This window comes from Papio anubis, chromosome 17, assembly GCF_008728515.1.
Source record: "Papio anubis isolate 15944 chromosome 17, Panubis1.0, whole genome shotgun sequence".
NCBI lineage: Eukaryota > Metazoa > Chordata > Mammalia > Primates > Cercopithecidae > Papio > Papio anubis.
The window spans coordinates 34624847-34693519 of NC_044992.1; the positions used below are offsets into that span (position 1 = coordinate 34624847).

A 68673-nucleotide genomic window follows, 5' to 3' on the forward strand; every position below is an offset into this window, starting at 1 on the left:
TCTTTGGTGTTGAGAAGCCATTGCGGCAGTGGCAGCCAGATAGCACAATTCAGTGATGAGACAGTTGTGGTTGTGGCTTCTACAGCTTCCTGATCCTGGCTTTATGATCTCTGAATGGCATTTTGATCAGTATGCCAGGGATCTTTTGATCCTAGTAGTTTACTTTTGGCCTCCTGATCTCCACTTTTCTGTCTGTGGCAAAGGAAGCATCATTCTTGATAGACCAGTTCTGCAACATTCTGGGAGTCATGCCACAGGTATGCCTAGAGCCCACCCCTCCATCTCTTCCAAAAAATTTCTAAATATCTAATCTAATCTACTGTATTTAACCCCTTTCTGCTTAAAATACCTAGAGTAGGCAGAGCGAGGTGGCTCATGCCTGTAATCCTAGCACTTTGGGAGGCTAAGGTGGGCAGATCACCTGAAGTCAGGAGTTCCAGACCAGCCTGACCAAAATGGAGAAACCCCGTTGCTACTAAAAAAATACAAAATTAGCTGGGCGTGGTGGCGCATGCCTGTAATCCCAGCTACTCAGGAGACTGAGGCAGGAGAATCGCTTGAACCCGGAAGGCGGAGGTTGTGGTGAGCCCAAGATCACACCATTGCATTCCAGCCTGGGCAACAAGAGCAAAACTCCATCTCAAGAAAAAACAAAACAAAACAAAACAAAAAAAAAACTAGAGTGTTTCTGTTTCCTGCATTGAACCCTGACTAATGAACCTTGTTAGGAATTTGAAGTGTTTGAGAGAATAAGATATATTAAATTTTCAATTACTTGAAATATTTAATAAAAACTAATGAACTACTTATATAATACGCTAAATGTTTAGGGATTTAATTTTTTTTTTTTTTTAAGACAGAGTTTTGCTCTTGTTGCCCAGGCTGGAGTGCAATGGTGCAATCTCAGCTCACTGCAACCTCCACTTCCCGGGTTCAAGCAATTCTCCTGCCTCAGCCTCCCAAGTAGCTGGGATTACAAGCATGCACCACTACACCCGGCTAATTTTTTGTATTTAGTAGAGATGGGGTTTCACCATGTTGGTAGGGCTGGTCTTGAACTCCTGATCTCAGGTGATCCACCTGCCTCCGCCTCCCAGAGTGCTGGGATTACAGGCGTCAGCCACTGTGCCTGGCCGGGATTTAATCTTTTACATATAAGTATTTTAAAAAATATAAGTATTAATTGAATATTAATCACAGAACAAGTAAAAATAATGAATCTAATTTCTTATATAATATAGGATTAGATTAATAATTATCAAGATTGTAAGTTGAGTTTAAAGACTTAAGAAAAACTACTGGGTTTAGTGGCTTACACTTGTAATCCCAGTGAATCAGGAGCCCAAGGCAAGAGGATCATATGAAGTCAGGAGTTCGAGACCAGCTTGGGCAACACGGTGAGACCCTCACTACAAAAAACACAAAAATTAGCCAGGGGTGGGACATGGTGATGCACAGCTGTAGTTCCAGCTACTCAGAAGGATCATTTGATTCCAGGAGTTTCAGGCTGCAGTGAGCTATGATCACACCACTGCACTCCAGGCTGGGCAACAGAGAGACACCAACTCTAAAAAAAATTAATGTTTTTAAAAAAGAAAAACTAGGTGGGGCATGGTCGCCCAGCCTGGAGTGCAGTGGCACAATCTCTGCTCACTGCAACCTCTGCCTCCTGGATTCAAGTGATTCTTCCACCTCAGCCTCCTGAGTAGCTGGGATTGCAGGCACACACTACCACGCTTGCCTAATTTTTTGTATTTTTGGTAGAGACAGGGTTTCACCATGTTGGCCAGGCTGGTCTGGAACTCCTGACCTCAAGTGATCTGCCTGCCTCAGCCTCCCAAAGTGCTGAGATTATAGGCATAAGCCACTGCACCCAGCCTCACAATATCTAGTTAGTCATAAGATAGACTGACTTGAATTTCACATCTTATTTCTTCTGAAGAAGAGTAAAACTGGCTGGGCGCGGTGGCTCACGCCTGTAATCCCAGCACTTTGGGAGCCGAGGCGGGCAGATCACGAGGTCAGAAGATCGAGACCATCCTGGCTAACACAGTGAAACCCCGTGTCTACTAAAAATGCAAAAAATTAGCCGGGCGTGGCGGCGGGCGCCTGTAGTCCCAGCTACTCAGGAGGATGAGGCAGGAGAATGGCGTGAACCCGGGAGGCAGAGCTTGCAGTGAGCTGAGATCACGCCACTGCACTCACTCTGGGCAACAGAGCGAGACTCCGTCTCAAAAAAAAACAAAAAAAAAAAACAAGGTTTTTGCAGCCTTAATAAGAAACACTGTTTATTATGGTGCAGGGCACAGAGTAGTGCAGAGCATAGGTCACTACTATGTGCAGGGCACTCGACGACTAGTTGATTTCCATGTTATTTCATTTAATCTTCACAACAGCTCTGTAAGTGCTATTATTGACCCCATTTTATACATGAAGAAATAGAGGCTCAAGCAGGTTAAGAGAGTTGTGCAAGATCACACAAGTAAGAAGTGGTATTGGGGATTTAAACCCAAATCCATCTTGTTCAAAGCCCATCTTTCCACTGCACCTTCATGCCTTTTAGCGATAAGATACACGGGCCGTGCCTCTGCCAACTCGTAGCTGCCAATATGGAACATAAGCAAGAAGCAAACCTCAGTTATTTTCTTAAGCCACTGGTACGTTTGGAGTTGTTTATTGCTGGAGCCTTATCTAACAGAAGTTGGCTGATAATAGGTATCTTTATTTTCTATGTACAGCGGTGTAAACCTTGGAAACTGTTTTAGTATTAATAACTTAGTACAGTGCAAAACATGCTTGGTGAGAACCTCTATTAATTTATACCATCCCCAAACAAGTACTTCTTTTTTTTTTTTTTTTTTGACAGGGTATCGCTCTGTCACCCCGGCTGAAGGGCAGTGGTGCAGTCTTGGCTCACTGCAACCTCCACTTCCCAGGTTCAAGCGATCCTCCCACCTCAGCCTCCTAAGTAGCTGGCACCACAGGTGTGCATCACCATGCCCGGCTAATTTTTGTATTTTTTGTACAGGCGCGGCTTCACCGTGTCGCCCATGCTCTCAAATAAGTTCTTTATTTAGACAAATGCTCAACAATGATCGATGCTCTCTGGGGAAGACAATTAATCTGTTGGGGGCATGGCTTTGGCATTCAAATTTGTGGCAACATAAATTCCTGTATAAGTATCTAGAGAAGTATATTTTCTTTAGAGCAACTAGAGAATTTTAAAACTATATTGTCAGATGGGAAATGTAAATAGAGCCCCATATTTTCCTATGTGTATTTGCAAAGTAATGAAGAATTTACAAGAAACTTACTAGAATTATGACATAACATTATTAACAAGGTGCCCAGGCAAATGCGTATAATTTTTCCTACCCTGGATTTAGTTGAGGCTAAGAAAATGTATACTAAGGTGATAAGCAGTTATTGTATCTATAGAGGTGGAAAACCTGAATAATTCTTTAGAACAGACTGTTTCCTTTGTGTTAGGAAGTCTACCTAAAGGGGCTCTTCAGTTGCACAAATTTAAAGCAACACTCGCTTATCTTGGGAAAAGTCATAAAGCTTTTTTCTGAATGCAAATATATATATGTGTGTGTGTGTATGTGTGTGTATATATACACACACATACATATTTCGAGACAGAGTCTCAGTCTGTCGCCAGGCTGGAGTACAGGTACAATTAGAGCTTACTGCAGCTTACTGCAGCCTGGAACTTCTGGGCTCCAGTGATCCTCCCACCTCAACCTCCTGAGTAGCTAGAACTACTGGCATGTGCCTCCCTGGCTCTGTGTGTGTGTGTTTGTGTGTGTGTGTGTGTGTGTATCTGTAAACAGGGTCTTGCTGGTCTCCAAAAAACTGGAGACTCAGAGCCAGGGGAAATAATTTTTTTCTCCCCTGGAGTCTTAATTTGATGGAGCAGAAATTAACCTGGAGTGAATTGCAGCTGGTGAGCAGAGTGGCTCCTTGTCACATGGAAACAGATGGGAGGCAAACAAGGAAGGACACCCTGGACATGGGTCTGGACTGTAAACTGTAAACACATCTAGTAGCCTCCTGGGGACAGGGTGGTGGTACCAGCACCAGCCTGAGAGTGAGTGATCCCAGTACTGTAGAAAAACAATATGAACATTTTGGAAATTTCACCTGCAAATTCCATAGTGAGTGGACACTAATATTTACTTAGAACAAAACCTGTCATGGACTTATTGTGTGCCACATTACTTCAATGCAAGAATGATTACAGAAACCTGCCATCATTGAACAATTTTGATCAACTAGACTGAAAAACAAAAGAAGGAAAGAAAGAAAAAAAAAGATATCAACTGCAGTAGAGCAACACCTCCTCTTCTAGGCTGGGCAGATGGGCAGGATAATTTCTTTCCACCAGTTCTCAGTACCTTATTACTGAACTGTAGTAGTGGCTGATCAAACACGTGTTAGCTACCTATCACTTGAAAAGGTTTATTATTTATGTTTACAACTAATAATATATTACCCATGACAGAAGCATCTGCAAGAGGAAAAGGACATGCATGACAGAGCTGAGTATTTGAATTAGTTAAGCACAAATGACAAATGCAGGTTATTATTTTCCTTTTGGTAAGGAGTTGACAAACTTTTTCTGTAAAGGGCCAGATAGTAAATATTTTAGGTTTGTGAGCCATTAAGTTGTTGTTTTTTTTTTTTTTTCCCTGAGATGGAGTCTTGCTCTGTCGCCCAGGCTGGAGTGCAGTGGTGAGATCTCGGCTCACTGCAACCTCCTCCTCCAAGGTGCAAGCGGTTCTCCTGCCTCAGTCTCCTGAGTAGCTGAAACTATAGGCACCTGCCACCATACCGGGCTAATTTTTTGTATTTTTAGTAGAGACGGAGTTTCACCGTGTAAGCCAGGATGGTCTCGATCGCCTGACTTCATGATCTGCCCTCCTCAGCTTCCCAAAGTGCTGGGATTACAGGTGTGAGGCACTGTGCCCAGCAGAGCCATGAAGTCTTTGTTGAAACTACTCAACTCTGCCTTTGTTGAATGAAACCAGCCATAGACAATATGTAAACAAGTGGTGATGGCTGTGTTCCAATAAAACTTACATATGGACACTGAAATTTGAGTTTCATATACTTTTCACATGCACAAAATATTATTCTCTTTTTGTGTGTTTTTTAACCACTGAAAAATATAAAAAACATTCTTAACTCATGGGCATTCCAAATAACAGGTCATGGGTCAGAGGTCTGTAGTTTGCTGACCCAGTGCTCTCGGTCTAATAAGCTCTGCAATGGTCCTGCAAGTAAATATACAAAAGTAATTCTGAGAGATTTTTAGCTCACCTAATCTGAAATACCTTTTACGACAGTAAAGAGGAAGAAACTGTCACATACTCAAAACTTCAAACTAAACAATTTATCAAAATTAATTTTCTAACATACTTGATAGTAGTAGTAGCATAGAATACCACCATCACTATTAATAAAGAAAGCTAACATTTATATAGGACTCACATATTTGTGATTTGTATAAGAATCACAAAAACGGCCAGGCATGGTGGCTTACGCCTGTAATCCCAGCACTTTGGGGGGCCGAGGTGGGTGGATCACCTGAGGTCAGGAGTTCAAGACCAGCCTGGCCAACATGGCGAAACCCTGTCTCTACTAAAAATACAAAATTAGCTGGGCGCAGTGGTGTGTGCCTGTAATCCCCGCTACTTGGGAGGCTGAGGCAGGGGAATTGCTTGAGTTCAGGAGGTGGAGGTTGCGGTGAGCCAAGACTGTACCATTGCACTCCAGCCTGGGTGACAGAGAGAGACTCCATCTTGAAAAAAAAAAAAAAAATTACAAAAACAAAGGTAGCATTTTTAGCAAATAAAGTATGCCTGCACTATGTTTTTATAGGATCTTAAAGAGCCACTTACTCTAATTAGGAAATGTACAATTTGAATTGGAGTCTGATTTTAAAAAGAAAGAACTAGGTAGAAAGAGGAGACATAAAGTTATAGTAGTAACAGGAAAAGAAAAACATGGTGAAAATACATCTTTTCATAATTTTTTTTTTTTTTTTTTTTTTTTTTTTGAGACAGAGTCTTGCTCTGTCACCTAGGCTGGAGTGCAGTGGCACGACATTAGCTCACTGCAACCTCTACCCCTCGGGTTCAAGTGATTCTCCTGCCTCAGCCTCCTGAGTAGCTGGGATTACAGGCACTTGCCACCACTCCAGGCTAATTTTTTGTATTTTTCTAGAGACGGGGTTTTGCCATGTTGGCCAGGTTGCTCTTGAATTCCTGATCTCAAGTGATCCATCTGCCTCAGCATCCCAAAGTGCTAGGATTATAGACATGAGTCACTGCGCCTGGCCCATAATAGATCATTTTAAGAGCTGTTTCCTGTCAAAATCATATTCTATTATTATCAATAATGGGACAATAAAGATGGAAAGAATTAGCCAAAGATGAAACAAAATGAATGAAAGAATGAGGTGGGCAAGTCATGAAATAAGATTACTAAGACTATTATTAGATGAGTTATTTGGGCTTAAAAGGTGGCCATCTTTTTTATACCATGAAATAAAGAAACAGGCTGGGTGCAGTGGCTCACGCCTGTAATCCCAGCACTTTGGAAGGCTGAGGCAGGTGGATCACGAGGTCAGGAGTTCGAGACCAGCCTGGTCAGCATAGTGAGACTCCCATCTCTACTACAAAAATAAAAAATTAGCCAGACATGGTGGCACACACCTGTAATCTCAGCTACTCAGGAGGCTGAGGCAGGAGAATTGCTTGAATCCGGGATGTGGAGGTTGCAGTGAGCTGAGATTGCACCATCGCACTCCAGCCTGGGCAACAGACTCCGTCCCAAAAAAAGAAATAAAAAACAATCCTTATACCCATTGTGTGTATTCACTGACAGCAACATGATGAAGTTTCCATGGAAACAACATTCTGCTCACCTAACTTCCCACCTTTTTCAAAGAGCAGTCAGTAAACAGTCAATAATATTCATTTTAACAGATAACATACTGGTAATAAAGGGAGTTACAGCAGAAATCTGTCCTCCATATAATTTACTAGGGAAGATGAGACAAATATAAATGAAAAATTAAAAGACATGGTTTCTTTCCTTTTCAGGGAATATTTATCCCTGAATCAAGTGGAGTAAGGGAACAGAGAATCTTGCAACTGAATTGTTTCTGGAAGTAAACTCCTGTACACAGTGGAATCGAGTGGTAAGCCTAGCCTTTCTAAGTGTCTTTTTACCTAGTAGTAAAAATAAGAATTATCCGCTCAGAAGACAGTAGGGATTGGCACAACAAATGTTGGAAACAGAGTTTCCAGATTAGGAAAGCCGTATTTCAGTACAAATTACTCTTGGACTTCCCCCACTCCCAATAATGCCTTTCGAGGACTGGTACTGAAGAGAGATTTTTCTGACTATGGGGATACAGAGGTATTTTTTTCCCCCAGTCATTTGAAAAAAAAAAAAAGTTACTGAGTTATAATTTATATACCATACAATTCATCTGCTTTAAGTAGACAATGCCATGATTTTAAATATATGCACAGTTCTGTAACTATCACCACAGGTGGAGTTTTGAGTAGTAAGCAAATCACTGAAAAATTGTGTCTCGTGATTTCAGCTCTTACAGCAGTTAACTCTTTGAATTTCTTTCTTCTCCCACCCCCCAAGTAATCATTTCCAGGATAAAGTATGATGCTGACACTAATATGAGGGAACTTCAAGAAGTTTATGGAAAAAAATGGTATTAAAAAATAAAAATAAAAACTTTATTTCTCCATATAAGCTCCATCAAGCTCAAGACACTTCCGTAAGTAGAGATACCAGCCATTTAGTCCACCCCTAAAGAACTCCAGGTCCTGGGAATTTAACCATGTCAGCGTACTCTTTCACTTAAAAAAAATTTTTTTTTTTTTTTTTAGATAGAGTCTCACTCTGTCGCCCAGGCTGGAGTGCAGCAGCGCGATCTCGGCTCACTGCAACCGCTACCTCCCGGGTTCAAGCGATTCTCCTGTATCAGCCCCCCGAGTAGCTGATTCCAGGCGTGCACCACCACGCCTGGCTAATTTTTTGTATTTTTTGTAGAGACGGGGTTTCACCATGTTGGCCAGGCTGGTCTTGAACTCCTGACCTCAAGTGATCCTCAAGTGATCTGCCTCGGCCTCCCAAAGTGCTAAGATTACAGGCATGAGCCACTGCGCCAGGCCCTTTTCACATTATTATTATTATTTTTAAAGGGTGCTATTTACACATTTTTAAAGATTAAGAAACAAAAAGATATCAGAAGGGGTCAAATAAAGACTGCAAGGTGAATGCCTAATCATTTCCCATCAAACCTCTTGCAAAATTGCCCTTGCTTGATGAGAGGAATAAGCAGGAGCATTGTCATGGTGGGGAACTCTCCAGTGACGCTTTCCTGGGCAGTTTGTTGTTATTGTTGTTTTGCTACAGTTTTGGCTAACTTTCTCATAATAAGCCTATCTGCTTATTTTTGTAATAAGCACAAATTATCATTCTTTGGCCCTCCAGAAAGTCAACAAGCAAAATGCCTTGAGCAGCCAAAAAAAACTGCTGCCATGATCTTTGCTCTGGGACTGGTCCATTTTTGCTTTGACTGGACCACTTCCACCTCCTGGTATCCATTGTTTTGATTGTGCTTTGCCTTCAGGATTGTACTGGTAAAACCATGTTTCATGTCCTGTTACAATTCTTCAAAAAAATGCTTCAGGGTCCTGATCGCACTTGTTTAAAACCTCCATGGAAAACTCTGCTCTTGTGTGCGGCTGATCTGGGTGTGCAGTTTTAGTAACCTTTGAGTGGAAATTTTGCTCAGCTTAAATTTTTCAGTTAGAATTGCGTGAGCCAAACCAATTGCAATGTCTGTGGTACTGGCTTTGGTTTCTGCTATTGTTGGTCATCTTCTATGTGAGAAACAAACTTACCCATCCAAACCCAAAGAATGGACTCAGAGACCCAGAGAACTGTGAAAGTGAGACTTTTAATGACACTCTTGCAAGATTGGGTGTCTGATAGACAGGCACACCCAGCACAGTTTTTAAAATTTCATTTTATTTTTTTGAGATGGAGTTTTGCTCTTGTCGCCCAGGCTGGGGTGCAGTGGCACGATCTTGGCTCACTGCAACCTCCACCTCCCAGGTTCAAGTGATTTTCCTGCCTCAGCCTCCCAAGTAGCTGGGATTATAGGTGCCTGCCACCATGCCCAGATAATGTTTATATTTTTAGTAGAGATGGAGTTTTGCCATGTTGGCTAGGCTGGTCTCAAACTCCTGACATATGCTGATCCACCCGCCTCAGCCTTCCATGGTGCTGGGATTACAGCTGTGAGCCACTACGGCCAGGCCCCAGCATAGCTGGTTTTTTTGAGACGGAGTCTCACTCTGTCAACCAGGCTGGAGTGCAGTGGTGTGATCTCAGCTCACTGCAACCTCCACCTCCCAGGTTCAAGTGATTCTCCTGCCTCAGCCTCCTGAGCAGCTGGGACTACAGGTGCCCGCCACCACGCCCAGCTAATTTTTGTATTTTTAGTAGAGATGGGGTTTCACCATATTGGCCAGGATGGTCTCTTGACCTCATGATCTACCTGCCTCAGCTTCCCAAAGTTCTGGGATTACAGGCGTGAGCCACCACACCCGGCCCCCAGCACAGTTTTAACAAGCAATTTATCCCCTAGTATGCAGGTCCCTCCCCCGGTTTCTCATAGGCTGAGTACTATGGGGTCACAATCTTCCCAGACATTGCCTATTAATTGTTGGGTAGGGGCTTTAGGTGTTTTTTGTTTTGTTTTTTTTTTGGGGGGGGGGAGGTGTCTTGATGCATTTTATTGCAGCCCACAATGCACTGCAATCCTAGTTAGCTCAGGGGCTTTTCAAGTATTTAACTTATGACCTAAGTAGCTAGGCAGGTTGATAAGAGAAGACAAAGTGAGCTATTTTGCAGATTAGTAAACTTTCATCTTAGACTAAACTTTTTCGGTTTGGGTGAAGGCAACTAAAGGGGGAAGGAGAAGTGTTGGGGAAGAGGGAGGGCGACAAGCAGGCATCAGCTATCCAAGCAGCCGCCCAGTATGTCCTGTTTCTTCTGTAGTTTGCTGACCTACGCCCATGTAAGGCATTTTGTCTTGAAAACGGGCCACTGTATACGTTATTGCCTTCAAGCATGAAAAGATTATTTTTTTCCTTGCAAATTGATGTGGGTAGTCTACCACTGCAGGCTTCCTCTTCAACACTGTGTCATCCCTTCTTAAAATTAACTCTCTAATTATAAAATACTGATACCTTTGAGGCATTGTGCCCATAAACTTTTTGTAAAGAATTAGTGATTTCACCACTTTCACCCAAGTTTCATCATAAATTTGATGTTTATCCTTGCTTCAATTTTAACAGAATACATGTTGCTCTGATAGGCGCTCTTTTCAAACATATGTCTTATTCTTTTTAGTACATCAAACTAGATGCTGTTCATACATGTTATAACAAGTTAGTACGAGTTTATTTTGGTATAAAAAATTTTTCAAATCCATGCATGATTTGTTCATAACACACATTTTCCATGAACTTTTAAAAGTCTCCTCCTGAGATTACTGGATTGAATCAAAAGTATTTAAAAAGTTTCTCTTGGTCGGGTGCTGCGGCTCACGCCTGTAATCCCAGCACTTTGGGAGGCCGAGGCAGGCGGATCACGAGGTCAAGAGATCGAGACCATCCTGGCTAACACAGTGAAACCCCATCTCTAGTAAAAATTTAAAAAATTAGCCAGGCATGTTGGCGGGTGCCTGTAGTCCCAGCTACTTAGGAGGCTGAGGCAGTAGAATGGCGTGAACCCGGGAGGCAGAGCTGGCAGTGAGCCGAGACCACGCCACTGCACTCCAGCCTCGGTGACAGAGTGAGACTCCGTCTCAAAAAAAAGAAAAAAAAAAAAGTTTCTCTTGGAGGAAGTAACTTTTACTAAACAGCGATAGTGTTAAAAATTAGGTTGCGGCTGGGCGCGGTGGCTCAAGCCTGTAATCCCAGCACTTTGGGAGGCTGAGACGGGCGGATCACGAGGTCAGGAGATCGAGACCATACTGGCTAACACAGTGAAACCCTGTCTCTACTAAAAAATACAAAAAACTAGCCGGGCGAGGTGGCGGGCGCCTCTAGTCCCAGCTACTCCAGAGGCTGAGGCAGGAGAATGGCGTAAACCCGGGAGGGGGAGCTTGCAGTGAGCTGAGATCTGGCCACTGCACTCCAGCCTGGGCAACTCTCAAAAAAAAAAAAAAAAAAAAAAAAAAAAAAAAAAAAATTAGGTTGCTTCCGACAATGAAGTTGGTAAAGTTCATGCTTAATAAATCCGCTGGTTGTGGGAGCAATTCATAAAACTGACAGTGAATGTATAACTAAGGAGTTTAGAAAACCCTCAAACTCCAATTAAGATGAGGATGTAATCTCAGGAGGCAAAACTGGAAGTGGTTGTAATTTGCTCAGCACAAAAGGAATCAACCATCTAGTATATTGTTTAGAGAATTGTGTGAAGATTAGTCTGTAGAAAGATAATTGCCAGTCTTTACCCAGCACTGTCCAGGGTACAGAGACACAGAATTCAGGTGCTGTGAATTTATCTGTCTTGGAGAGAAATACTTTGTTATGGGGGCAGGGATCATTTATCAGGTCTCAGGATCTGAATGAAATATCCCTCAAAATGATTCACCTTGTTTTGTTCTTATTTCCAAATAAGCTGTTGATTTGCTTTTTTGATGTTTTACTCTTGTGGACTGAAATATGTTAACTCTGGTTAACTGGTAATATCCTTAATTGTAATCATCACCAAGCTAACGCCATCCTGGGAGACCTGATAAAACAGCCGTCAAGACTCTTCCTGCCATATACTGACTTCATCATCAACTCCAGAACAGTTGGTTACATTCAAATACAAAAAAAGATGCCAGTGGAGAAATAAGAACGTCCTATTCACTCTCAATTAAGTTCTACTTTGTATTGTGCTGAACTGAACAAAATCAGAAATTACTGCATTAAATTAGACAGACAAGAATAAATCAAAGCAAATTCAGGTTGGGTGTGGTGGCTTACGCCTGTAATCCCAGCACTTTGGGAAGCCAAGATGGGCAGATAATTTGAGGTCAGGAGCTCGAGACCAGCCTGGCTAACATGGTGAAACCCCATCTCTACTAAAAATACAAAAATTAGCCAGGCGTGGTGGCATATGCCTATAGTCCCAGCTACTTGGGAGGCTGAGGCACGAGAATCGCTCGAACCTGGGTGGAGGAGGTTGCAGTGAGCTGAGATCCTGCCACTGTACTCCAGCCTGGGTGACAGAGTGAGACTCCATCTCAAACAAACAAACAAAGCAAATTCAGTTATATTTTTCTGGAATGAAAATACCTTGAAATTAAAAGTACCTATGTATTGTCTCATCCCTTGTTAAAATGAACTATTCAATTATAAACTATGGATTTCAGTTATTACTTCAGTTATCATTGACTTATCATTAATTAACAGAAACTTTGCCTGCATAAATTTAAATTGATGGATAAAAGAACATAAATGTGTTCAGCAAATAACTGTTGAAAGAATCAACAGGCTGCAAGTTTTTAAAAACTCTCCTCTTTTCTGCCACTCACTTAATGAAACAATGCTAGAAACAGTAGATTTGTTGAAATAGTATCTTTTTTGGTCACTTTCTCATTTAAAAACATATCAGGCTCTGGCCAGGCACAGTGACTCATGCCTGTAATCCCCCAGCTTTGGGAGGCCGAGATGGAAGGATCGCTTGACTTCAGGAATTCAAAAGCAGCCTGGGCAACATGGCGAGACCCCATTGCTACAAAAAATACAAACATCAGTCTGAAGTGGTGGTGCATACATGTAGTCTCAGCTACGTAGGAGACTGAGGTGGGAGGATGGCTTGGGTCCAGGAGGTCGAGGCTGCAGTGAGCTGTGATTGCACCACTGCACTCCAGCCTGAGTGACAGAGCAAGACCCTGTCTCAAAGAAAAAAATTGGCCGGGTGCGGGAGCTCATGCCTGTAATCCCACTACTTTGGGAGGCCAAGGCCAAAGGATCACTTGAGGCCAGGAGTTCCAGACCAGCATGGCCAACATGACGAAACCCCGTCTCTACTAAAAATACAAAAATTAGCTAGGCATGGTGGCATATGTCTGTAATTCCAGCTACGCAGAAGGCCAAGGCACAAGAATGGCTTGAGCCAGGGAAGCAGAGGTTGCACTGAGCTGAGATAACGCCATTGCACTCCAGCCTGGGTGACAGAGGGCAACTCTGTCTCAAAAAAAAAAAAAAATATATATATATATACACACACACACACACACACACACTCCTATATATATACTTGAAGGATGGTCTGAAGGATAGGCAATCTATCCCTCCCTTGACAATTTTCAGAAGTTCTTTTCCCTTTTGGGATCTATGGACTCCTTTAAGAAGTTGATTAAAATTTCAAATCCTCTTCCCAGAAAAAAGTACGCACATGCATATAATTTTGTACATGCATACATGCATATAATTTTGGAAAACATTACAGAAAGCTCAAGGATTACCAAAGGTCATCTGTGGATATACTGAGGATCTTCAGGCACAAGACCAAGCATCCCTGCTCATTTCAAATTGAATATGTATTTTGGGGTCACCGAGAGACATTTGTAAAATACATTTCATCAGCTTTTAGAATTAAGAAAACATCGGCCGGGCGCGGTGGCTCAAGCCTGTAATCCCAGCACTTTGGGAGGCCGAGACGGGCGGATCACGAGGTCAGGAGATCGAGACCATCCTGGCTAACACGGTGAAACCCCGTCTCTACTAAAAAATACAAAAAACTAGCCGGGAGAGGTGGCGGGCGCCTGTAGTCCCAGCTACTCGGGAGGCTGAGGCAGGAGAATGGCGTAAACCCGGGAGGCGGAGCTTGCAGTGAGCTGAGATCTGGCCACTGCACTCCAGCCTGGGCGACAGAGCAAGACTCCGTCCCAAAAAAAAAAAAAAAAAAAGAATTAAGAAAACATGTCCTTCTCCTGAATGACCTATTTATTTTTATCCCAAAGGCACTTTGGATTTTGAATAGGCAATACTGGTGTACCCTTCTTTACCGCGACTTCTGCGAAGACTAAAGTAAAATTTGCAGTCTATCTCAACAAATTCAACAGGCTTTCACTGCAGGCATTTTGTATAGTAATTTATGCTTATTTCATTTAATCCACCCCTTATTTTCCCATTCCTCTAGTTTGTGTGTGTGTGTGAGATGGAGTCTTGTTCTGTCGCCCAGGCTGGAGTGCAGTGGCATGATCGCCGCTCACTACAGCCTCCACCTCCTAAGGGTTCAAGAGATTGTCCTGTCTCACCCTTCCGAGTAGCTGGGATTACGAGCATGCGCCACCATGCCCGGCTAATGTTTTGTATTTTTAGAAGAGACGGGTTTCGACATGTTGGTCTCAAACTCCTTACCTCAGGTGATCCTCCCGCCTCGGCCTCCCAAAGTGCTGGGATTACAGGAGTGAGCCACCACGCCCAGCCTCATCTACTTTTAATAATGTTTTATGGTATCTCTGTAAGTTGCCTCACATCCTTGCGGAGAGGGACTGCTGTAAATAACATGAAGAAAATTATCCCTGAAATTCAGGGTGTAGATCTGTTATCGCAAATTTATGACTGCAGGATTTGATTTTGTTGTTGTTTCCCCCTCCTTTTTTTTTTTTTTTTTTTTTTTTTTTTTAGGAGGAGTCTTACTCTGTAGCCCAGGCTGCAGCGCAATGGCGCGATCTCGGCTCACTGAAACCTCCACCTCCAGGGTTCTAGCGATTCTCCTGCCTCAGCCTCCCGAGTAGGCTGGATTAGAGGCGCCCGCCACCAAGCCCGGCTAATTTTTTTTTTTTTTTTTGAGACGGAGTCTCGCTCTGTCGCCCAGGCTGGAGTGCAGTGGCCAGATCTCGGCTCACTGCAAGCTCCGCCTCCCGGATCCACGCCATTCTCCTGCCTCAGCCTCCGGAGTAGCTGGGACTACAGGCGCCCGCCACCACGCCCGGCTAGTTTTTTGTATCTTTTAGTAGAGACGGGGTTTCATCGTGTTAGCCAGGATGGTGCCGGCTAATTTTTTTTTCAGTAGAGACGGGATTTCACCATGTTGGCCAGGCTGGTCTCGAACTCCTGACCTCAAGTGATCTGCCGCCTCTACCTCCCAAAGTGCTGGCGTGAGCCACCGCGCCCAGCCTGATTTTAATTTGAATTCATTAGCGACGTTTAAAAATCCCAGGATTTCACATAAAAATCCAGATTGCAGACGTCGAAAAAAAATGTAAAATGTTATCTCCCAATGTCGCAGGCAAATAGGATCACAGTCCTGAATAGCAACCGCGGTCTCTAGTGGTTACGGCTCTCATCCATTTCTCTCCATTTTATTACCTGGGAGGACCGGTATTTTCAATTTCAGTAACTTTTAGAGGAAACTTTTGAAAAAAGGACTGCACACACGCACCTTTTCTTCCTTCTCGTTCTTTAAAAGGAAACAACGGAAACAATTCATTCTGCAGGCAATCTGCGCTAGTCCCACGGATAGGCGATTAACAAGAGATAAAGAGGTGTGGGTCCCAGAAGCAGTACTGTTACCCCTTCTGGTTGGCGGGTACCACGTTGAAAGGTCGGGGTACGGGCCCACTGCGACTAGCCCAAGGAGTGCTGAACTGAGCTATGCAAAGTTCTGACGAGAAGGTGGAACGGTTCTTAATGAAAAGGATTAAGGAATCTAAACCGGTTTCGCTAAATTAGACACATCTGTCTAAGCAGCCACAGCCTGTTCGCAGCAGGGGCGGGAAGACAAACCAACGCCCCAGCTCTCCATTCAGTCACCGGCAACTCAGCTCTGGACTAGACGCACTCTACGAAGATACCCGGGTTTCCGGAGCAACCGCCCGAGCCCTCCCCCTTTAGCCCCGCCTCCGAGTCTCTTTCCCGCCAAAGGCCGTTATCGCCGCAGAGCATGGTGGGACAAGGCTTTAGGCTAGGTTTCACCAAGTCCTTTGAAGGCGCCGAGTTGCTTTCAAAGCTCCTCATTCCTGGGGAAATTGACTATCCTTCAAGACCCGACCTGGATGACTAGCTCCTTTAACGAGAGTTCTTTATTTAACTTTTACCAAACGGCTGCTCACTCTATTCGCAAACCACCCCAAGCGGGGAACGCGGGGGACTTTTTTTCCCCCTTCGTGCGGAGGGTGACGTCGCGCGTGCGTGCGCGTGCGTTGCGCGTATCCCTCGCAGCATCCGTTGCGCTCCCGCGCGTGCGTGTTGGGATCGAATCGCTGTTTCCTTCCGCTTCTCTTCCTCTGTCTCCCCCCCCATATCCGTGCGCCGAGCTGATAAAGGCGCCATTTTGGAGGGGCCGCGGGAGACGTGGTGCCGCTGCGGGCTCGCTCTGCGGTGCGCTAGGCTTGGTGGGAAGGCCTGTTCTCGAGTCCGCGCTTTTCGTCACCGCCATGTCGGGAGGTGGTGTGATTCGTGGCCCCGCAGGGAACAACGATTGCCGCATCTACGTGGGTAACTTACCTCCAGACATCCGAACCAAGGACATTGAGGACGTGTTCTACAAATACGGCGCTATCCGCGACATCGACCTCAAGAATCGCCGCGGGGGACCGCCCTTCGCCTTCGTTGAGTTCGAGGACCCGCGGTGAGGCGGCATGGGGCTTGCAGCCTTGAGGAAATAGGTCCGAGTAGTCGGGGAAGGCTCCAAGGCCTTAACATAGAGAACGGGGAAGCGGGGGCTCTTAGAGAGGTTGGGGCGAGACTGTATCGCCCATGCAGGAGTCGAGTAAGGAGCTGAGTTGGTGTGGCTTCTCTGGCGCCTCGCCTTGGACGTCCCCGGAGCCCATTCGCAGGCTGGAGCGGGAAACTGAGGCGCTGAGGGCTGGTGTAGTGGTTGGGAGCCTGGCGTGTTTCTGGGTGGGGGAGGGGCCATTCCTATTATGCGGCGCATGTGGGCTCTTCCACGTTGGGTGCGCATGTGCGGGGGGTTCCCGACTGAGCGAGCTTCTCCTCCTGGTCTTTCTCATGCCTTTTACTTTCTGCGATCCCGCAGAGACGCGGAAGACGCGGTGTATGGTCGCGACGGCTATGATTACGATGGGTACCGTCTGCGGGTGGAGTTTCCTCGAAGCGGCCGTGGAACAGGCCGAGGCGGCGGCGGGGGTGGAGGTGGCGGAGCTCCCCGAGGTCGCTATGGCCCCCCATCCAGGCGGTCTGAAAACAGAGTGGTTGTCTCTGGTGAGTGTACTTGGTTGTGTGGATTGATGTGAAGGGACGGAAGCTACCTAAAATTTTTGTCTTGCATGATCGGTTTAACAATTGCAAATTTTTCATGCTAGGTCTTAAATTGCTTTAGTTTTTGGGTGAATTTAATAAACGAGGATTGCTGCTGTGGTGATTTACCAAATTAGGTTGCGGTACTAGATACGAAGATCCGTTACAAATAATTTTGGACTCTGGATCCCAGAATCTTACCAGCTCTTTACCTGGTATCATTTAAGTACACCTATTAAGTATTTTAAAGTAGTGTTTGTCTTAATGTACCTTACTAGCTTAACGTGAAATTTAAGATAATTGATACTAAGAAAAAAAATCACTTTTTCAGGACTGCCTCCAAGTGGAAGTTGGCAGGATTTAAAGGATCACATGCGTGAAGCAGGTGATGTATGTTATGCTGATGTTTACCGAGATGGCACTGGTGTCGTGGAGTTTGTACGGAAAGAAGATATGACCTATGCAGTTCGAAAACTGGATAACACTAAGTTTAGATCTCATGAGGTAGGTTATACGCTTATTCTTTTCTTTGACCAGAATTGGATACAGTGGTCTTAACAGTGGAATTTGAAGGTAAGAATTCAGGCAAGGGTGTCCAAGTAAATTGCCAGATTTCTGGTTGTAGTTACATTGTATGCATTCAGCATGCCTGAAGATAGATGAAAGCTTAGATCTTTCAATGGAAAGTTCTGTCTATCCAATAGGGAGAAACTGCCTACATCCGGGTTAAAGTTGATGGGCCCAGAAGTCCAAGTTATGGAAGATCTCGATCTCGAAGCCGTAGTCGTAGCAGAAGCCGTAGCAGAAGCAACAGCAGGAGTCGCAGTTACTCCCCAAGGAGAAGCAGAGGATCACCACGCTATTCTCCCCGTCATAGCAGATCTCGCTCTCGTACATAAGATGATTGGTGACACTTTTTGTAGAACCCATGTTGTATACAGTTTTCCTTTATTCAGTACAATCTTTTCATTTTTTAATTCAAACTGTTTTGTTCAGAATGGGCTAAAGTGTTGAATTGCATTCTTGTAATATCCCCTTGCTCCTAACATCTACATTCCCCTCGTGTCTTCGATAAATTGTATTTTAAGTGATGTCATAGACAGGATTGTTTAAATTTAGTTAACTCCATACTCTTCAGACTGTGATATTGTGTAAATGTCTATTCTGCCCTGGTTTGTGTGAACTGGGATGTTGGGGGTGTTTGTGGTTATCTTACCTGGGGAAGTTCTTATGTTTATCTTGCTTTTCATGTGTCTTTCTGTAGACATATCTGAAGAGATGGATTAAGAATGCTTTGGATTAAGGATTGTGGAGCACATTTCAATCATTTTAGGATTGTCAAAAGGAGGATTGAGGAGGATCAGATCAATAATGGAGGCAATGGTATGACTCCAAGTGCTATTGTCACAGATGAAATTGGCAGTATTGACCTTATACTAAAAGGCAGGGGTTAAAAATGATTATATACGTTTTCCTTAAAACACTTGCAAACATTTTATTCAGTTATCTTTAGCTACAATTGCTTTGCTCGTTAAACCTTGGCAATTGTGGCAAAATTATATTGCCCATTTTGTAGCAACTTATTTTGCTCCCTTCCCCCCATTTTTGTTTTAATAGGGACTAATGTGGGAAGAACTGGCTAATTTGTCACAGTGCTTAGTTACAACTGTTAATGTGTGACCTGCTGTTGGTGTACATGTGGGTACAGGGTGTCTTTAAATCCAACAAGATAGAGTATAATATCAATACTGCTAAATCTGCATGTCCTCTGTGTGACTGATAGAGCGTTGCTATTTCATTTTTTTAAGACAAAATGAAAGCAAAATATAGAGTTCCAATGTATTGGTGTAGATAATCTAGTTGGGAATACTTTTAAGTCTCACCTTCCCCTTTAAACTAATATTCATAATTGATTCATATGTTTAAAAGACTTTAATTTACAAATTAAATTGCAAATGGGAGCATTAGATATAGTTTTAGACTTAGGTGGGTAGCAATGCCAGTAAACTTAAATTACGTAACTTCTTGCAACCACGAAACCTGTAATACGCTGTACAGTAACAAGTGTTGGCATTATCAGTTGAACTGTAAATACAAAATGCTTCTTCCAATTAGTCTCTATGATGATTAAGTTTCTAAAATTTATCTGAACACCATTCAGAAACTTGTTTTGGGGAATTTGATAGTTATTGATGTGCATCTGTTAAACTGATGACAGACATAACTCATCATTCCCCAGAAACCTTTTTTGATTACAGTATCTAACATTTTGCCTCCTCTTTTTTGGTTTTGCTGGTTATAAAGGTTTGGATTGGAGAGGGCTCACTGGATCCCAATCCTTGGAGCTGGATCATTGGATTCAAATCATAATGTGGATAGGATAGGGAGGATGAATTACCAGGATTCATGGAGCGGGATCAGATTACCAGGAACATAGGAGTGGATTCCTGCCCCAACCAAACCGCATTCGTGTGGATTTTTTTATTCAACTTAATTGGCTATTCCAAAGATTTTTTTTTTCCTATTTTTGACGATTGGAGCCCTTAAGATGCACGATGGAATTGTGTTTTGCGTTTTTTGGTAAAAGGAGCAAAGCGAGGACCTGGAGATAAACGCTGGAGCAATCTCCTTGGAAGGATTCAGCACGAGTAGATGGTAAACATTTAAAGGGGAAAGGGGGGGTTTGTTTAAAATAGTAAATCAGTAAGTCACTTCTAAATTTAAAGAAAACAAAATTGGAGTTGAAGAATAAGTAGGTTTCCAATTGGCTATTGCCGTTTTTCTTTGAAAAAATAAACATTTTTTAAAAAACTATGCATGGTTGTCCTTTTTCCTCTTCATGTAAGATTCTAACTGGGTCTATCAGTTAATCTTTAAATTGTTAAGTAAGATAAGATTTTGACTTGTATTAATGTGTTAGCAAATTAAAAGTTCTTAAAAGGCACTATAATGGTATTAGCCATCTTTTATTGTTAATTGTAAAAGTCTTCAGGGGAAGGCAAAAGGGGAGAATAAGGCATTTGTGTATGTAACTTGGTAAATGACGGTGGGGGGTTGGATCTAGCATCTGAAAGATAAGCTTCTCTACTTTGTTATAAATTGGTTAAAAAACTGTAGATGCTGCTTATTTTCTGGTGGTCATAGACAACATAGGCTTTTGTGCAAAGTTGGTTGATGGCTAGTAAATTAATGTTCACTTGGAGATAGCTTTTGATATTTTCAATGAAACTCATCTCAAAAAAAGGTAAGTATTAAATATTAACATCAGCACAGAGGTATTAGAACTGTTTTTTGTTTTTGAGACAGAGTCTCGCTTTATTCCCCAGACTGGAGTGCAGTGGTGTAATCTGGGCTCACTGCAACCTCCACCTCCTGGATTCGAGTGATTCTCGTGCCTCAGTCTCCCGAGTAGCTGGGATTACAAGTGTGTGCCACACTTGCCTGGCTAATTTTGTATTTTTAGTAGAGGTGCAGTTTCTCTGTGTTACCCAGGCTGGTCCCAAAACTCCTGGCCTCAAGTGATCTGCCTGCCTTGGCCTCCCAAAGTGTTAGGATTACAGGTGTGAGCCACCATGCTTGGCCTGTAGAACTTTTAACACAAGTCACATTTCTTTTTTGAAAGGGAAAGTGTGTACAAGATTAACTGCTTCTTTGGATGAATCGTTGCTAATAAAAAGCTGGGCATTTAGAATTTTGCCTTATAAGCCCTTCTCAACCATAAGATTATTTTGTACCTAAAACTTTGGTGTTCTCTACCAAAGCAGTCGTTAAAAACTTGTAGTCTGCTACTTTTTGTGTTTGTCTACTGACAGCCTCCGATACTATTTAGGTTGGGGGAGGGGACCTAAAATAAGTAACTAGACTTTAACATTTCCCTCGGGTGCTAATCATAGTTGGAAGTTGAATTTAAGGTGATTATTCGGGTGACAATTAAAAACCTAGGGAAAACCAGAAATCTTAGTAGTGGAAGAAATGTGTAAGGTTACCTCAATCAGATTTTAATGAACGTTGTGGAATGTTGGGAAGAGGGGATGTTGAATGCAGAATTTCACTAAGTAAAGTACTTAGTTTAAATTTATTAAGGATGTAGCTCTTTTTATGTAAGAATGTAATATAATGGCCAAAAGGCAGATTTACTGTTTAAAATTTGAATAATTTTACATGACATTCTTGAAGTTCTAAATTCTGTTTTATGTGTAGAACATTTTTAAAATTCAGATTATTAAAGGGAAAATAAATGATTAATGATCATTTTGTAAGGTTAATGTGAGCTAGACTTAAGCAAACTTTGGTTCATTTGTGTTCATTGAATGTTTTGGAAACCACCAAAAAATGTAAATGGCCTTCACTCAAGTTTGAGTGTTTAAAGTTGAAAGATGTGCTCTACTAAAAGTTACAGTAATTCTAACTTGACATTGAAATGAGACAGCATTCCTTGTTATACAGGCTGAATTTGAAGATTAGAGAGGACCTCATGTTTACTTATGAAAGGTAAAGGGGCATAGATTTTGTAGTTAAGATGACCAGACAGCTAAAAGCTGTGATGGGAAGTATGGACTGCTCCTATTTATAGTTTCAGAAAATGGACCTTTAGGTCTCTATCCATATTGGCAATTATTAAAGTCACACCCTTTTGAAACTACAAAAGCTGTCTTGGAATTTCCCCTTCTCCCTATTTATGTCCCCTTAGAATGTTTTAGGGAGCCTATAATTATTTTCTAACCAAGGAAAAACTTAAGTCTCTTTAAGAAGCAATTACTTTTCATAACATCAGATTGAATAACCCACCTTGCTGTTCAGCCCACATCCTACTGGAAACAAAAGGTAAGAAACCCATTTTCTGGTTCCTGATTGTTTGGGTCTGAATTTGGTTTTAAAACGAAGCTAAGTTTAATATTTTCAAAAATACTGTTTGGAATATGTGAATAGATTCCCCATAAAATGGTTTTTCCTGTTTTATGCTTTAGAACATATTCAGTGCTCACGTCTGCGCATCATAGTGCTTGCATTTAATATGATTTATTGTAGAATCTCAACTTTTCTTGGTGTTGCCTTTGAAACATTGTCTTGGTCATTAGGGCTGGTGTTTTCACATTTCTGTGGTCAAGGTGAATTTCTTATGTGTGCCTTTTTGCTTACTTTGTATATGAATTTTGTAATTTAAATTGCAAGTAAGTTATATATATGTATTTACCATAAATAGTATTAAAAGATGAGAAACTGTTAGACTGAAGTTCTGTTGTAACATAACCACTCTTATTTCCATCACAGTATGAAGAGTGCAAACGCAGAAAACAGATTACAGTCTCTTATCCATTTTTTGAAATCCAAAAACTATATGAAAACGAAAGATTTTCTGTTGTTGAGCTAATTAAATGTGAAACCTGACCAGAATTGCTGCCTTCATTTTGCACTTAGTGTGACTAAACTGTTTCCTGTTGAACTTCATTATTCATTGCACAGTTGCCACAGACTTTGCTGAGGGTTTTATGTAATACAGGGTATATATGTACCTTATAAGGTGCATACAGCTCTGAATCCCAGATATGTCTGTCTCCAAAGAGTTCATATAAGGGAGTGTACTAGCATACACAGGCCTAGTGCTTTTGTCTGTAACTGGGGTGTCTTGACTGAAAAACCTATTATTGTGAATCCTTTATTGATTGAATTTTAAGTTCCCCCATCTTTTTAGGCTGAAGCAGCCACAAGAAAAAAAGGTACGGCCCACATTTCTTTACATTCTGTTGTATTAGTGGACTCAACAATTACATCCCATTGAAGCAAATACTCAGGCATCCTAGAGTGTACAATACAACATTCTTTTGAGTTACTGTTTCTGTATCAGTACTTACAGGAACACTGACCAGTTAGATCCTATAGGAAAAGCTGGGATTGGCATGAAGTAAAGCGATTATAAGGAAACATCTGTTCATTGTGTCTATTGTGATTGTCTATTGAATAAATAGTAATGCTACCAAGGTAACTTTTGCTTTAAACATGGACCCCAAGAGATTATAGTATACTTAAACCAGTACTTATCCCTGTTATTGAGACCTTTGGAATGCTTCTTGGTAGCTTTGAAAGCTAATGCCTAACAATCCTGAGGGTGGTTGTGAGCTTGTAGTGATTAAAGGAAGGATTTTTTATTATTATAAAAATCACTCCGTGCTTCATTAATGCACAGAATAAAAATTGAATAAATGACTCTGTCACATATACTTAGGCAGATACAACATTTGTAGTTTACAACATTTTAATAGGTGCTAGGCTGGGATTTCAGGGGATGAAAAGTCATATATGACTTTTCATAAGAAGTTTAATACTTAGGTAAGCAAAACAGAACACTTAGTTCAGCTTGACACTCAAGCATCGGGTTAAAAAGCATCAAACTTCTGTCACCAACTTCTAAGTGCCAACTATTGGTAGAACTGTGGACATGAAGATAGTGGAAACAGCTTTTCTAGGATACTATACTCATCTCCACCAAATGCACTTTGAACAAAAACAACTTGTAGAAATATGTCTTTTTTTTTTTTTTTTTTTAACAACATGCTGTACTGCTCTCCATTGGAGTAAGTGCTAGGGAAAATCACTTAGCCACTAGAGGGAGCTATAACACAAAATTAAGCAGGAAATAATCCCCATTGTAGATAGGTACAACAAAGTGGAGACCAGCTTAACTACCTTGATCCTCTGTATCAGCTCTAAAGTTAGTTGGTTTGGGTAAGTTTTCTTGTAACTTTACCTTTGTCTTCCCATCTTTTGTGCAAAATTCTTCCCCTTTTCAGCTTTTGCATCCATTTAGGTTTTCGGTAGAGTTTAACTTACAGTCACTCATTTTGTAACGGAAAAATCTAGGTTCTGGGACTAAGAAAATGCTGAAGACGTAAGTCTGCTTGTTTTTCTGCCTACCTTGTACATCAGGTATGGAGTAAGAAGGCCTTGAATGTGAGAATTGGCAACAGGAGTTAGGTGTGCTGGGGAAAAAAATCTAGACACAACAATTTGGTTATGAACTGGAAGAAATGAGTATGCTTTCAGAGACCTGTAGTTTGCTTTTATGGTGCGACAGTTTCAGGCGTGATGATCTTATTTCTCAGTATTACTAAGAGGTTCTTAAAATTTGCCTTAAAATCCTACTTACGTGTCAACTTAGCTGTTTGCTATTTTCTAGGCATCACTTAAGTAGCAAGTTGTCTTGTGATCAGAAAGTCAGTACACACAGTAGTTAATGCCATATTAACAGATGAAAATTACTGAGAATTAAACACTTTAGTATTTTAGTATTTAGTATTGACTAAACACTTTAGTCATTCCCATCATCCCTTTCTCCCCAGGTTTCTTCTATAAAAATGGGAAGGACACAAACTTATCTCCTGTTTAAAGTATGAATTGTCATGGAGAATACTAAACCTTTTAGGCCCTCATGAATGGGATTTAGTCATCCAGAAGACAGGTGTGGTACAACTGGCCTTAAAATTAATTTTAGAAAGTCGATCTGTTTCAAAGAATAAGGCACTAAAAGTGGACAAAGTGGACTTCTTGTGGGGGAAAATGGAATCAAGTTTACACAGTAGGGATTTCCCTGCCTGCTAAGTTAACACTAAGTAGCAAGGAAGGCTACAGAAAGTAGTTACTGCTAACTAGTAGTCTTGCTGCAAATTGGATTGACAGCTGAAAGGGCACTAGCTAGATTGAAACCTGTCTTTAATCCTGTAGATGTTAGCTCTGGTGTGCCTTTGATAATTTTTAAATAACTTTTGAAAATGCACTCTGAAGCCACAAATGAGGCAAATGAAAATTCAGAATTCTCTTTGTAGAAAGAAAAGTGCTAAACCTGGAGATTGTAAAGTGCTAAGAAAAACCATGGTAGAATTATTCCCTCAGGTGCTGTGTATTAGAGGAGTCTTTATATGTCATTTTGGGATAAGCTTTCAACAGTTATTAAGGCTTAATACATAGGACTATAGGATCAGTCAAACAAAAGGGAAGGTATAGCCTTTAGATAGGACTGGGAAGTCCTGGGTGTATCTCTTCTGCCCTTAATGGTGGCATGCCTAGAAATTTGAACTACAAAATAATAGAGTGACATTCACTTTTTTTTTTTGCGGGGGGGGGGGGGGGGGGGGGAGGTGGGTTCTGTTTTTGACACAGGGTCTCTGTCACCCAGGCTGGAGTGTAGTGGTGTAATCTCAGCTCACTGCAACCGCCGCCTCCCGGGTTCAAGTGATTCTCCTGCCTCAGCCTCCCAAGTAGTTGGGATTACAGGTGCCCACCACCACACCTGGCTAATTTTTGTAGTTTTAGTAGAGACAGGGTTTCACTATGTTGGCTTGGCTGGTGTCTGAACTCCAAACCTCAAGTGATCCGCCTGCCTCGGCTTCCCAAAGTGCTGGGATTACAGGCATGAGCCACTGCACCTGGCTGACATACACAACTTAAGGCTAGAAATGTAAAATGTTGGTTCGCAGTGCAATGAGCACATTCCAAAGAAAACTCAAATGGCTCCTTTGTACTCTAAAAACAGTAAATTTGTAGCAAGATGATAGTCAAGTTCTGTGTCTTCAGGGTGTCACTGCATCTATGATTTAGACTAACCTAGAGATTTGTTTACTTGCCAAATAGAGTTCTTCAAGATGCTGTTTGAATTTGTCTTCCCATCTCTAACTGCCATATCAGCATTTTTGTCTGCACCCAAATTCATATTTCTGAAGTGTTAGAGCTGGTTTCAGTGACTCCAGTTTCTTCTTAAAACTTGTCACTCCCATAATATGAGTTAACAATGGGTTATATTCTACCTTTCCAATTTATCCTGTTCTCAATTACATCTTCCCCTACCCTGGTTGGTTTGGTAAATATATATATTTTTTTAACTCTACAGACCAAGGAACTTGAATATATTTATATTTCCCAATAAGCTAAATGCAATGCTGACAGTTTAATATTGATTGGCGAGATGGAAAGAACTTAATACTCCCTAAAAGCAAAGCACTGTAGAAGTCTGTTTCACAAGCTGTTCGTTAACTGGGTGGATTATTGGAGAAGGTATTTTAATACTAATAACTCCTCAGATGTGAAGCCAGAAATTTTGAATTAATTTAAATGCTAGCCTAAGTCCAAGTATAATGGATAAGTAAATGTTGCTCCCAGAATTGGTCTTGCAAAGTAAGACCAATTGTAAGACCAAAGTAAGTGGTTTTGTTGTAAGCTATGCACACTTTCAGTACAGATCACCAAGAACTGATGACATTGTCCCCTAGAAGACTAAGTAGTTGCCTCCTAGGTATCCTTTTTCAGTCATTCTCTTTTAAGCTTCTTACAGAAGCAGCTTTAAGTTGCCTCTGAATTTAGTGGTACTGCCTCAATGAGAATTTCTGCATATTTCTCTTTGGGATAGAATCATTTTGGTTCTTTTTTGTTGTTGTTGGTAACTATACGTAAAGAGATTAATACACAATGATGTATTGTGAAGAGACTAGTGTGTATGTATATTATTCCTTGGGTTGGGAGTCTTAAGCATTACTTCAGGACCCTGACCCTGGTCTTCAGGTTTATAGGATCAGCTAGCTTAAACAATGCTCTCAAAACCAAGAGACCCAGCATTCATACATTTTAACACCCCACACCCTAAATCCCATAAGCAGCCCTGTTCCTTTTGCCATTAAAAATCTCAGTCCTTCATGATCACACCTAATGACTGAGGCATTCTTGAACTAATTGCATTGTTTCTGCTTTGCTTTGCTTCAGCATGTTTTAAAAAGTGTGCTACACATGCATGCACATGTTGACTTTAAGCTGTTCTCTAGTTCAACATGTATGTTTTGTTTCCCTCAGCTACATAGTAAACCGGGAGCAAAGGCTGTGTTTGTTTTTTTGTTTTGTTTTTTGTTTGTTTGTTTTCTAGATGGCGTCTCGCACTGTCACCTGGGCTGGAGTGCAGTGGCGCAATCTCGGCTCACTGCAACCTCCACCTCCTGGGTTCAAGCGATTCTCCTGCCTCAGCCTCCCAAGTAGCTGGGATTACAGTTACCCGCTAATTTTTTGTATTTTTAGTAGAGACAGGGTTTCACTGTGTTGGCCAGGCTGGTCTCAAACTCCTGACCTCGTGATCTGCCCGCCTCGGCCTTCAACGTGCTGGGATTAGAGGCATAAGCCACCGCGCCTGGCCCCCCAGAGGCTATGTTTTTAACTTTTTGACATTTCTTCTAAGATGTCCAGAATGCTAGTACCTATACCTTAATAAATGTTTGTCAATAAATATATTATTGAAATCTTAGGCTGGTGTGCCACGTAGCTTAAATCTGAGACACTGTTCTTCAGTCAGATCACGCATATTCCTAGAATAGTAACCTCAAATTTGGGTTTATGCCCTTGCTACCTTTTATATATTTTTTGTAGAGATAGGGTCTTGCTCTGTTTCTCAGACTGTTTTTGAACTCCTGGCTCAAGCAGTCCTCCCACCTTGACTTCCTAAAAGTGCTGGGATTACAGGTGTGAGCCATTGTTCCCAGTCCTGATACTGTGGCTCATATTAATCCTCATGTAGTATTTAGTCTCATTTTGCAGTTTGAGGAAATAGGCTCAGAGATGTTAAAGTGGCAGGCCCAGAACTTGAATCTAGGTTTTGTGATGAGAAATTCTTGTTTGTTTTACTACCAGGTTGTTTTTTAAAGCCAGCCTGCTTTTTCCAGTTGGGAGGCCTTGGGGAGAAAAGTCTGACCCAAGTGAAAAACACCTGTAATATCTACCAGATGCCAGCAGGGTGTCCCATGGTGCTGTCTTTGATCCACGTTCTTAACCTGTGTACTGAGGGTTGTTCTAGAGTAGGACTACATCTAGTCACAGTGGCCATGGTCCAGAGCCTGGCAGCAAGAAAGTGGGATGCCTAGCTCCTTGGCTTTCCAGTGTGCAGTGCATAGCCAGCTCTCTCAGAGAAGCCCTTGCCCTCTTTTGACCTCTACCATTGAGGCTGGCCCACAGGAGTACAGCTGGTCACACAGTGGCCAGGGCCTGGTAGCCACTCAATAACTATACAGCAGCCCCACAAAAAAAATCATAGAAAAGAACCTGTGAAAGGGTAAATGTTTAAAACATCTGCATTTGTGTTGATAGCTGAGTATACACTTAAATTTGTATTAGTAACAGATCCACAAAAATGACCCACTCTAGGAAGATGAGTTTTAAAAGCCAATGTGTGGTAACTTCCAGTTTCCAATAAAAATGTTTGCATTACACTTAGCATATGCATACAACCTCTTAGGTATCAGTTTTTGTATTCAGCAACCCTAGTTGGTAATCTACAGTGTCAAAACTATCACGTGAAAACAAATGAGCAAATAGTCCTTTAAAAATTTCCTTTGCCAGTGCTCCTTAAACACTTTGTACAAATGTCTGTAACTGTTTTATAATTATTTCTTTGCAAGTCTTGGTTTCTTCACTAGAGAATATTCTTAGAAGTATCCCCAGTGACAGTACAGCTCCTGGCATTTAGTAGGTGCTCAGTAATTATTTTACTGAAATACTAATGCTTCCATAATAGTTCTGGGATAATTCTACACACGAGCCATTTTTCTAAGGAGAGTTCACATTAGAGAGGTCTTTGTTTTGTATTCAAGATGATTAATTATGAACTGGGAAGTTAGTCCCTGGGGTGTCCTGGCTGGCCTTTGGAAATCGTCACTACATCTTTCTAGGTTGGAATTCTCACCACAGCTTTAATGTGGGGCTGTATCTGAGCTGTCTCTGAGTGCTGTCCGTTTGATATATCGAGGACTGGGTGTTTACCAGGGCTCTTCAAGCCATTGGGAGAAACAGCTAAAGAGTAACCTACTGATTTGAGATGTGTATTTGTGCCCCATCCCTTTCTCCTCCCTGTTTCCCACAGGAGTTTTCTCTCAAACTCCTAAGTCATTTTTAAGGAGATCACTGGAACAAACTCCAAACCTACCCTCTAATAGTCAAGTTTACCTGAATTTTTTTTTTTTTTTTTTTTTTTTTTTTTGAGACGGAGTCTCGCTCTGTAGCCCAGGCTGGAGTGCAGTGGCCGGATCTCAGCTCACTGCAAGCTCCGCCTCCCGGGTTCACGCCATTCTCCGGCCTCAGCCTCCCGAGTAGCTGGGACTACAGGCGCCCGCCATCTCGCCCGGCTATTTTTTGTATTTCTTAGTAGAGACGGGGTTTCACTATGTTCGCCAGGATGGTCTCGATCTCCTGACCTCGTGATCCGCCCATCTCGGCCTCCCAAAGTGCTGGGATTACAGGCTTGAGCCACCGTGCCCGGCCTACCTGAATTTTCTTAGTTCTCTGGGGAGAAGACTAATCACACGTAGTACCAACTTGGGCTTTTCATGTGCTTTTCTTAACTGATTAGAGTAACGCCTCAGCTACAGTGTATAGAACATACATGGGGCTTCCTCAGGCTTCAGAATCAGCTTCACTAGATGTGCTATGTAGGAGGCCATGGAAAAATTACTGTAGGAGTAAAAGTTACCAGTTCTGATGCAAACAATCCTCTCGTCCCCAAGAAGTATCACTAAGGGATTTTTTTGTCCCATATTATAAATTGGCCTGAAAATATCCTTTCATATGTGAGGAATGAGTATATGATGACTTTCTCCTTTAAAGTATGAACTGCTAAAGGACAGAGATAATATGTATTCTGTATTCCAACACCCACTGTGTGTTTCTGGTCTTTGTACCAGGTGCTCAGGAAGTGTTTTCACTGGCTTGGGTTGACTACTTGCCATCTGCTCTCTGAGCATTCATTTCTGAATGAAAAGAGAGAAAGTGAAAGGAGTGGTGGGAAGAAAGAGGAAGCTGGAGAAATAAGAGGAAACAGCTGGAGGAGGGAGGTGAAGCTGAGGAGGTGGAACTTATGTAAGGTCAGTAAAACAAAAAGCTAGCAGAGGGCAGGGTCAGGCCCTGGGGGTAGAGGGCTAATTAACTTCTGTCAGCTAGTTGAATAGAGCCTTGTGTGCTTTGTTAGAGACCAAAGGTACTTCAAAGGAAAAAATCTAGATTCTTCCCTGTGTACCTTAATAATTGTTCATCAAGTCAAAATCTGTCCTGTCCTCTAGGAATTCTGGTCTTCCCTCAGGCCTAGCAGAGAGCTTTCTGCCACTACTCAGGCAACCAAGGGTGAAGTGCTTCAAGTAGTATTTGTGGACAGCAGCAGGTAAGCTTGGTGTGTTATTCACAGCTTAAAGAGTAAATGCTGAGTACAGCTGTTGTCCATGTGTAGAGCTTTTAACAACCAGCTCAGCAGGTCCCTTCACCTGCTTTTATGCTGGGACCAGATGACTGAATGTAGAACTTCAGGCACTTTTTTTTTTTTTTTTTGAGATGGAGTCTCGCTTTGTCACCCAGGCTGCTGGAGTGCAGTGGCACGATCTTGGCTCACCATAAGCTCTGCCTCCTGGGTTCACGCCATTCTCCTGCCTCAGCCTCCCGAGTAGCTGGGACTACAGACGCCCACCACCATGCCTGGCTGATTTTTGTATTTTTAGTAGAGACAGGATTTCACCGTGTTAGCCAGGATGGTCTCGATCTCCTGACCTGGTGATCCACCCGCCTCGGACTCCCAAAGTGCTGGGATTACAGGTGTGAGCCACCGTGTCTGGCCCTTTAGGCACTTTCTACTTCTCAAAGTCAAGAAACATCCTTTAAAAAGTTAATTCCCTTTTCTGGAGTCTAAGCCAGATCTTATCTAAGCCTTGTGTTGCCATCTGTTGGCATTGTTTTCTAGAAGGGAGCAGCTTTCTCAAAGTTTGGTCTTGCTAGACATGAGGTCATGTAAGTGTCTTAGGTCACTGCTGCTCACCTTCCTTACCCAGGGAGCATACTGCCTAGGTTTCTGAACACCTGTTTTCATTATTCACTGTTCTTCTCACTACCAAGAATGGAGGGACCCTCAGATGAAGATCAAATTGACTCTGAAGAAAAACTGGAGATGTTTCTCTTGGAGTTTGGATAGACTATTGATAACATGTTTTTGCCCTGCCTTGCTCTTCACAAGAACATTGGGCCAGACATTAACAATTAGTAATTTTTTTTTGCATATGAACAGTATTTTTTTTCTGGCGATGTAGATAGGTGCACATGACACTAAACAATGCTGTTAGTGTCATTATATCCCTCTTAACTGGTGGGATGTATTTGGGGTGGAGGCTAGAGCCAATGAGAAGAGGTTCACCTCTGTACCCAATAAACTTTGTATAGGAATTTATTTTTTGACTATTAGCACAATGCTATAATTGAGCTAATCTTTGTAGTTTGGTGCAGGACCACCAAGTTTGTGTGACCTATTACCTACTTTTTCCATGCTCAGCCATTACCCTGTCTTGGGGCATCTGAGGGCAGTAAGGAACAGGTGTCCAAAGGAGGAATGTTGGTGCCTATGGTATGTTTTCCAGTTGTATTGAATTTCTTACTTGGTGTATTTTTGACTTGTCTTAGTTTCTTTCCTTGTGATCTATGCTATTTTACTTGCTATTTGTTGGATATTCTCCCCTGTCATTAAAAGGGAGTTATAAAATGGAAGTTAGTATTTCTATGCAAATACCTAGGTTTAGCGTTGATTTTTGCAGGTGTCCTTCAACAAGTGTGAAGGTGATAAATGTGTTTCCATGGCTTTAGACTCATTTTTGAAGTATTGGATTGTGTGAACATTCTTAGAAACAATAGAATGTTTTAATTAAAAGCCCTCGACTACCAGTTGAACTCAGTGTCTACTAGGAAAATGGGTAGATTTGTTACATTGTCCCTTTGCTCTCTATGACTTTGTTCCAGTTGTCAAGGAATTTAAATGGGTATTCAGGGAAAAAGAATTCTTGTTTCCCTTTCTTCACCTTGCCAGTTAAAACAAATAACTCCTGGTGATACTTCAGGTGGTAGAATTGAAACAAAACCTGACTTCTGACCACATGGGTCAAAGGCAAATGGCTTCATTTGCCTTTAGTGTGGTTATCCAGTTTGGGTAGTGAGGAGATAACTTCTGCTTTCCTCCCTGAGGAGTTTGGAGTATTTAAGCGGGGAAGGGGGGGAGATGTCACTTTGAAAATATGTTGCTTTTTCTCCTGATTGTATTGAGGCTGATATGGAAGGGTTATTTCTTTCTGGCCAGTACTTTTTGGTATTTGTAAATATTGCAATTTTGATTTTTACTATTTGTTAATTGTCAGTTCTGGCTTTTTTTGCATAAGGAGTTGGTCCATTAACTTGTCAGTTTGAAGCTTCTAACTAGATATTCCCTACTGAAAGTTTTGGATTTGTTTTTAGTTTGTGGAGCAGTCTTAGCTGGGGACAGGTAATTAACAGCAGCAGAGATACTTCCTTTTCCTAGGATTCTAAGTCTGTAATCCACATCCTCAGTGTATTCACAGGACTTTAAAATTCTCTCCAAATGAGGAAGGAAATATCCTGTTGCTTTCTAATGTTTACTAAAAGTTGTGTTTAGAACAACAGATTTTAATAGGCATCTTCCTTTGTTATGTGTCATTAGCCCTTTGCCCGTTTACCTTAGGGTTCTTTGAAGGAGAAATGGATGGGAGAAAACCTGTCACTTGGAAAAAGTAAAAGGAATAATTAACTGACTCAGAGCTTATGTGCAGAGTTCCCAGCCTCAAAGTTAATCTGGAACTGCTCGATAGCACCAATAAAAATATTTATTTCACATCTGTTATTTCTGGAAAATGTCCTAAGCATCTTACATATATTTCTCATTAAATTCACAGGTGGCCATTGTGAGGTAGATATTTTGTTCTCATTTTCTAGATGAGGAAGCTGAGACCCTAAAAGGTTAGGTGACAGGTTATACAACTTGGAGTGTGGGAGGAGGAGAGAGGAACCTGAACAGGGCAAGTTGGGGATCTGACTTTTGTTTGGGTGGGTGTAGGCACATTGTATTTTTGGTTTAGACACTTTATTCATCATGGCTGAAGGTAATACCATTTACTCACCGAAAACTGTTTACAATAATCAAGATGAATTTACTGTCTTTGAACATCTGTCTTTTGACTGGACCCCAGTAGATAGTCTGTGGAAATTCACTTAAGGAGAGGGCTCCTTTTTGTTTGGTTAGAGAAATTGTCTGTCCTAAAGGTAGAAATAGCCCCTTCTAGGTACGGATGGAGCATTTGATCATACTGATTTCATTATATTCCTCTAACAGTTGGAACTGATTGTTTTTGAGTACTTGTTTCAAACTTCTGAATATTTTCCTTCTGGAAAGTAGCTCAGTGTTTAAAATTTATATTAACTTAAAAAGTTAATTTTCTTTTTAAAGATGTTTGAGGAGCAATAAACAATTCTGGTTTTGTCTTATGGATAGAAATAGAATTAGCCATTTTCCTCAAGAAAAGTGATTCTTCTGAATCTTATTTCTTCAGTAATGAGAACTGGACTGTTTTCACTTGACCTCTGTTTCCTGTTAGTGGGAAACCCCTCCCCAGAGGTGCTGTGTGAAAGATTCCTGGGGAAAGAGTTTCTAGATCCCAGCATAACAAGTTCAAAAGAGCCCAGTGATATTGTCATTAGAATAATGGTCTTCATTAAGTACTGGTTTTCATAATCTTGAAGCTTCATTTTCACCAATTTGAAAGGCAGTAGCTAGGGAGGAGAGACTATGCAGGGAAGAAGGAAAACTCAGGAGTGCATCACAGACCTTGAGTTAAGGCAGGGAAGAAGCAGATTTGCTGTCCACTGAATGAAAATAAAAAGAATTCCATTGTCCAAGGTCAGAGCAAGAACATAAAGGTTTTAGTTTACTTAGTTAATTCCTTAGGTTTGGACATTACAGGAGACATGGGGGTCACCCATAGCAATTTAGCTGATAAATGTATCAGAAACTCTTTCATCATTTTCTGTCCCCTCCTGTCTTAGGCTGACCGGTTCCCTGATGTGTTACCTGCTTCTGCTACTGATCCAAACTGCAGAACTTCTCCCCCAAGGCCTCCAGGCAGTATCCAATGGGGAATCAGCTCTAAAAGGAACCAGACCAACGTTTTCCAGCCCCTTCATTCTGGTGACTGAGGGGAGGAAAGAATGGGAGGGGGTATTCTTGTCTAGTGGATGGAAAGGAAACACACTGTCAAATTATTGTATCTCCTTGGTTTTCTATTACAGTAGAATTCTCCAGCCATATTTTTATTGTCTATGGGGGAAGTTGGAGATGGTGACCTTGATTAGAAGTGTCTGGAGGGGGAAAAATGGAGGGGATAAGATTCAGTTGGTTTTGGAAAATGTTGAAGTCTTAATGCGTCCATCTGAAGAATGTTTCCTAAAAGCAGAGTTTATAAAAATATCACTGATACAGCCTGCCCCCTCATTTCCCTGCCACAGGAGATGTCTTGGACTAGAGACACTTGTTTAATAATAGCTTGTCTCTGATATTCCCAGTAGCTACCCTCTGTGTGAGGAAAGGATAGAAATGTTCAGGACATCATCATACAGGCTCCTCATCTACAAAGTTCCAGTAGCAGTGACGCCTACACGGAAGACTTGGAACTGCAAACACAGAGGCTGGGGTCACCTCAGTGACATCTCCTGACGCTGTCCAACCAGAAGTTCGATTTTTGTTCTGGGGGTGAAGGAGGAAACAGACTGTACTAAAGGACTAAAATAATTTCTTGTCTATACTATCTCACTTGTTTTTATTTTTGGCGGGAGAGGAGGGGTGTTGGGATAGAATTTCACATCCTATCTTGGAGTGAAGGGGAGGATGGGGAGGCTCAGCCCTTCACCCAAGAATAACCCAGTAATGACATCTCTACGCGTGGGAAGTGTTTCCCTCCACACTGGGAGGATCTGAGGCTGCACCCCAGTGGGATTCCCTGCTCGAGTTGGAAGGCCATCTAGCCATGAGATGCATATCATAGCGAGAGCGCGGAGGGCTTAGCCGACCGGGGAGGAAATGCCAGAGGGAAGAGACACTCGAAGTCGAAAGGGCTTCCCCCAATTTGGAGGTGGGGACCATGCTGTGCATGAGCGATTGAAGAGCCGGGTGTCCGCTGTGGCCTGTGCCCTCCGCTGAGGATCTGACAGGGACGCTACGGTGCTGGACACCGTGTCTGAGTCACGGGAGACGGCCCAGCTGTGCCCAGCGGGCCAGCGCCAGACCCTGGCGTCCTCCATCTTCTCTCCTGAGCTCCCCCTGCTACAGCTGCCTGAGCCACGGACCGCAGCACCACACACCCCCGCGGGGGGGGACGCCGCGCCCCATCCCCGCCCCGGGCCCCACCCCAGCCCCCCCGCGGGGGCCCTGACCCCACCGCCAGCGGGCACTGGCTGAGCTCCGAGGCGGCGAGCCGGCAGCGGGGACGCCCAGAGGGGGTCCGGGCGACTGGGGGCGGCGGCGGCCGGGCCGGGGCCCCCCCCCCGCCCGCGCTCGCCGCCGCGGTGGTGCGTCCCGGAGGTTACCGGAAGTGGCCGCGCTCGGCGCTGCCATGTTGAGGAGCCGCCGCTGCCGTTGCCGCCGCCGCCGCCGCCGCTTTGTTGTCGCCTCCTCCGGCTGAGGAGGCTCCCCGAGCGGGGGGAGTGGGGAGGAGGGGGGTCGGCCGCCGCAGCCATGGAGGCCAACTGGACCGCGTTCCTGTTCCAGGTACTGGGGGCCCCCCCGGGGGGGCACGGGGGGGACAGGGGGGCCGGGCCCCGGGCTGGCGGGCGGGCGGGCGCTCCTCCTCCCCTCCCTCCCGGCTCCGCTCTCCGGCCCGGCCTTAATCCCCCTTTGTTTTTCCGCCCGCCCGCCCGCCCCGGCGGAGCGGGGCTGCTGAGGTGAAAGGAGGCGGCCTCACGGGGTGCGGGGGAGAGAGCAGGCCTCGGGGTGAACCCGGGGGCCCCCCAGCACACACACGCACACACACACACTCACACACACCCTTCCCTCCCGCCCTGAAGGGGAAGGGAGGAGGCCGGTCGCTGTCACCACCCCGCGGCCCAGAGAAAGGAGGGCGCCGGGCCGCTGGATAGCGCGGGCTGCTGGGCCACTGCGTGCCGGCCCGGTCCGGCACGGTGGGGTGAGGAGGTCGCCAGGTCCTGCTCTGAGTCCCCTCCAGCCACTTCATCCATCTTTCGCTTGTTCTCTTTTCACCTCCCTCTTTTTTTTGTGTGTGTGCGTGCCTGTATTGACTTTCTGACCCCCTCTCGTGTCCCCGCGAATAGCGGGTATCCCTATGTTCCCCGCCACTCCCCCTCACCGCCACCACCCCTCTCGTGTTTACCCAGTTCGGGGGGGGGAAGGATGTTGTGAGTGTGTATCCCCTCCCCAAACTTTTTCACTGGATTTACATTTTTTCTTTCCCAAGCCTCAGCCGAGCCTTGGCAGCTGACACCTTCTCCCTCTGTCCAGCTCTCCCGCCGTCCCATTGAGCCCGGGGAATCCCCCAGCCGGGCCGGCCCAGGGCGGGGGGAGCGGTGGGGGCCGGGACTCTTGGAGGCCCGACCTTCTCCCGAAGCGCTTTTCTTTCTCGGCCCACCTCGAACGTTTCCTCCAAGTGGAGAGAGCAAACAAAGTCCGCTTACAAAGCCCCCAGATGAGTCACTCTCTGGGATGTTGGTCTTCGCTTTTTTGCAAGAAACTTGAAAGTGGCTGTAGCCGATCTGTTTTGGCAATTCTCTTGCCCGCCCACTTTAGATGGGGGACCCCTCTTTGGCAGATCTAGGCTGGAACTTATTTTTTTCCTACTCCTTTCTATTTGCAAACGAAGCATTTAGTGGGCAGTAGCGATGAGCTCACGAGGAAACTTCGGAACTGGAGGAGGTTAGGAAGCTCGTCACTTTTAAGTGCGTTCTTCCCGCCTCTCTGAGTTATTTTCCTTTGAATACTTGGTGAAATCCCAAACGCGTAGCTGGGGCGCTTGATACCTTTTGGAACTAACAGGAACGGATGCAGAATTTTCAAAAAATTATTCTCCCAGCCACTGGATTCATCCTAGTGGAGTTAATGTAGGGATTTGGATAACTCAGAAATTACCTATTGTGTAGACTGGCCTTTTGTTTTAAGACCGATTTTTTCACATGTGGGCAATTTGATCTTTAAGTAGTTACGAAAATATATTTGGGCTTCTTAAAATTGAAAATACCCAACATTATGGAATTCATGAACTTCCCCCTTTTCTCATTCTGGTCAGTGTTGTTTTATTGTACTTTGATGAGCTTGCTAATAATGTGATAAACCAACTTGAAAATGCATTGGAAAAGAAATGATATATAACTAGCATGCATCCAGGTTGGTGTAAAGGTGGCACATACTTTTCCCCAGAAAAAAGCTCAAATAGTCATTTTAAAATATGGGATTGATGGGCCACTGAAGTGTTTTTCTTATGTGATTAAAAACCATATTAAGCATGGTGTCTATACAGATTGAAAAAGAAAAAAAAAAGAGTTCTTCATGTAAAGGAAAAACCCATAACGCATCTTTGGAAAGCTGGTTGAAAAATCTTTTGAAATACTTTTTAAAAATTATTTTTTCCCCTGGATAAAACAAATGCCAAGCGTTTATTGATCAACTTTTTAATTGGATTTTATATTATTTAATTTTTTTCAGCTATTAAAATCTTTTTTTCCACCTGATGGAGAAGTGTGAAAACAAATATTTGATCCTGGGCTTGGCAATGTGTGCAGTGAAATTTGTTGGAAAACTTAAAATTTAGAGCCGAGAGCAGTTGAATGGGTAAAGAGAATATTTCAGTCTTTTCTATGGAAAGGTATGAATAGACTTAATCAGTTCTGGTTTTAAGTAATTTTCACTGGGGATATGGAGTTAAGTTATCTTGTTTGTTTCCTGGAGCATCCTGTTGAATTTATATTTTAAAAGAATTTAATGCCTGCTTGCTTTCCAGATAACTTGGTGGAAAGTGAAAGCTATAGCTATTAAAATGTTTGATGGATGATTCTTCTAACAGGACATTCAAGATATGACTCACCGATGTTAATTTGTTCAGTACAAAATCTTTTACCCTCTGGCACTGGAGATTTCATGGTGCCATATCCTACTACCCTGGGTGATGAAATAACATTTCTGTTTTGTTTCTTGCCAGCCCCAGGAAAAGGAAAGCTTGGGCAAGGTTAAAAAGCCTTGCAGTTGAAAGAGATGGGATATAAAATTAAAACTTTGGTTTGATAATGCTAGTCAAATAAAAGCCTACCCAGAAGTTATATTTTTAAAATAAATCACTTCACTGAAGGCTGGCTGTGGTTGTTATTTTACTCTGTCTCTCCCCCAGAGAACAAGTTGGGAAAACCCAGTTCCCCCTTAGAAGGCTTCATGTAGAAGTGTGGGGATCCTAGGAATCCTCAGAGAGTGATTCCTGTAGTGGTTCTACAGCATTTCACCCAAGAAGCAGGGACCTGGTGTGACCCTCGTGTGAGAGTGAGCTTCAGCAATGCTGTAAAAATACTTTATGTTGCCACAGACATCTGAATTGGTAAAATGGCAGTAAGTGCTTTTAGTACTCCATTGTACTAATGGTTGTTTAGAGTTGAAAAATGCCTCTAAATGCTATAAGTCTGAACTTTGTCCAGAAGATCTGCATTCCCTATTATCTGATCTGTTAGCCTTTGAAATTGTATATCTTCAGCTATCTTCAGCTATTAACTATTTGTATACTGTATGGAAACTTGAGTATCCTACAGCCAGGTTGGAAAAGGGATTACGACTGGAGTCCAAATTCTGTAAGTTCCTACTGATGTCACCTGGGTTGATAGACCCTTGTATTTACAGGAGCTTCACAAATTAGATTAAAAGCGGACTGTAATTTGCTAGGAGCAGTAAGTCCAGAAAGAGACTCATAAGTAACCACATAATTTCTGAGAATGCTTCCAGGACTCAAAGGGTGATTACATCAAAATTATTAAATTGAAACTGAGCACTCTGGATACTACACCTCCTAATCATTTGGGGGAGACGAGTTCCAGGCTTAACTGTTATGCTGCCACCAAGTAAACATAGAGCAATGTGTGGTAGATGTTCTTACCCATCAGAGGAGGAGCTGTGAGTGAGTGTGTGCGTTTCTCCTCTTTTTTTCGTCCTTAATCAAGTTAGCTGTGGGACTTGTGGTTATAGAGTAAGAAGGGTAAATAACTGTCTAAAGTGTCTAAGATGATGGGATGGGCCCCTAGTAGGACATTGTATGCTTAAAATATTTGAAACTCCTCTTGAGTGCATGCATCCTATTAGGATTACAAAACTCAAAGCATAGGGGCTTGGGCTCACTGTCAAGAGTTTCAAAAATAATGTTGGTAAAGAACAACATATTAGGAAGAACTATTTCAGGAATTTTTTCCATCATTTCCTAAATGTTTATCAGTATGGAGAATTTTGAAAGTATCAGAACCAAGAGAGGAACTACTCATAAATGCCAAGAACCTGACCCATGGTGAAATTTTGGTTTCAGTGCAGCCAAAAGAATTTACAGTGTGCAGCCTCCAGTTTTGGGAGTGGAGAAGCACATCATAACAGCAAATGTCTAATACTTTATTGAAACCTACAACTGCTGGAAGAAGATAAATATGAAAGGAATATAAGTGTTTATAGTTTGTTTTTCTCATTAGTCTGTCTTTGAGAGTTTGGGATTTGAACAGCTAGTGTTGCTGAAAGATGCAGACTTCAGTATACAATTAAATAATCCGAGAAACAACTGACAGGTGTTTTGCTATGGGCTACCTTCACAGATGCCTTCCAGGTTGCTTAAGAGCAGATTTTGTTTCAACTAAACCTTTTAGTAGTCAAGTGAAAACTTAAAGTTAACAACTAGCAAATGTGTTTAGAGAACTAGATTTCTTTCATCACTTAGCAACAGCCCCTTCCTCAATCTGAGTTTTCTGATAGACATGATGCTTTTCTTCTGGGTGATAGACAAATAGATGATTATGTTATTGTGTGTACGTGAGTGTGTATGTGTGTGTTGCTGCAGTAAGGTACTATTAAATCTGGAGTTTTTGTTTTTTTTTTTTTAATATGTTATTTAAACTTAGTTTCAGCACTGACAGACTAATGCAAACTGATTTCATCAGCTGGTCTGTCCCTTATGAACCAGGATAGTGTGTAGTTTAGTCAGCTGTTTAAAAGCAAGATCACTGTCAGCAACTTAGTTGCAAAAGTTTTGTGTCTGCACAGTGATTTTTCAATGCTTTGTATTGTGAGCTCTTAGAGTAACTAGGTGGTTGCTGGATTACCACTGCAGAGTAGCTGATAGGTTCTTTGACTGTTTCTTCTAGTCTCTATTGCCTGGAGCATGTTGAATTTCGAAGGCCTTTGTGAGAGGCTGAGTTTCTGAAGTGTAAATGTTTGGTTTTAGGCCCATGAAGCTTCCCATCACCAACAGCAGGCAGCACAGAACAGTTTGCTGCCCCTCCTGAGCTCTGCTGTGGAGCCCCCTGATCAGAAACCCTTGCTTCCAATACCAATAACTCAGAAACCTCAGGGTGCACCAGAAACATTAAAGGATGCCATTGGGATTAAAAAAGAAAAACCCAAAACTTCATTTGTGTGCACTTACTGCAGTAAAGCTTTCAGGGACAGCTATCACCTGAGGCGCCACGAATCCTGCCACACAGGGATCAAGTTGGTGTCCCGGCCAAAGAAAACCCCCACCACGGTGGTTCCCCTTATTTCTACCATCGCTGGGGACAGCAGCCGAACTTCGTTGGTCTCGACCATTGCAGGCATCTTGTCAACAGTCACTACATCTTCCTCGGGCACCAACCCCAGTAGCAGTGCCAGCACCACAGCTATGCCAGTGACCCAATCTGTCAAGAAACCCAGTAAGCCTGTCAAGAAGAACCATGCTTGTGAGATGTGTGGGAAGGCCTTCCGAGATGTGTACCATCTCAATCGGCACAAGCTCTCCCATTCAGATGAGAAGCCCTTCGAGTGTCCTATTTGTAATCAGCGCTTCAAGAGGAAGGACCGGATGACTTACCATGTGAGGTCTCATGAAGGAGGCATCACCAAACCCTATACTTGCAGTGTTTGTGGGAAAGGCTTCTCAAGGTACTGCATTTTGCTTTGCTTTGCTTTGTTTCATTATGGTATCAGTGTACTTCAGTTTTGTCTCCATGTGATCTAGAATTTTTATGTGAGAACAGATGTGGACAGACCTGTGTTATTAGAGGAGATTGGTGATAGATAAAGAAGTATTAACACCTTCAGGTCTAACCCCAGTTTGGTGTGATTGACAAGTGGTGACATAGTGATTAACCTGTTTTTTTCACTTAACAAGTGCCTCGGTGGACTCAGGCTTTCATTTGGAACATGAATACTTACCACTGCAAAACCACCAGTTTTCAGTTCAGTTGGGGCACTAGACATGAGGGTCACTGTGCAAATTAAAGTAACATTTCTTGGAAGTTGGTATGACCTTGGATGTTCTTAATTAAACTTTTAGACTGTTTTTTCATTTTTCTGAAAGCACCAACATTTCACTAATTTTCATTTTTTAAAGTTTTTAGAGTTAGTATAGTGGTAGCTGTTTCTGGCAGGTGTTAAGAGTAAAACTTCAGGTAGTTTGTGATTGTAAAGAATCAAGACAATATGATCTGATGTTGACTAGGAGAGAAAATTAACAAGTAGAGGCCTGAGACTTTGTTTATGGTAAGAGAGGGAAGGAGACTTGCACTGGGGGAGGGAGGTTGGTAATTCTGCTAGCTTTCTGTAAAATGCACCCCCTCCCAATCTGCCAAGCATGTAAGCATCACATAAATAGCATTTCTCTGTGTGTTCGATTATATCTTCTGTTGAAACTCTCTTTTTCACAGGCCTGACCACTTAAGCTGTCACGTAAAACATGTGCATTCAACAGAAAGACCCTTCAAATGCCAAGTAAGAGTTAAAATGACTTATCCTTAGTGTAGCACTTATCCAGAAGGTCTGAAGCAGTTGAATCTCACCAGTCTTGAATAGTCTTAAAATCACTGACCTCAGTAAATGTGGCCCATTTGACTTCTAGTTTTATAAAATATAACTGACAGCCTCTGTTTCTGTAAAGCAAGATCATTTAAAAATTTAAGTGTGTTGTTTTTGTTAAGCTATATTTCCCTTTCTTTGGGCAATAGTATTTTTTGTTAGGAAAAAAACGTTACGGTCTTGCAAAGGTGGTTGTGTATTTGAAATGAATAAAGGAATAAAGGGCTTTAATTTCTGGGTTGACTATTGAAGATGTTTTAACTGTAATAGGAGAAAATAATGAATTTTTCTCCCAAATGTTATCACTTACCGGATTTTTGTCTGTTATTACCAAATTGGAGCACTTTCTAGTTGTTTAAAAATCCATTCCAGTTAATGATTTTATTTGACATCAGTTATAATAATGAAAAGATTAAGAATTTTGCTAAATCAAATGACCGTTTTAGGCATTGGTAATTCTAGTTTGTTGCTGGAAGTCTTTTAGTGCACCTTTCAGTTAAGTTTGTTAATGACTGATTTTATTAAGTAAATGATTTGAATTCTAAGAAGGATCTAATTGGAGGAAGGAAGCTAGTGTCATTGAGTGAGTGCCTGCTATGTATACCAGGCTCTTCTTAATCCACTAGTAATTTTGTGAGAGATGTTATTATCCCCATTTTACAGATGAAGAAACCTTCAGATAGGTTAACCAACTTGTTCAACATTATGCTGTTTAGTAAATTGTGGAGCTCAACTTAAACCCAGGTTTAACTTACCCTAAAGCTTACATTTTTTGTGCTACTCTGTGTTGATGTATTTTCTTCCTTTAAAATGGAAGAGTCTAAAATTTATGAAGTGTTTTATTATGATTATGATTCTAGGTAACATATGCAATTAAAATTAAACTAGTTGTCAGCTTGCATATGTGGATAGGGTAATGCATAGAATATAACGTACTTTAAAATGAGTAGAACAGGATAGTCTATATTTAAAAAAAGTTTTCCTCCCTCATGCAGACATGCACTGCTGCCTTTGCCACCAAAGACAGACTGCGGACACACATGGTGCGCCACGAAGGCAAGGTATCATGTAACATCTGTGGGAAGCTCCTGAGTGCAGCATACATCACCAGCCACTTAAAGACTCATGGGCAGAGCCAAAGTATCAACTGTAATACATGTAAACAAGGCATCAGTAAAAGTAGGTGGTGCTTCAGATTTTATTTCTTTTATATTTCAGATTGGTGAAATATGCATGTTTTCATAATGTATCAAAGGTATTAATATGTTTATATGTTTCCTCCTATTGCCAACATGTGCAAACAGGCAACAATGGACAGAATATATTTGTGTCAGAACTATGCTTTACTTTCATGTATGCAAACAGAATTGATAAGCTGCTAATAACCTTTAAGGTGAAAGCAGTGTTAATAAGCGTGCTTTTCAAACCCAAATCTGTAGAGAAATGAGATATCATATCCACTTGCAGGTTTAAATGTTTTGCTTGCCTTAAATTCAGAGTTGAAGATAGAATACTTGCATTTACCCAGGATTTTTCTTTTAAGATTGCCCTAACCACTAGAAGAAGGCATTTTCCTAATCCTTTATTCTATTATATATGTATTTTATGCAGTAGAAACATCAAATTCTCAAAAAAATAGGTGGCCACAGGAGAATGGGGAAGAAAACTTAATGTGTGTTATATCTATCCATTTTTGCTTCTTTGTAAGTATGTTGGGTTTGTTATCTAGTGTGTTGTACTTTATAAGCATTCACTTCTTTTTTTTTTTTTTGAGATGGAATCTTCGCCCTGTTGCCCAGGCTGGAGTGCAATGGCACGATCCCGACTCACTGCAACCTCTGCCTTCCAGGTTCAAGCGAGTCTCCTGCCTCAGCCTCCCAAGCAACTGGGATTACAGGCGCACACCGCCACGCCCAGCTACTTTTTTTGTATTTTCATAGAGACATCATTTCACCGTGCTGCTCAGGCTAGTCTCGAACTCCTGAGCTCAGACAATCCACCTGCCTTGGCCTCCCAAAGTGCTAGGATTACAGACGTGAGCCACTGCACCTGACCCATAAACATGCACTTTTAGTGTACATTGTTGTGGTCAAGTAAAAAATATTTTGTTGAATGTTGATTAGTCCTATATTAATATTATCAAACTTCCATTTTTTTTTTTTTTTTTTTTTTTTTGAGACGGAGTCTCGCTCTGTCACCCAGGCTGGAGTGCAGTGGCCGGATCTCAGCTCACTGCAAGCTCCGCCTCCCGGGTTCACGCCATTCTCCTGCCTCAGCCTCCCGAGTAGCTGGGACTACAGGCGCCTGCGACCTCGCCCGGCTAAGTTTTTGTATTTTTAGTAGAGACGAGGTTTCACTGTGTTAGCCAGGATGGTCTCGATCTCCTGACCTCGTGATCCGCCCGTCTCGGCCTCCCAAAGTGCTGGGATTACAGGCTTGAGCCACCGCGCCCGGCCTCAAACTTCCATTTTTAAAGACACTTGGTTTGTTTTTTTTTTTGACACTTGGTTTTTTTTTATAGCAAAGATTCCTTTTCTCTTTTATATTGTTTTTCGCTAATTCTCTAGACTTTTTAGTGCTTGTTTATTTCGACCAATGTAGACACAGCAGTAGAAAAGATGCACTTACTAAGAGCTATCAGGTTAAATGGTTAAGATCACAGAAGCATGAGAAGTCAATTTTGAAAAAAAAAACGGCAACAGTTTTACAGGTAAATACAGTGTTTTTGGTTTGTCTTTGTAATAGCATGCATGAGTGAAGAGACCAGTAACCAAAAGCAGCAGCAGCAGCAGCAGCAGCAACAACAACAACAACAACAACAACATGTGACAAGCTGGCCAGGAAAGCAGGTAGAAACACTGAGACTGTGGGAAGAAGCTGTTAAAGCAAGGAAGAAAGGTAAGGCACAGCTTCCAGTGTTGAAAATATGGCTAGAGAAGTGTTTTCATTTAGTATGCCAAGTGATCAAAGGTAGAGAAGCCACAGTTTTAGGAAATGTAGCTTAATGGAAACATGGAAATAGTGCATGCTGGGAAATATCTGGTAAAGTATAGTTATTGGCAGATAAGTTATTACTAGGAATTAAAAGTTCTCAGTACTTCTATCATGTTCTTTCTTTTGATTTACTTTTTGTTACAAACTTGGAGCCAAAATTGGTCCTTTGCTATGCCCAGAGTTGCATTTTTATTTTCAAGTTGCTGTCAATCTCCATGCATTGTGGGTTTTTTTTTAACCTTTCTAAAATATTCCCACTTTTAGAGGTGGATATCCTTGTGTGTACATAAGTTCATTTTCTTACAACTGTGCTGTTTTTGCTCTTTAGTGTTCTTTTTCATTGTATTATTTATTACATGTTTCAGATTCTATAGTGTTGATGTCTTTTCTCTTGGTCACACCCTTAAATCTCCTTCAGTCCATCACTATGGCTGGCCTTAACATACCTAGTCTTCTGCTGCTGAGGACTTTACTGTAATTGCTTAAAAAATTTTAAATGATTTGCTTTTCTCTCGTGTATATCATCTAACAAATCAGTTGGAATATCAGTTTTCAATGTACTTTTCAACTTACCTAGTACAGCTTTGGCTTCTGGACTATTGTGCAGCCATTTCAAATGAATCATTTTGTCAATGTACCATGAGCCAAAGGGCAGATTTGTAAATTCCTTCTTCCTCCTCCACCTCTGCAGTGTCTTACTATGTTAAATGTTAAGGAATCCTCTATCTGTGGGCTCCTCTGTATGTAATTCCTTTTCTGTGTAGTTTCTTCCATCTTTTGCTTCTTTGCTTCGTGTAGCGTGGCCCTCAGAGTGATCCCTTCTGTTTTTTTTTTTTTTAGACAGTCTCTCGCTCTGTTGCCCAGGTTTGAGTGCAGTGGCGTGATCTCGGCTCACTGCAGCCTCCACCTCCTTTGTGCCTCAGCCTCCCGAGTAGCCAGGACGACAGGTGTGTGCCACCACACCTGGCTAATTTTTGTATTTTCACTAGAGACAGGGTTTTGCCATGTTGGCCAGGCTGCTCTTGAACTCCTGATCTCAAGTGATCCACCCATCTCAGACTCCCAAAGTTCTGGGATTACAGGCATGAGCCACCGCACCTGGCCAGAGTGATCTCTAAACCTCCTATACCTGGATAAAAATAAAAGGAATAGCATTCTTCTTTTTTTTTTTTGAGATGGAGTTTCACTCTTATTGCCCAGGCTGGAGTGCAATGGCGTGATCTTGGCTCACTGCAACTTCTACCTCCTGGGTTCAAGCGATTCTCCTGCCTCAGCCTCCCGAGTAGCTGGGATTACAGGCATATGCCACCATGCCCAGCTAATTTTGTATTTTTAGTAGAGACAGGGTTTCTCCATGTTGGTCAGTCTGGTCTCAAATTCCCGACCACAGGTGATCCGCCCGCCTCGCCCTCCCGAAGTGCTGGGATTACAGGCATGAGCCACCAGGCTCAGTCAGCTTTCTTTTTCATACATTTACTGGCATTGGAAGAAAAGAGTACAGCAGTCCATATAGGCTTTCCACCATTCCTCAGGTGCTGCTTGTTCCTAGCTTCCATTTGAAGATTTGTCATTATTTTAATAAAATGTTTTGGCCAGGTGTGATGGCTCACACCTATAATTCCAGCACTTCAGGAAGCCAAGGTGGGAGGATCACTTGAGGCCAGGAGTTTGAGACCAGCCTGGGCAACATGGCAAGACCCCGTCTCTACAAAAACTCAAAAAAAAAAAAAAAAATTTAGCCGGACGTGACAGTGCGTGTCTATAGTCCCCGCTACTCAGGAAGCTAAGGTGAGAAGGTCGCTTGAACCCAGGAGTTTGAGGCTGCAGTGAGCTACAATTGCATCACTGCACTCCAGCCTAGACAACAGATTGAGACCCCCATCTCAAAAAAAAAAAAACAACTTTTGTGTTAGAATGGGGAGAGGGGACTGGCAATGGGGAGGAAAAAGTGTAGTGCTATGGTAATTGTATAGTGCGTTGAAAGTATATTATGAAGGGTATTTTACTTAGATAAGGAGTAAAAATGTTTAAGTCATAGTAAAAGGTCACTTAGATTAAAAAGAAAACACGGGGGAGGAGGTAAGGGGGTCAGCAAATAAGAAAGTAAAAATTCTTTGGTGAAAGCAGGCGGAGAATATCCTCAGCAATACTCCCAGCACCTTAAAGTGAATTGGTTTTCTCTCATTCTCTCTCTTGGTGTACTCCTCTATTTGGTATTGTATTTCAGTTTGCTTGCACAATAAGACTTGATTGTTTAGCTCATCTTCTGACTTCCATGAAACAAAATGTTATTGTATTCCCATTCATAGCGTGAATCTCTCTGGAAAAGACCACTGATGTTAGAAACCTCTGTATTCATATTAGTAAATGTCACATTTTAGGGGAGAGGAGACTCCTGACCTGAAAACCTAAACTTGAATTTACAGCATCCCTTTAAATATTAGGCCTAAATAAGCTAACGTAAGTTTTCAAACCTGATTGATGATCATATCATCTGGGAAGCTTTTTAAAAATACACATTTCCCAGGTTGCATCTAAATTATCTAAATTTCACTATTGATTTTCCTGGAGTCCTTTTGTATTTTTTGAAGTCCTCTAGATAGTTGATTTTGATAATCACCCAGGTTTGGGAATCCCTGATAGGGAGAATGGTGTATGCCAAAGTTACATTGTATTGCTCAAGTAAGGGCTGCTTAACTCAAGGGTCCCCCTGCGGTGATAAGACCTTTGTGGATCACATACAGATCTCTATCGTTAGTTCAAGTATGTTTCTCCATTTTGACAGCCAAGTCACAGCTAGCCTACCCATCATTTTACTGCTGTTTTCTGGTGCTGAATTTTGTTGAGGGGTGGGTTGGGGGTGTTACCTTGAAGGGAAGTATTTTTTAAGAAGTGTGTAGACTTGGCTCACACCTTAATCCCAGCACTTTGGGAGGCTGAGGTGACAAATCGCTTGAGCCTAGGAGGAGACCAGCCTGGGCAACATGGTGAAACCCGATCTCTACAGAAAACACAAAAATTAGCTGGGCATGGTGGTACGCACCTGTAGTCTCAGCTACTTGGTAGACTAAAGTGGGAGGATTACTTGAGCCTTGAAGGTTTGTGGCTGCAGTAAGCCATGATCATGCTACTGCACTCCAGCGTGAGCAACAGAAGGAGACCCTGTCCCAGAAAAAAAAGTGTTCAGGTTTTGTTGGGTCAGAAGGACCAGGGACCACTAACTCACTGCAGGGTCTCCTTGCCTAGCTAGTTCTCTTTAGTATGTTTGGTGGTATGTGTAATATGTAGAGTTAAAGATACTAGGCATAAAATAGGTGATTGTATCAACATCAGAAACAGAAGAAGAAATGGGAGTGAGGAGAACATGAACTTATTGAGGAGTGTTTTTTTTCTTTCCTAATGTAGTTAAGAGACATAACCAGAAAGAATAAGATTATTTAACTGAAACATATTTCTAAAACTGAAACAAACAGATGATACTAAAATAGCTTGTTTATCGTTTCCCAGTTATGCATTTTTAAAACCGTAACAGAATGTGACTTCATGTCTCAGGCTTTAACATACTTATTGAGTATGCACACCTCTCTGTGCTAGTTACAGTGTGCCTTATGAGAAGATTTTTCTGATTATCTGTTATTGTGTAACCATTGGCCCAGCTCTGTGTAAACAAGCTCTTTAGCCTGGCCTGCTGGAGGTTGGCTCTTCCCAGGAAAGTTTTTAGAACTCAGAGGAACTGCATGAAGTAGTAGTGAGAACACTTAGCCCTGCACTGCAGAAGTTAACTGATCCTCTCAGCATCATTGTGAGGTAGGTAAGTAAATCTGAACTTGAAACCTAAAGTGCAAGGCTAAACAAGTTGCTTAAGTCCTTACAGGAGGTATAGCATCAGAAGGTGATTCATACACTGGGATCCCTGGCCCCCAGGCTTGTGCTCAGAAAGACCCTCTGTTCTGTTGACCACTTGATAGAAAACTGGAATTTGATTAAATGTTTGACATTTTTAATGAAAAGAAATTGATTCAGAAACTGTTTGTGAATTTTGCTCACTGTTTTGAGAATCTAAAGACCCTTTTGTCTTCTTATTTTAGAAGCTGCTAACCTGTGCCAAACCTCGACGGCTGCTACAACACCTGTGACTCTCACTACTCCATTCAATATAACATCCTCTGTGTCATCTGGAACTATGTCAAACCCAGTCACAGTGGCAGCTGCAATGAGCATGAGAAGTCCAGTAAATGTTTCAAGTGCAGTTAACATAACCAGCCCAATGAACATAGGGCATCCTGTAACTATAACCAGTCCATTATCCATGACCTCTCCTTTAACACTCACTACCCCAGTCAACCTCCCCACCCCCGTCACTGCCCCAGTGAATATAGCACACCCTGTCACCATCACATCTCCAATGAATCTGCCCACGCCTATGACATTAGCTGCCCCTCTCAATATAGCAATGAGACCTGTAGAGAGCATGCCTTTCTTGCCCCAAGCTTTGCCTACATCACCGCCTTGGTAAACAGTATTATAAAATCAAAATATGGGTTAAAGTAAATATTTACCAGCAACTTAACTTTTAGTTGATTAAAGCAAAAAGTAAACCATGAAATTGGGAGATTTTGTTATATTAGTTAATAAGAGTGTGGTAGCATTTTCCTCCAATTTGGCTGGGATTATTCAAAGTAGGGTGTGTATGTAACTTATCACTGGACCACTTTAGTTTAATCAGAAATTCCTTTTAGCTGACAACATTGCTTAAACAGGATAGTAGTTGGCAAGATGAAATGCCAGAATTAAAACCAATCATAAATAAGTAGAACCCACTTCAAAATAAAAAAAAAAAAAAACAGCATTATTATTTCTAATCCCAAGGAATCACTTTATTGTAAACACTAGCAGAACTCTTCTCCCTATACAAGGTGGATGGCTGATTTTAACCTGAAATTCTAAATCCACAGATTGAGAGCTAGTGTAGAATTGTCTGTGTTTATTGTTTTTATGAGTAAATACATGCATTGTCATAATAAAATGCATTTCAGAGAATATGCATTTTACCTTTGGGAATATGTTAATTTCAGGCAGCATTCCCTATGGGAAAGGTGATACCAGCTCTGATATGCAAAGCATATGATAATTTATCATTCTAACTTCAACATATAATAGGGATTGTGACCTGATATTTGGAGATGTAAATATTGCTCAGCATATTAATCCCGATGGAAAATAGCATTGTAGTTGACTTTTTAAAAAAAAAATTTAAAAAAATCTACAAATTGTGTTTTGCTAAGAAAAGCCTCAACTGACAGAGGAGAAGTCAAGTGTGTGGACAGGCAGCCTCCTAACAAACAGAGGCCAACGGGACTCCTGTTTAGGAGCCAAGGAGTACTTTGGAACAGTTCAAATATATTGCTTTAAATTGGAAGACGCTGGAGGCACTGGGATGTGATATGCCCCTCTCTCTCCCAATCAGAGCCTGTTGATGTTACAACAGGGACAGATGTGTTAGTTGCTCACTAGAGTTTATGTCTTATATTAAATTGTATACAGTTTTTATTCTAACCACTAACTAGGTAGTATATGCCCCTTCAGAACATGCAGAGTGTATCTTTTTTAAAATTTCTCCTTCCGTTCCTTAAGTATTGCTCAGATTTGTTCAACTTTGTAAATATGGACATCACTTTTTTTTTTTTTCTTTGAGAAAACACTTGTATCAGCTTTGTGGTGGTTTCAGGGAGACAGCTGTCTGCACTCCCTGTAGAAACCCAGCAATGATTGTGCACGTTGAGACATGTGCTTTTTATTTCTTAGCAGGATATTTTATCTCTGTACATAAAGTAGAAACCAAAAGCTAGGGAAACAGATACTCTTTACACCATCATGCCACACATTGTTTTTAAAGCATTGTGTTAAAAAAAAAAAGTTAAACCAAGACGCTGTGATTTTTTTTTTAAGTTGCAATATGTTTTTGGTTTTTTTCATTTTTTAATCATTGCAGTTAAGAGAAATGGAAATTAGTTGTGTTAATCTTGCAGAATGTTTGCAGGACTGACTATCAAACTGGATGATTTCCGTTTATACCCTACTGTGTCAGTTCAAGCATCAAAATACCTTGCATCTGAGGCAGACTTCCTACATCAGGGACAGGTATCTGTGTGTCATTATACAAAACAGTTCTAGGGGGTTGAACTACATAGTAAAAAAAATAAAATAAATAGTACTTAGTGTAAAATAATTTTATAAATGATCTTTTGTACTTTAGGACATTAAATTGTACAACTTTTGTATATATAAAAGCTTAGGAACTTTCTGTTTAGCAGGAAGGCAACACATTCCTACACTTTTAATGTATATGTTTGTTATAATGTCCATGTAAACATGCCCTATGTTTGTGCCTTTTAATTAGTTTGTCTCAATAAACAAAATGTAGAGAAAAATATGTAGCTATGACTTTGTTACAACTGTTCTTATCCACAGTACAAAAATGGTTTGTTTTTAATATGTAGAGCATTATGTGTGGACTACTGGAAGGACTCGTGTAGGGAAAGCCCAAGAATGACCCTGCTGAGGCCTGAATTGGGAGGCACAGTGGCTACATTTGGAGGAAGTCCACATTCCCTGGCATGCAGACCCAAAATTGGGTTCTGGCTCTGCCTGCTGGGATCTGTTATCTCTGATGGGCTGGCAATCATAATCCACAATTCAGACAGCCCAGGCTTCCTCCACAGTGGTCCAGGGAGCAGTCCTCAGTGGGGGCAGGTGTGGGCCCTACCCCTAAGCTAGAATGTGGTTGTCAGAACCCTGAAAGTATTAGTTCTAAAAAAAAAAAAAAGATATATACTAGAAATAATTGTTTTATCAATTCATTGTATAATAAACAGGAGTGAGACTTCATTGTATGACTTCAGTTAAAATGCTATTTTGTATGCATTCTTTATTCACTTAAGAAGCTTGTCTGCAATAATAAAGCCACGTCATGTCTTCTTTTGGGAGAGAGAGAGTCGATGGCAGGAGGGGGTTGTGGGTGGGCCACTGAAAAGGGGGACCGAATAGGTTGTGTGGTGAAATTCTCCTGTGTCTTGGAACTGGAACTGAGTTTCGATGTTGATGAACTGATTCAACCAGGTGTTGAAGGCACGACGGCCACTGCTCTACGAAAAGGGAGAGTATGTTTTTCCCTTCTGGTTGTAACCTGGTTAAGAGCTTCCCCTTTATCAGATTGGCAGCTAAACAGTTGTATTAGATAATCCTTAAATTTGACATCCAGCCTGTTATGCTCTAGGTTTCGCTGCTTGGCCTGCATTTGCTTTTTATTGTGTATCCATTCCCCTCCTACGGTGTGCTCCTAAATGAAGGTTTCTATGTAAGCAGATGATGATTTTACCTGTCAATACCAGCACTGTATTACTAACATGCAAAATACTGCAGATTTATTTTGAAAATTAAAGTTAACCGGTCACAAATGTTATGATGGATTGCTTAATACCTCAGAAGCTTCATCAGTTTGCTCTGATAATAGAAAAATTTTTCAAGTACTATCTTTTCAGGTGTGCACATCTCAGTATTGGGTTGGAGAGAGGAAAGGTCCAGTATCAGGCTGATTGAAGGGTGGAAGGGCACCAGACTGCCCTTGGTAGGTGCACCCTCCCAAGCAACTTGGGTAAGGCCCAGGAAGCCAGGACTGGAGGCAGTGGCCACAGGTTGAGGTCCCTGTCCTACCCAAAAGAGAAGATGGGTTTAAAACATTTCTTCTCATGCTCTAGGACCCAATTTCCTTAGTTGAAAGGGGTGTTAAGCTGAGTCCCTTGCCCATTTGTGTTCAACTAGATTTATTAGATGTCCACTGAGGACCAACAATGTGCCACACACTGTTAGGCACTAAGGGGCATGAAAAGTTGATTAAGACATGGTTGCTGCCTTCAACGAGGCTGTTAAGGGAGATATGACGAGTGATGGTATCACCAGAGAGCAAATCAGGATGAATGTGACACTTCATTCAATGAAAAAGTTTTGGATACCTACATCTGTTTTATATAGAATTGAGGCTTTCCAAACTTCCTGTGATAATTGCTTTAGTCCTTTAGTGACTCAGTGAACACAGCTGGAGGAAAGTGTTCTTCGTGCTGTTTTTGTCCTGGGAACAAGGGAAGTGTTAGTTCACCGAGTTGCTAGTTAATCATTCCAGTCCTGGCTGTTTAGGTGTCCCCACTCATCTCAAGGGGCCCTGTAGTTTGGTCCTCTCTGAACAGACCTGGGTTTAGGATGTAGAGGGGATAGTGGAGGTTTTCACTTCAGTGTACTCAAGGATCATTGGACAAAAAGTCCAATCTGTTCATGGGACAGTAATCAATTTTTCCTCCCTGCCCTAATAGTCTTGGCCATCAGTCTTGCACTTTTTCCACTTCCTCCTTAAAGAGTCTTGTATCCTGAAAGAATGCCATTTGTCCCTGGTTTGGGTCTATAAATCTTCCCCACAGCTGGCCTGACATTGGCAGATTACTGGAAAATCTCCCCTTGTAAAAATAGGGGGCTAGGCAGGGTGCGGTGTCTCACTCTGTAATCCCAGCACTTTGGGAGGCCAAGGCAAGCAGATCACAAGGTCAGGAGATGGAGACTCTTCTGGCTAACACGGTGAAATGCTGTCTCTACTAAAAATACAAAAAATTAGCCGGGCATGGTGGTGGGTGCCTGTAGTCCCAGCTACTCGGGAGGCTGAGGCAGGAGAATGGCATGAACCCAGGAGGCGGAGGTTGCAGTGAGCCGAGACTGCGCCACTGCACTCCAGCCTGGGTGACAGAGCAAGACTCTGTCTCAAAAAAAAAAAAAAAAAAAAAAAAGGTGGGGACTGGCCGGTTAGTGTGTAAATGCCAGGGCAGAATACTGACTAAGTTTGTGCATTAGTCCAGATTCCAGCTTCTCTTGGTTGCCCACCTCTGAGCAATCTAAGGCCCATGTAGTTCCCAAAAAAGGAATGAAGGATCACGAGCTTTCCTTTGAATCTTTGCATGAGGTAGCCCTCTCCTTAGACCTACCCATTAGGGGTTGGCTAGTTAGCCTTCCTCTTCGCAAGATAGGCACTTGACCCAGATCTTGGCTCTGGGCCATGAAGGTCAAGTACACATCACTTTACAAACCCACCCTGGATCACTTGAGGCAAGGATTTGAAGACCAGCCTGGCCAACATGGCAAAACCCCGTGTCTACTAAAAATACAAAAATTAGCTAGGTGTGGTGGTGCACGCCTGTAGTCCCAGCTACTCAGGAGGCTGAGACATAAGGATTGCTTGAACCTGGGAGGCAGAGGTTGCAGTGAGCTGAGATTGTGCCACTGCACTGCAGCCTAGGCAACAGAGCAAGATGCTGTCTTAAAACAAACAAATGAACAAAAAAACCGCCCTGATAGTTTTTGTTGTTGTTTTTGTTTGTTTGTTTGTTTTTGAGATGGCGTTTTGCTCTGGTTGCCCAGGCTCGAGTGCAATGGTATGATCTCGGCTCACCGGAACCTCCGCCTCCCGGGTTCAAGTGATTCTCCTGTCTCAGGCTCCCAAGTAGTTGGGATTACAGGCATGCACCACCACGCCCAGCTAATGTTGTATTTTTAGTAGAGATGGGGTTTCTCCATATTGGTCAGGCTGGTCTTGAACTCCCGACCTCAGGTGATCCACCTGCCTTGGCCTCCCGAAGTGGTGGGATTACAGGTGTGAGCCACTGTGCCAGCCCTGCCCTGATAGTTTTTACCATGACATGATAAAAGAAGGAAGTTTTATACTTCAGATTCTCTATCACTACTGACTTGCATCATAATTTCAGAAGTCTTCTTCATCTCTAATTATCTTAAATTGACATCCCACCTCCCTCCCAACCCCTAAATATCTCTTTCAAAATTACATAAAATGAGAACTTAAAATCATGACTCCTTTGTAATGTATGTAACTGCTAACCATGTAGGAAGAACTCTGATTAATGGAGTTTCCTCAAAGTGAGGTCCACCTGCATCTGGCTGTGTCAGAAACTAAAGAAGCACATTTGAGGAAAATATTCTGTTCTGTCAATGAGCTATTCCTTTGGCATGACAGCTGAGAGAATGAGGAGATCAAGCGGAATGAAAGGGAGCGATATGCCCTTCCAATGACTGGTCCAGCAGCTCTCTCTTGCTCAGGCAAGGCTGGGACAGATGCACCAATTCTAGAGGCTGCCCATGGAGAAGAGAGCCATCCTCAAAGACTGGGATGAGAAGCCAGGTCTTTGCCAATCTTAGGGACAACTGGGGACTGCCAGAGGCTTATTATCCCTACAGAGTCAGCCAGACAGATCTGTTTTGAAGGAGCTTGGGTCCCCAAGGCCCTTGCCTGTGAACCAAGGAATTCTTATATTTGTTAGTGGCAGGAAAAGAGCTAGAGAGAAATCAGTCTTGCATGTGTATGGAGGAAGAAAAAGGGGAGTCTTGGAGGTTAGGAAGAAGCTAAGCAAGGGAAAAGAGATATTTTGGAGGAAATGTCCTTGTGCTACCTGTGGTATCACTCCTACCCTGACCACCCTCTCCATGCACCTGCCCTGGACTAGACATGATTACTCAGGGAACTTGGAGACAGGCTGCTATTCCGAGCCAGCTGTGATGATTTTTGTTTCAGCCAATAGGCAGGAAAGAAGACATGCTTTTCTTCACCAGATAAAGGAGAAAAGGCCAGGTGTGGTGGTTCACACCTGTAATCCCAGCACTTTGGGAGCCCAGTGCAAGTGGATCACGAGGTCAGGAGTTTGAGACCAGCCTGGCCAACATAGTGAAACCCCATCTCTACTAAAAATACAAAAATTAGCCAGGCATGGTGGCGCGTGCCTGTAATCCCAGCTACTCGGGAGACTGAGGCAGGAGAATCACTTGAACCAGGGAGGCAGAGGCTGCAGTGAGCCTAAATCACGCCATTGCATTTCAGCCTGGGCAACAGAGTGAGACTCCATCTCAAAAAAAAAAAAAAAAAAAAAAGGAGAAAAATCAGAAGCTGAAGAAACAGGCAAGAGTCAAGTAATTAGGAGTGGGGACCTGTGAACCGCTTCTTGCTGGAAGAAGTGGGGTCCCACCCTTTCCTGAAATCCCAGAGCTCTGTCCCAAAAGAGTAGGTCCTGATTCCAGGGTGGCCCTATCAATGTAAGGGAAGTTCTGTCACCTTGTCAACACCAGAGATTCTGTGGCTATCAGGCACCTCTGAGGGAGAATAATGGGGAGGAGGGAGTCTTTGGGAAGAGAGAGAGAGAAAGGAGACAGTCATTGCTTCTGCTGTTTTCTAGGCCTAGAATGCTCTCCCCATAACCAGCCCTCCAACATTCTTTCTCCACGGTGAACCCCTAGACATGCAGAAAGTGTAATTTAAATGTTGCTTCCTCTGAAACCTTTCCCTGCCTGAACTAATGTCAGGCAGTTAGTTTGTTCTTCCTTGGTATAACAGGAATAGGTGGGAGATATCAAAATAAAGGTGGAGGCAGTTTAGCATCCCCAGAAGGGAGGCTAGTTTCCAAATTGGATCGTAGCTTCCAAAAGTTTTGCTACATTCCTAAATCTCTGATTCCAAATTAGTGGGTTCGTGGCAGCCTGTGATTGTTGCTGATTTTGCCCTGTATTGATGAATCCCAATGTCCAGGAGACCTGAAACGCAACAAGGAACCGAGTACCAAGGACAGAAACAGGAGTAAGCACCAAGGTAAGTGAGGAGGGACCGCAGGGGATCCAGAGCAGAGGGAGATTTGGCATAAGGAACAACTGGGAGGTGCTGTAATTTAGGGTTATGATCAAGAGCAGAGACTTGGCATCTGAGAGGCCTGGGTACAAATCCAAGCTGTGCCACTTGAAGCTATGTAACCTTCAGCAAGCTATGGAGCCTCTCTGCCCTCTGTTTCCTAAGCTGTAAAACAAGCATGACAATAAATCCAACCTAGTAAAGTTTCATTTTGTTTTGTTTTGAGATGGAGCTTCACTCTTGTTGCCCAGGCTGGAGTGTGATGGTGCAATCTTGGCTCACTGCAACCTCCGCCTCCTGGATTCAAGTGATTCTCCTGCCTCAGCCTCCAGAGTAGCTGGGATTACAGGCACATATCACCACATCTGGCTAATTTTTGTATTTTTGGTAGAGACAGGGTTTCACCATGTTGGTCAGCCTGGTCTTGAACTCCTGACCTCAGATGATCCACCCACCTCGGCCTCCCAAAGTGCTGGGATTACAAACATGAGTCACTGCGCCTGCTCCTAGTAAAGTTTTAATCTGAAGCATGTAAAGTTCTTAGCCCAGGGCCTGGTACAGAGGATGGAGCCTCGAATTCAATGTAGCCCATCTCTATCTGGTCCTCCTATTTTCAGTTTGGGTCATGGCAGCATCATTTTGCTCAAAGGCACCAATTGCATCCTCTGACAGACCTGCAAAGGAGCTGAATTGCCTTCCTGCATTGCTTTCTCACCTCAGATTTTGGGGGTTGGCATCCAGCATGGGGAACGAGCTTCATCCAAGGAATGAGAAAATGAGACGGATGGCACATCTTCTGAAAAGCAGGTAACTGGAGGCTAGAGAGGTGTGGCAGGCCAGAGGTGTTCAGATTAGACCAGGGAAGAGTCACCAGGCTGGGAGACCCTATATGTGCCTATCTGGGGATGGTGCATCCTGCTTCAGAGAGGTTATTCCACCTCCTTCATTCTCCACATTCACTATATCCAGAGAAGGCACCTGTACAGCTTCCCCTGGCAATCTCACCGTCCTGACAATCAAAGAGTTCGTTCGTCCTTCTCTAGCTGCAAGCTCAGCACAGGCCAGACCTCCTCTTTCCTTCCTAAGAAGAAAAGGAACACCACCACCTAGCCAGGTGGGATGAAGGAGAGAAGCCCAAATCCTTCTAGCCCGCTCAGTCCAGAGTCAGCCCTCGCAGCTCCAACTCCGCTCCCTAAGGCGTCGGGGACTCACTTATCCGAGAGAGGAACCAGCCCCGCAGGGTACAAGGCAAATGTGAGTGTTGCCACGGCTGGATCGATCACCTTGCTGTGGAGCCCAAACTGGCTCCACATTGGCCTGGCACTTGGTGCCCCTCACCATTTGGCCTGATCTACCCTGCCGACCTCCTGGCCTCCTCTCTGCCTCTTTCCTCCAACGGTAGAGCTGGAGGGGACCCGAGACAGACAAACAACTCTTGGGCGTGTGGGCCCTGCCCGATACTAGAGCATTGGCGGGCCGGGATTGGCTGATATCTCCCGTGTTCTGATTGGGCAGGCGGCGGCCTGTATCTCATTCACAGAAAGCATTGCTTCTCTTCTGCTGGAGCTTGAACATCGAATGTTGCTTCACTTTCTGCACTTTGCACAGGTAGCTGTACTCATTCGATGTAAATAGATACAATTCAGCTATATGGTTTCCGCAGATGACGTGCCCCCAAATGCAGTGTTGGGCCCTCAGGGATGGCTGAATCTGTCCGTTTATTGTATCCCATATCCAAATCACAGCTGTACGACTGAATGGGACCAGGCTTATGGGAATTGTGGGGGCTGCATTTTGCATACCCAGGTGAGGCCACGGTTTGTTTTGTTTTGTTGTTTAGACGGAGTCTTGCTCTGTAGCCCAGGCTGGAGTGCAGTGGCGCGATCTCGGCTGACTGCAACCTCCGCTCTCCCGGGTTCAAGCGATTCTCCTGCCTCAGCCTCCCGAGGAGCTGGGACTACAGGCGCCCACCACCACGCCCGGCTAATTTTTGTATTTTTAGTAGGACGTGGTTTCGCCATGTTGTCAGGGATGGTCTCGAACTCTTGACCTCGTGATCTGCCTGCCTCGGCCTCCCAAAGTGCTGGGATTACAGGGGTGAGCCACAACGCCTGGCGAGGCCACAGTTTTATCCGGTGAGACCTTTTGCTGGGTTAGTCTTTCACCCACTTTCACCGGCAGTCCTTTCTACCATTTATACTTGTATTTCATATTTCTTTGTCTTTAGTCATGCTGTTCCACATACTAGGAAAGCTTTCTTCTCATTCACCTACTTTTAAAATGTGGCTAAAGTTCCTGCTCACTAGGACTCTTGGAGAAAAAGCCGATTGCAGGACTTGGACAGGGAAAACACAAAGTGAGCCTGGAATATTCAATATATATTTAGAAACAAAAACTTACAAAAAGTTGCAAAAGTGAAAATAGTACAAGAAATACCTATATACCCTTTACCCAAATTCACCTATTACTAACATTTTATCCCTTGCTTAATCACCTTACGGGGCTTTATCCATTTTTTTTTTCTGAACCATTCCAGGGTTTCATACATCAATTAGCTCTTACCCCTAAATATTTCTGTGTGTATTTCCTAAAAATAGAGATATGCTGTTACATCACAGCACAGTTAACTTTATACACTTACATTTATATAATATTTTTATTTAATCTACCATCCTTATTCCAATTCTGTTAGTTGATCTAATTATGTCCTTTCCCTTTCTTTTTTTTTTTTTTTTTTTTTTGAGATGGAGTGTCGCTCTGTCACCCAGGCTGGAGTGCAGTGGTGAGATCTCAGCTCACTGCAACCTCCGCCCCCTGGGTTCAAGCTATTCTCTTGCCTCAGCCTCCCGAGTAGCTGGGATTACAGGCGTGCACCACCACGCCCAGCTAAGTTTTGTATTTTTAGTAGAGACGGGGTTTCACCACGTGAGCCAGGATGGTCTTGATCTCTTGACCTCGTGATCCGCTCGCCTCGGGCTCCCAAAGTGTTGGGATTACAGGTGTGAGCCACTGAGCCTGGCCCTAATTATGTCTTGTACAGTATTTTCTCCATTCCAGTAAAAGATCTAGTCTAGGGTCAGGTTATTCCATCTCCTTCATTCCCCACATTCACTACATCCAGAGAAGGCATCTGTACAGCTTCCCCTTATAATCTCACCGTCCTGACAATCACAGTTCATTCTTCTCTAGCTGCAAGCCTGGCACAGGCCTGACCTCCTCTTTCCTTCCTAAGAAGAAAAGGAGCGCCACCCACCTACCCAGTAGGGTGAGGGAGAAAAGCTCAAATCCTTCTAGACTGCTCACTCTTGAGTTGTCATGTCTCTCTAGCCTCCATAAATCTGGAACATGTACATAGCTGGCATTAAAAACAATACAGACCCTGCCTTATTTTGTTTTTAATGGAACATTCTCCATTTTGTGTTTGTCTGACTTTTCCTCATGATCAAGATGAAGTTTTGGCCAGGCATGGTGGCTCACGCCTGTAATCGCAGCACTTTGGGAGGCCGAGGTGGGCCAATCATGAGGTCAAGAGATTGAGACTATCCTGGCCAACATGGTGAAACCTCATCTCTACTAAAACTACAAAAATTAGTTGGGTGTGGTGGCACGTGCCTGTAGTCCCAGCTACTCAGGAGGCTGAGGCAGGGGAATCACTTGAACCCAGGAGGCAGAGGTTGCAGTGAGCTGAGATCGCGTCACTGCACTCCAGCCTGGTGACAGACGAGACTGTCTCAAAAAAAAGAGAGAGAGATGAAGTTCTACATTTTCAGCGGGAATACTGCATAGGCCACGTGTCCTCAGGATATTACATCTGGAGACACACAATGTCCCTCTGTCCTTCATACATGATGTTAACTTTGATCATCTGGTCAAGGTGTTACCCATTTTCTCTACCACATAATTACTGTCCCCTGCCCTTGCAACTAATAAACAGTCTGTGGAGAGACGTTTGAAGACCATCTATATATCCTACTCCTCAACAAAATTTTGTCTTAGATTTAGCATTCATTGATGATCTAATTAAATCTTTACCACGATGGTTGAAATGTCTCTTTGCACAAGAAAGTAAGGAAGTGCTCAAAGAAGAGGAGGATTCAGCAGCAGAATGCCAGGAGTTGGCACATGGCCAAGTCCGAAACACTCTAAGCCAAAATAGATAAGGATAATAACAAATTATACACAATTGAAGGAAAATAGTAATCCATGAATTCATAAAGAAATGAGTGACTACATCTTCCTGCTCCCTTAAATCTCAGTTCAGCCTTCTTGTCCCTCAGTGGTAGATGTGCCCCTCTATGCTACCATCTCCTGCTGTGCTTCTCAACCTGCCACAATAATGTGACACTTTCCTGACTGTAGAATGGAGCTGAACTGAGTCCTGGGCTCTACCTTCCCTACCCTAAAGGGAGCAGGCTCTATAGACTGGAGTGTGAGGCCTGAGGCTGAGGGTCTGGCTCCTAGGAACTCAGTCCTGCCATAGCTTCAAGGTCTTCTTGCCCCAGAGGCTCAGTTCTGCCTCTAGGAGGAGGTTTCTCTTTTCTCTTTTTAAGAAACAAGTTACTCTGAAGTCAGCTCTCTATAGGGTCCTCCACCCACCACTTTGCTGTGCAACCCAAGTGAGGCTCTTCCTCCAAAGAGTAAAACATTGTTGACATTTCAGCTAGTGCCCAGAATCCTGTTCAGGGGTCAATGATTTAGTGCCAGCTTTCTCTCTCCTCCTTCCCTGACCATTTGCTGGCCCAGCAGAGGTTCCCTCCCTCCAAGAAGGGAGGATTCTTCCCCAGGACACCAGGGCCATGCGGCTCCTCCACCTGCAGCACCTGCTCCCAAGTCCCACACAGGAATATTCATCCTGCTCCACCCCGCAACCTCCTCTAGGGAGCTTCATTTCTGGGAAGAACCAGATCTGAGCATCTAGACCAAACTGATCTCAGGTATCCTTTCTTGGAATTGGAAGAATGACAGTAAGAAAAACAGGCAACATTCATTGAGTATTAGAGTGATGAGGAGCAAGCCAAGGTGATGCTGGTGCGCACCTGTAGCCCCAGCCATTTGGGAGACTGAGGCGGGGGGATCACTTGAGCCCAGGAATTTGAGGCCAGCCTGGGCAACAGGAGGCAGAGGTTGCAGTGAGCCAAGATCGTGCCACTGCACTCCAGCCTGGGTGACAGGGTGAGACTCTGTCTAAAAAAAAAAAAAAAAAAAAAAAAAAGAGCTTAAGTTAAGAATAATTATGGAGGAAAGTCATTTATGTTTAACTTTCCTCCTTCCAATTATAATGATTTTGAAGGCTAAATATAGACATATATACATAATCGATTATAAAGCAATGTATGTACAATGTAGGAAATTCAGAAAATCCAGAAAAATACTAATAACAAAATAAAAGTTATCTTTAAACATTCATCTAATGATGTTAATATTTTGGCATATTTTCTTCAAGTCTTTTATGTTTATACTTTTATTTTTACCAACTAAAAATAAATAGGATCACTGCATTTTGTTTTGTAACATTCTTTTCCCCAACACTGTATCATTTTTTACATTCACTAACTGTTCCTTTCTTTTTTTTTTTTTTTTTTGAGACGGAGTCTCACTCTATCACCCAGGCTGGAGTGCAGTGGTGCAATCTCGGCTCACTGAAACCTCTGCCTCCCAGATTCAAGCAATTCTCCTGCCTCAGCCTCTCGAGTAGCTGGGATTACAGGCACACGTCACCATGTCCAGCTAATTTTTGTATTTTTAGTAGAGACAGGGTTTCACCATGTTGGCCAGACTGGTCTTGAACTCCTGACGTCGTGATCTATCTGCCTCGGCCTTCCAAAGTGCTGGGATTACAGGTGTGAGCCAACGCACCTGGCCTCACTAACTATTCTTTAAGAACAATTTTAATTATTACATGGGATTCCATTTATCTAGGTCTAATCTCCACCCCACTGCCTTGTAGAGGACGAGCTGGCAGCCTCTGTACAAAGGCGCAAGATCCCTGGAACCTCACAAACTGTTACCAACCAAGGGGAAGACAGTGGTTTTTACAAAGGCAAACAGGGCATGTCTCACTCGCCTGTTAGAATTCAGGCCTTTGGCAAATATTTACTCAATCTCGTGGGGTGCAGACACTGAGATAGATGGAAAACACTCCTTACCTCCCAGGAGTTCATGAAGAGACCAACTGTAATGGCACATACTCTGTCTCCCTATAGGCTGGCGGGATGGACACAGGGACTTCAAGGGAACAATTCCTTACACAAGGGAAGAAGGGCTCACAGGAACTACCGCAGGCATGATGTTGGTGCTGGCACCCTGGGGAAGGGGTGAAAGTCCCCAGAAATCCTTTCAGATAGTCATCAAATTGGCAAGCCCACAGGCATCCATCTAGCTATTATCTCACAAAGGAGTTGCTTATTTATTTATTTATTTTTTACGACTGCTTCCGTGGTTCACCTGTGTGTTCTTTCAAATCCCCAAGTGATGTTACCAGTTCCTTAAAAGTTTCCTGGGCTGGGCCGGGCGCGGTGGCTCACACCTGTAATCCCAGCACTTTGGGAGGCCAAGGCGAAAGGATGGCTTGAGCCCAGGAGCTCGAGACCAGCCTGGGCGAGATGGCAAAACCTCACCTTTACAAAAAAGTTTTTTTCTTTAAATAGCCGGGTGTGGTGGTACAGACTTGTAGCCCCAGCTACTCAGGAAACTGAGACATGAGAATCTCTTGAGCCCAGGAGTTCGAAGTGGGAAGTTTCCTCTGAGTTCCTTGGTTAAATTGGTCAGAAGGAGAAAAGGAGAGGATTATCCAAATTACTTGGATGTTTACCCTACTTGCCTTTCTACCTCTGGCCTTCTTAAGCTGTCTTTGGTGGTCCTAGGAGGAGGGGTGGGTCTCAGGGTGACAGGGGCAATGTGGTTGGTTGCAAAGCTGCTCTTCTTATCAACCATTCATGCCCTGGCATTTGCCCTGGGCTGGGGGAACTTCAGAAGGGAAATGTCCTGTTTTCCCCACAGTCCGATCAGAGCTCACCATTTCCAAGCCTAAGCCCAATGGCTCTCCATCAACCTCATTCTCACAGTAGATAATGCCATATGCTCCAGTGATCTGAGCTTCATACAGCCACAGACTTAGCAAAAGGCTTCTATCACCTTCATATTCAGTCTGTGGAAACAGCGAGTGTTCTTGGCTGGTTCTGTTTGTTTGTTTCTTTGTTTGAGTCTTGCTCTGTCACCCAGGCTGGAGTCCAGCATGATCTCGGCTCACTGCAACCTCCACCTCCCAGGTTCAAGCAATTCTCCTACCTCAACCTCCCAAGTAGCTGGGACCACAGGCGCCTGCCACCACCCCTGGCTAATTTTTGTATTTTTAGTAGAGATAGGGTTTTACCATGTTGGCCGGGCTGGTCTTAGTAGAGATAGGGTTTTACCATGTTGGCCGGCTGGCCTCAAGTGATACACACGCCTCAGCCTCCCAAAGTGCTGGGACTACAGATGTGAGCCACGGTGCCTGCCCTGTTCTTGGCTGGTTCTAGCCTGGGAGTGAGTGGGTGGCATGAGGACAGAAATGGGAGGAGCTGGAATGGAAGTTAAGGGCACCCTGGGAAGGGCCTCTCTTAGGAGTTTAAATTTTGTTCTCGAAGCAGTGGGAAGTCATCCACCCTGTTCAGCAGGGCAGAGACATCACCAGTTTGTACTTCAGAAAAGTAACTGCTGGTCGGGCGCGGTGGCTCACGCCTGTAATCCCAGCACTTTGGGAGGCTGAGGCGGGTGGATCACGAGGTCAGATCGAGACCATCCTGGCTAACATGGTGAAACCCCGTCTCTACTAAAAAAAATACAAAAAGTTAGCCGGGCGTGGTGGCGGCGCCTGTAGTCCCAGCTACTCGGGAGGCTGAGGCCGGAGAATGGCAGGAACCCGGCAGGCACAGCTTTGCAGTGAGCCGAGATTGTGCCCCTGCACTCCAGCCTGGGCGACTGAGCGAGACTCCGTCTCAAAAAAATAAAAATAAAAAAAAAAAAAAGAAAAGTAACTGCTGGCACTGAAGAGGATGGATTGAAAGGCAGGGCCCTGGCAGCAGGACCTGAGCCAGGGCAGAGGAGAAGGGGCAGATTCCAGAGAAACTCAGAAGCAGAAAGCCCTGAGTTTACTGAGGGGGTTGAATGTGGGAGGGGAGGAAGGCAGCATGTAACATCTGCAGCTTGAGTGAATGGGAGGCGCTCCTTATCCAGGACAGAGAATTCTGGCAAAGGATGTGGAGATGATGGGCTCCAGACTATCCACGCTGAAGGTGCAGTGGCTGTGGGACAGCTTGTCCAATGGCAGTAACACATGCCAGTCAGGGCTTGAGAGAGGGAGTGGGGTGCTCAGATAGGTCATCAGCACACTCCACTAGGAGCAGAGGGGGTAATATTAATAACATTTGGCTGGCCACGGTGGCTCACGCCTGTAATCCCAGCACTTTGGGATGCCAACGCAGGCGGATCAACTGAGGTCGGGAGTTTGACACCAGCCTGACCAACATGGAGAAACCCCATCTCTACGAAAAATACAAAATTAGCTGAGTGTGGTGGCCCATGCCTTTAATCCCAGCTACTCGGGAGGCTGAGGCAGGAGAATCGCTTGAACCTGGGAGGTGGAAGTTGCGGTGAGCTGAGATCGTGCCATTGCATTCCAGCCTGGGCAACAAGAGCGAAACTATGTCTCAAAAAAAAAAAAAAAAAAAGTAAATAAAATAAAATAAAATTAAATTAAATTAAATTTAAAAAAAAACCGGCTGGGTGCGGTGGCTCATGCCTGTAATTCCAGCACTTTGGTAGGCCAAGGTGGGTGGAGGTCGGGAGTTTGAGACCAGCCTGGCCAACATGGTGAAACCCCGTTTCTACTAAAAATAAAAGAATTAGCTGGGCATGGGGGCGTGCACCTGTAGTTTCAGCTTCTCAGGAGGCTGAGTTGGAAGAATCGCTTGAACCTGGGAGGCAGAGGTTGCCATGAGCCAAGATCGCGCCACTGCACTCCAAGCTGGGCAACAGAGCGAGACTCCGTCTCAACAACAACAACAAAAAATGTTAGCAGTCTGCAAGTGGAGCCATGAGGGGTTGGCACCTGCCCCACTCTATTCCCTCTGTGAGAACATCTGGAAAGAGAGGTTGGTTAGAAAATTAGAGGACTCAGCCTTGGAGAAGCCCCTGGGGCAGGCAGAGCTGAAGAAACGAGGGAGTGGGTAGAAAGATGCAGAGACTAGGAAGCCATGAGGGTGGGAGGCATTAACAATATTCAGGGCTCCAATGGAGTGAAGGAGTAGGACAGGGAGGAGGCCCATGGGTTGAAGCAAAGAGGAGCCTAAGGGTGCCTCCCTTGAAATGGTGTCTTCCCCTAGGATGAAGGGGAAGAAAGCCAGATTGCAGGAAGCTGAGGATTGAATGGGGCTTGAAGAAGCGGAGAGTGGGTCTGGTTGCTTCTTAGGAGCGGCCTACTGATGAATGCAGAAGAGAGAAACAGGACAATGACTTGAGGGCAGGGTAGGGTTGGGGCCAGGTTCCCTTAGAAGGGGGTATCCTGAAATGTTTGTGGTTTTGAGGCAGACGGGAGGAGAAAGAAGAACTAACAGAGTCTCCTGAAGCACACAGAAGGTTGGGCTGGAAAGCAAAAGGGACATCTCATCTTTGGAAGAGCAGAGACAATAGGGCCTGAACCAGGCAGAAGTGGAGGAGTGAGGCGGGGAGAGAAGGAGAAATGAACAGGACCTGATAACCAGTAGAGTGCCAGGGAAGATGCACAGAAGACTGAGGCTTCCAGCCTCTGAGCCAGAGGCGGATTCAGGAGAGTAGGAGGAGGTGGCTTCGGGAGGGAAGAGGTCTCAGTTGCCTTTAGCCTCCTTGAGTTTTAGGTGTCTGGGAGACCCACAGGTGGCCCTCTGTAGGCGGCTGGTGTGAGGGGCTGGAGCCCTGGGGGCTCAGAGGCAGTGGTGGGAATGGGTGGAGGTGTCTGGGGGTGGGGAGGTTGTGAGAGGCAGGGAAAGGGTCTGAGAAAAAGCTTCCAGAAGGATAGACCCAAAAGGAGGAGTATGTTAGCAAAGCCCAAGAAAAGTGTGCTTCAAGGAAGAGTGCCCATTAGAGCAACTGGTTTTATTAATGCCTATAATAACAATGTATTTAAAAATTTTATTAGCCGGGCATGGTGGCACCCACCTGTAACCCCAGCTACTCAAGAGGCTGAGGCAGGAGAATCGCTTGAACCTGGGAGGTGGAGGTTGCAGTGAGCCGAGATTGCGCCACTGCACTCCAGCCTGCACGACAGAGCGAAACTCCATCTCAAAAATAATAATAATAATAAAATAAAATAAAATAATAAAAAAATGTATGAGCAATCCACAGGTAAGTGTAAATGGAAATCTCCAAGTTTGCAGATATATTTTCCTGCTCCTGAAGTGCCAAGGTGACAGGGATGAACTGCAGAGGGATCTTGCAAGTAAGCAGAAAAGTGACAAATGAACTGCACTATGAGTAAGTATAAGGTAACACACTTGATAACATAATCTAGACTATCTTGGCCAGGAGGACAAATCCTGAGCTCTCAGTTACAACCTCGGAAAGGAGCCAGGAGACAGTGTAGACATATGGGTCAGTCCCTCCGTATTAGGAATCTTTAACCTGGGGCCTGAAGACCATCTTCTGGGATTTCAAGCACCCTGCCTCCCCCGGAAATTGAGAAGTGTGGGGAGAGAGGAGCAGGAGAGAGGAGATCCTCAGAGGGGTTTGGAAACCCAGTCCTGGAGTTCCGTTCAACATGCTAACCTAATGTTGGGCCTCCGGAGGAGGGTGTGGTTCTGAGGTTTCTCCCCCTCCCAGTTTCCCAACTTGCTGAAGAAACTTACCCTTGACATGCAAATGATGGAAACACATTGGTGTCTGGGGCACTTTGGTTTGTGGTTTTTACCATCAGCTGTCTCTGAGGCTGAGCGTGTCGATCTGTCTCAGCAAGGCTAGCAAATTGCAAGCGCTCAGAAGGGAGAGAGGGGGCTATTCCTGGGGTCTGGGCCCAGATGGGCAAATGGGTCTGTAAGGCAGACTTTTCCAGGAGGAGGGTGCAGACCCTTTGCAAGTTGTTTGGGGACATAGCTTAGATTTCATCTGGCCTTCACCGTCCTCAGATCCCCTAGGTAGCAGGGTGCTTGGTGGTCACCACCTGATCCAGGCTACCCACTCCCAAATTGGAGTCTGAAACGAAAGCACGTGGGAAAAGAATAGCAAAGGTCAATTTCCCATTTATTAAACAAGTTCTTCCATGGAAAATCTTCCCAGGGCTCAGCAGCCCTTGAAGTGATCAGGGATGCAGGGGAGGTTGGGGGAGAAGAAAATGGGAGATGACAGGTGTAGACGAGTGATAGCTTTGATTTGTTTCCCCTTCCCACCATCTCCTGTGGCCTCAGCATTTGATTTGGTTTCCTTTCCAGGGCCCTAATTCCAGGGAGCTGCCCCTCCTCCACACCTGTGTCCCAAGCCCCAGCTGTGCGTCCTCACCCTGGGTTCCTGGCACTGACCTGGAACCTGTCGGGCAGCCCTACTCTTAGCTTCCCGCGGAATCTCGGAGGTCTCAGGTCTCCTCCGCCCACCCTCTCCGCAGCTGGGAGGGGCAGGATGCCCCGCATCCCGCTCTGCGCGGGAGGTCGAGGCGCCCCGCTCACGCCCTCCTGCCCGCAAGCTGGGGGGTCACTGCGGCCCGGGAGGGAGGGACACGGAGGGCATTTTTCCAGTCT

General features: G+C 43.5%; 3 protein-coding genes across 10 annotated transcripts; 2 read left to right on the forward strand and 1 right to left on the reverse strand.

Moving 5' to 3' along the window:
- Nucleotides 1-15408: 15408 nt before the first annotated feature.
- SRSF1 (serine and arginine rich splicing factor 1) lies at nt 15409-22703 on the forward strand. Of its 4 annotated transcripts, none has more exons than XR_639127.4 (5): nt 15409-16686; nt 17095-17279; nt 17647-17819; nt 18020-18698; nt 19620-22703. XR_639127.4 is itself a non-coding variant. In XM_003912798.5 (4 exons), the coding sequence occupies exons 1-4, from the start codon at nt 16112-16114 to the stop codon at nt 18212-18214; spliced, it is 1128 nt and encodes a 375-aa protein (XP_003912847.1). In that variant the 5' UTR covers nt 15409-16111; the 3' UTR covers nt 18215-22703. The 4 variants fall into 4 exon arrangements, 2 of the variants coding, with proteins under 2 accessions (XP_003912847.1, XP_021784777.1); XR_002518114.2 differs by having other exon boundaries at nt 18580-18698; XM_003912798.5 differs by having other exon boundaries at nt 18020-22703.
- An 11396-nt stretch (nt 22704-34099) lies between these two features.
- Nucleotides 34100-45832, reverse strand: LOC116270962 (translation initiation factor IF-2-like). Its single transcript, XM_031656959.1, has 3 exons — nt 45781-45832; nt 40927-41057; nt 34100-36078 (listed from the first exon to the last, which is right to left on the reverse strand). Exons 1-3 carry the CDS (start codon nt 45830-45832, stop codon nt 35467-35469), a joined length of 795 nt encoding a protein of 264 aa, XP_031512819.1. The 3' UTR covers nt 34100-35466.
- On the forward strand, nt 35740-52669 carry VEZF1 (vascular endothelial zinc finger 1). Of its 5 annotated transcripts, none has more exons than XM_021929084.2 (7): nt 35740-35910; nt 38534-38745; nt 40607-41301; nt 42066-42129; nt 43209-43392; nt 44959-45111; nt 49296-52669. In XM_021929084.2, the coding sequence occupies exons 2-7, from the start codon at nt 38740-38742 to the stop codon at nt 49721-49723; spliced, it is 1530 nt and encodes a 509-aa protein (XP_021784776.1). In that variant the 5' UTR covers nt 35740-35910; nt 38534-38739; the 3' UTR covers nt 49724-52669. The 5 variants fall into 5 exon arrangements, with proteins under 5 accessions (XP_021784776.1, XP_003912848.1, XP_009188594.1 ...); XM_021929083.2 differs by having other exon boundaries at nt 35894-35910; nt 43191-43392; XM_003912799.3 differs by lacking the exon at nt 38534-38745.
- The last annotated feature ends 16004 nt before the right edge of the window (nt 52670-68673 follow it).

Coding starts and splice junctions, on each gene's coding strand:
- VEZF1 (XM_009190330.2), top strand. CDS start 35,878: ATGGAGGCCAACTGGACCGCGTTCCTGTTCCAG. Junction 41,302..42,065: donor TGTGGGAAAGGCTTCTCAAG/GTACTGCATTTT, acceptor TCTTTTTCACAG/GCCTGACCACTTAAGCTGTC. Junction 43,393..44,958: donor TAAACAAGGCATCAGTAAAA/GTAGGTGGTGCT, acceptor TCTTTGTAATAG/CATGCATGAGTGAAGAGACC.
- SRSF1 (XM_003912798.5), top strand. CDS start 16,112: ATGACTAGCTCCTTTAACGAGAGTTCTTTATTTAACTTTTACCAAACG. Junction 17,280..17,646: donor AAACAGAGTGGTTGTCTCTG/GTGAGTGTACTT, acceptor TCACTTTTTCAG/GACTGCCTCCAAGTGGAAGT. Junction 17,820..18,019: donor CTAAGTTTAGATCTCATGAG/GTAGGTTATACG, acceptor TCTATCCAATAG/GGAGAAACTGCCTACATCCG.
- LOC116270962 (XM_031656959.1), bottom strand. CDS start 45,832: ATGATTCATTTGAAATGGCTGCACAATAGTCCAGAAGCCAAAGCTGTA. Junction 41,058..45,780: donor AGAAGCCAAAGCTGTACTAG/GTAAGTTGAAAA, acceptor GTTTCTTGACAG/ATTGGGTCACTGGCATAGCT. Junction 36,079..40,926: donor GGCTGCTGTCCCCAGCGATG/GTAGAAATAAGG, acceptor CTTTCACCTCAG/CAGCCCCGCTCCGCCGGGGC.